Source organism: Apium graveolens, chromosome 11, assembly GCF_009905375.1.
Source record: "Apium graveolens cultivar Ventura chromosome 11, ASM990537v1, whole genome shotgun sequence".
Classification (NCBI taxonomy): domain Eukaryota; kingdom Viridiplantae; phylum Streptophyta; class Magnoliopsida; order Apiales; family Apiaceae; genus Apium; species Apium graveolens.
The window spans coordinates 24,935,568-25,007,656 of record NC_133657.1 but is presented as its reverse complement, the minus strand read 5'-3'; the positions used below and the strand labels follow the sequence as shown (position 1 = coordinate 25,007,656).

Genomic DNA, 72,089 nt, shown 5'->3' with positions numbered 1-72,089 from the left:
TTATTAAATAATTATTTAAAAATATAATTAAGGATTATTTAATTATAATTAATTATTTATAATTAATTATTAATTAATTAAATCTTGTTTAATTCATAATAATTAAACCGTTAGTCCGATTTGAGTAAAACGAAGACCCCTAGACTCAGAAAAATGAAACGAATTCAATAAAAAAAATAATTTTAAGTCATAATTTCTTCCGAAAGAGAGTCGTCTTATGATAGTTAATTGTTTATAGGCCCTAATATGGGTAAAATCGAGTCAAATAAATCCTGAAAAATTTTAAATAAAATTAAATAGGGTTAGTTAATACAAATATTAGTCTAGTATCGATTCTAAAAGTAATTATGAGGTTTAAATCAATTATGTGCCTTATGTGCTATGTGCTTTACATGATTATATGAACCCTATGTGTTATATAATTATATATCTATATATGCGAGTCAGATAGAAATGTATGGGTAGATTATTAGGGTTATGTGGTATCAATTCGAGATACGCGTATAAAGTAAGTTATCTAAACGACTATCTTTCTATGATAGATTCAGTATCGACAAGGCAAGTCAAGCAGGAGACAGAAGGCGGTGAGTTGAACCAGGTTAAGTATGTGCAAGACAAGTTTTCCCCTATTCTAAATTCAGAATAGTGAATTATACCCCATTTTCCATATCAGTTACACTTTGATAATTCTTGTTCATATACATTGATACACAATTATTGATTCTTGTTTCTATTTCATTTCGATTCTTGATTTCCCCAATTTATTGAATCCTCTATTCATATTCTAATATTTTCACTCTTGTTACATATAGTCGGATATATCCTGATATTGGGATACATCAAAAGCATTCCGATTGTTCCGGATGCTCAATTTTGGATTGGATGGTTACGATACGGACTGGGTTTTACCCAGACCATTAATTAATAGGCCGTAGTTTCCTGAGTACTCCCTATATTGGTTGGGTCTATGCAGTTGGGTATAGATCCACATTGTATCCTGACTGATCAGCAGGTTATAGTACATAGTTAGTTCTTGTTTCTAGTCTCATTCATTTGGCACTCGCCAGGAATGGCACTTTACTATTCCATACAGATACAAATGGTTGTTCAAACCATCAGAATTAGATTCATTTATTTTTCTCTTGATACTACATATATTGTTGCAGGCTTGTTGAGCAATTTTGGCTCACCCTCTTTTATTATTATTCCTATTGTTTTTCAGTCAAGGTAGAGAATGAAACCCATCAGAACCCGCATAGTCAAGAAGCGAGGCAAGCGGCGGGACCTTCTTATACCAAGAGTGTTCATCCTTATCCCAGAAGAGAGCTTTGAGTTACCAGATCAGGTGTAACAAGATAAGTAGTAGTGTTGGTTTAAATAAAAGTTGTTTGATGAGAAATGTAGATAGAAAAAAGTTTTGTAACAAAGAGAGTTCTTGAGACAGATTGTTTTTAAACTGGTTTATAATAAAGTTAGTGTGTCATTCTTGTTTTCAACTCTTAACCTTAAAAGATCCTGAGTAGTAGTAGTTCGGGATAATTATTATGTTAATATTCCACTTGTGCAGGTTTAGTGAGTAGTTTAGTATTAGTAATGCCCCAAATCTATACCCCGGATTTGGAGGGTGTTACAGTTGGCATCAGAGCTTAGGTTTTGACCCTTGAAAACAAGAATATTAGAGTTAAGATAAGATAGAAATATCATATAAGATAGAAGTAAGAACGTTAGGGTTGTTTGTTTATGTGATTAAAAGTTATGAGTTTTAGGATTGTGATTTGATTGTTCTTGTGTTATTATTATTATGTATATTAGATGGTTTCTTCAGCGTCATCTGCGGAGCGGATCGAGTCAGACCCAGTAGCAGCACCAGTACTAGCCCCATCATCACTGCACGTATTTCCTCCATTACCACTACCTCCACCCCTACCACAGGGTCCAGCACCAGATCAGTTGCCTGCCCCAGAGGTACCAGATTTCATTGATTACTTTCCGTATTTTGAGCCGGAGATACCTAATTTTCCACCTTTGGAGTTTTTGATGTTTGATGTTCCTGATATGGATGACATTCCACAGTGGGAGGACTTAGAGCCACAGGTTCCCGTGCCACAGCCTGAGATTCCAGAGATTCCCCAGATGGAGCCAGAGTTAGAGCCACCTATATATGCACCCCAGGAGCAGCCTGTTTTATTTCCTGCACTGCTAGCTATATATGCCCCTGTGCCCAGGGTATACCAGTTCCCGCAGCCAGAGTTTATGGATGAGGTAGTTGTGGATCAGCCACTACCCTTTCTTTCTCGAGGTTCCCGTACAGATCTTCGCGAGCCTCGCACGGTTTCATATCAGCGGTACCATACAGGGAGAGAGGAGAGGGTCAGATGGCAGGATCAGTGTAGGGAGATTCTTGGGTTGTTTGAGACACAGGAGGACGGTCCAGTTCGAGCACTACGACCAGATTACATCTTGAGGTAGAGGCTACGCCTGATTAATAGGGCTGGTTCTCAGGAGCTTACTGACTTGAGGCAGCAGGACATACGTACAGAGGCAGCATATCACAGGGTGATGAGACTCACAGAGGCAGTATTAGAGGCTTTGCAGGAGGAGCTGAGCTGTGTGCCACCTGGATTCTGATCTCAGCAGATAGTGGAGTGTTGTATCTTGTATATTATATGTAGATAGATGCAGCGTAGTATTATATGACTAGTTTGTATGAGTGTAGCTACTAGTTTTGACTGATAGCAGTAGCAGGACGACTGACATATTATAGACTTTTGTATCAAACATTGACACGTACAGCTGGTGTCCTACCTATATATATATATATAAGAGGAACCTTTTCACGTTTTCTTTATTTTATTTTTTCAGTCATTTAAGCATTTACATTTATTTTACTGTTTTACCGTTGTATATTTTAAAATGTTATTTTTATTTACAATCATGTTGTACCCTTTATGTTTTCAAAATTTTAAATTATTTTAAAATGATTTATTTAAATATTGCACTATTTTATTTACTTAATTTAGGTATTTGATAAATTGTTTTCTTCCCCATATCAACTGTTTTAACATTGTTTTAATATTATAAGGACTGTTTCTATTCCATATCACCTGTTTAGTAAATTGTTATTAAAAGAACCAATTGTTTTATTATCAGAAATATGGCACCTAAAAGAAAAGCAAGACCCGCTCATCTAACGGAAATAACGAGGGCCAGAACGATAACAATCATATGGATCAGATGTTTCATCTTATGCAACAGCAGATGCTGATGATGCAGCAACAGATGCAGCAGCAACAACAGCAGTTTCAACAACAAATACTATAGCAAGCCGCTCATCCAGAACATCAAGTACCACCAGTAGCACCTGTAGTTACTTTCAAGCAATTTCAGTCGGTAAAGCCTCCGGAATTTTACGGTTCCACAGATCCTACAAAGGCGAGAGCTTGGCTGAAGGAGATGGAAAAGGCTTTTACGTTGGTTAAAGTTGAGGAAGAACAGAAGATGGATTTTGCCAACTACTTTCTGAAAGGCGAAGCCAATTACTGGTGGGAGTCAAAGAAAGTTTTGGAAGGTGAAGGTGGGGTGACCTGGGATAGATTCACTAATTTTTTCCTGGAGAAATATTTTCCTCGCTACATGAAGAATCAGATGGAGATTAAGTTCCTGGAACTGAAGCAAGACAACTTATAAAAGCTTGAAATATATTTTCACACGGAAGGAACTCAACGTGCGACAGCGACGCTGGCTAGAGTTAATCAAGGATTACGATGTTTCAATCAATTATCATCCAGGCAAAGCTAACGTAGTAGCAGATGCGCTGAGTCGAAAGGAACGATTGAACCTGTTAACATCTTCAGAAGACTTGATCAAAGAATTTGATGAACTGGAGATTGAAGTTCGTGTTCCAGAAAGCTCTACTGAAATGATTTACGCTATGACCTTTCAGCCAGAATTATTGGAAAAGATAAGAAGGTGTCAAGAAGAAGTAATGGATCAGGAAATTGACAATTTGACAGGAGAAGAGATTACCAGCCAGAAGGATGCCAAAGGAATATTTCGAGTTGCTTCGAGAATCTGGATACCTAATGTACCGGAATTGAAAGCGGAAATTTTACAAGACGCTCATAGCTCAAGATATTCAATTCATCCCGGAAGCACCAAGATGTACAGAGACTTGAAGAAAAACTTTTGGTGGCCAGACATGAAGAAAGAAATAGCAGAATGGGTTAGTAAGTGTTATACATGCCAAGGAGTTAAAGCCGAACATCAACACCCGAGCTGATTACTACAACCCCTAGATATTCCAGAATGGAAATATGAACACTTAGCTATGGATTTCGTAGTGCGACTTCCAAGGACTAAAGCAAATCACGATGCAATTTGGGTTATTATTGACAGATTAACGAAGTCAACACATTTCCTACCGATCAACGAAAGGTTTTCACTGGACAAGTTAGTACACTTATATCTCAAGGAAATCGTGATGCGTCATGGAGTACCTGTATCTATTATATTGGATCGAGATCCCCGTTTTAATTCAAGATTTTAGAGACAATTCCAAGAATGTCTAGGAGCCAAGTTGAACATTAGCACCGCTTACCATCCACAAACGGACGGGCAAAGTGAAAGGACTATTCAGACAATTGAAGATATGTTGCGTGTGTGTGCAATAGATTTTGAAGGCAATTGGGACGAGCACTTACCACTGGTGGAATTTGCTTACAATAACAGCTATCAAGCGAGTATTGGGATGCCACCTTATGAAGCTTTATACGGAAGAAAATGCAGATCACCTACCTGTTGGGATGAAGTTGGAGAGCGCAAGATTCTAGGTCCAGAACTAATTCAGCAGACCAAGGAGAAAGTAGAACTTATTCGAAAGCGACTCGAAGCAGCGCAGAATCGACAACGTAAATATGCAAATCCAGCCAGAAAGGATATGGACTATCAAGAAGGAGAGTATGTATTTTTAAAAGTCTCGCCATGGAAAGGATTGACAAGGTTTGGCAATAAAGGCAAGCTAAAGCCTCGTTATGTTGGTCCCTTTGAAATTCTGAAGAGAGTTGGAAAAGTTGCATACGAATTAGCTTTACCACCCCATATGCAGCATATTCATAATGTATTTCACGTCTCCATGCTTAAAAAGTATAACCCTGATACAAGGCATGTAATAGAGTATGAGCTAATAGAACTTCAGGCAGATTTGTCGTATGTACAGCAGCCGATAAGAATTCTAGATCGGCAAGAAAAGGTATTAAGGAATAAGTCTGTACCATTAGTGAGAGTTTTGTGGAGAAACGCAGTGGTTGAAGAATCAACCTGGGAGCTCGAAAGTGATATGTTAAAAAAGTATCCTCGGTTATTTTCATAGCGTGATTCTGAGGACAGAATCCTGTTAAGGGGGGAGAATGTAACGACCGAGGAAATTACGCTTGTATTATATCATAATAAAGATAAATTATGTGTATTATTATGTGATTAAATGTGTTGAGTCGTAAAACCCTAATTGCTATGTGCTACGTATTGTCTGTTTTGATCTGAATGTGATTTGGATATTTATTGAGTGTTTTATCGTAAGTTATATGTTTTATATCAAAGTCCGTACAGCTCAAACAGTGTTTTAAAAGCCCGTATTTCAAACAAAAATATTGGCCCTATTTTACCAAGAACGACCTATACCATATCGCTATTCTAAACCCCAAAGACGATTTACAAATTTACCTCTTTCGCGAAAAACGACTTTTCCGGACCCTTCGGGTGCCAAAAGCCCCACAAAAATTACATTTTTATTTTTATATGATCATGAACTAATCAAACATCATTTTTCTTTGCATTTTTGTAATATTCACAATTTTTGGGAATTTTTGGCATATGTTTTGTATTTATTGGATATTTAAAAAATTCATTATTAATACCCAAAAAATATAAAAATTGGGGCCAAATATTTTTATTAGATGTGTAATTAGCCCCTTAATTTTATTTAGGGGTATTATTTTCAGTACTATAAATAGCTGTGTTATTATTAATTAATTAGTTAATTATTATTAAAAATTCAGAAAATCAAGAATTACGGTTTGTTGGTGAAGAACAACTGTAGAATTAAATCCTTGATTTGAAGGTAATTCTGTTATCCAAATCAATCACGTGAGTAACCAAAACGATCCTCTTGATCTCTACTTTCTATTCGTGTAATTAATTTCATGTTTTATAGCTTCGAATTTCAATTCGATTTTTAGGGTTCTTGAACTAATTTGGATATTTGCAAATCATTGTGTTTTGGTTGATGAGAGTTATATGAATAGATTTCCCAGGTTGTGTAGATGATTATACGTATTTTTAATTGATTTTTCTATTCCCGGATTTGTGATTTGTATTTTTGAGTTTTCAACCCGTTTTTGAATTCAGGTTTTAAGTTTGAATGATTGTTTGTTGTTTCTCTTACCACGAATGAGTAGATCGTCGTTTTTACAATCAATTGGTACCAGAATCGTTGTGTTTGGCTTCCGTTTGTGTGCCCTCCGGGAAACGCCGCCGCCACCGCGTTTTTCCGTTTCCGGCTCGGTTGGTGGCGAAGCTGTGACGGAGGGAGGCGGGGAAGGTGGGAAAGACACAGGAGATGCTACAGATTGAATTCGTGGGAGAAACCAAGCCAAAACTCATGTGTTAGCCGACTGGGTTCGCCGGATTCGTTCACCGGAAAATCACCGGTGACGACGCCGGTGTTGTATGGGTGAGGGGTTGTTCTTGGACGACCCGGGTGCGACCCGGTTCCAACCCGGTGTTCGACCCGGTTTCGATCCGAAAACCCCCAAACCTTTTCCATGAATTAGGTTTTTAGAATTTAATTAATTATTTTTATTTTGTAATTTAGGAATTAGTTTTTACTAAATTGTAAAATCAAATAAAAATTAGATTTAATTCTGAAAATTATTATTAATAATTTCTAAATTATTTTATTAATTTAGAAATTCATAATTAGTTATTTAATTATTTATTTATTTATTTATTTATTATTTAATAATTAAATAATTAATTAATGAATAGGATTAAAAATAATCGAAAAATATGATTAAAGATTCGATAATTAGGTAAATATTACGAGTAACTCGTACTTATATGAGTAGTGATTCGATAAATAGAATTATTATTCTAGCGATAATTTATTTATTCGAAGAGTGTCGTAATAACTATTTGAATCGAATAATTAAATATAGATGATCGATTAATCTTATAAGTTGTAATAATAACCGTAATAATTCAATAATTATAAGAGGAATGCAAGTGGCTCGTATTTATACGAGTAGTTGACCGTTGAGTTAGATTATGGTGCGAATAATAATTATTTATTCGATGAATAACGTAATAGTTAGTTGAATCGATTATTTATTTATAAATAATCGATCTAATCGAATAATTGATAATAATTTGCAAATAATTGTAATAAATTGTAATTAATCCTAATAATTAAGGATTAATTATTTTAAAATATAATAATTATTAAATAATTATTTAAAATATAATTAAAGATTATTTAATTATAATTAATTAATTATAATTAATTATTAATTAATTAAATCTTGTTTAATTCATAATAATTAAACCGTTAGCCTGATTTGAGTAAAACGAAGACCCCTAGACTCAGAAAAATGAAACGAATTCAATAAAAAAATAATTGTAAGTCATAATTTCTTCCGAAAGAGAGTCGTCTTATGATAGTTAATTGTTTATAGGCCCTAATATGGGTAGAATCGAGTCAAATAAATCCCGAAAAATTTTAAATAAAATTAAATAGGGTTAGTTAATACAGGTATGAGTCTAGTATCGATTCTAAAAGTAATTATGAGGTTGAAATCAATTATGTGCCTTATGTGCTATGTGCTTTAAATGATTATATGAACCCTATGTGCTATATAATTATATGTGTATATATGCGAGTCAGATAGAAACGTATGGGTAGATTATTAGGGTTATGTGGTATCAATTCGAGATACGCGTATAAAGTAAGTTATCTAAATGACTATCTTTCTATGATAGATTCAGTATCGACAAGGCAAGTCAAGCAGGAGACAGAAGGCGGTGAGTTGAACCAGGTTAAGTATGCGCAAGACAAGTTTTCCCCTATTCTAAATTCAGAATAGTGAATTATACCCCATTTTCCATATCAGTTACACTTTGATAATTCTTGTTCATATATACTGATACACAATTATTGATTCTTATTTCTATTTCATTTCGATTCTTGATTTCCCCAATTTATTGAATCCTCTATTCATATTCCAATATTTTCACTCTTGTTACATATAGTCGGATATATCCTGATGTTGGGATACATCAAAAGCATTTTGATTGTTCCGGATGCTCAACTTTGGACTGGATGGTTATGATACGGACTGGGTTTTACCCAGACCATTAATAATAGGCAATAGTTTCTTGAGTACTCCCTATGTTGGTTGGGTCTATGCAGTTGGGTATAGATCTGCACTGTATCCTGACTGATCAGCAGGTTATAGTGCATAGTTAGTTCTTGTTTCTAGTCTCATTCATTTGGCACTCGCCAGGAATGGAACTTTACTATTCCATACAGATACAAATGGTTGTTCAAACCATCAGAATTCGATTCATTTATTTTTCTCTTGATTACATATATTGTTGGAGGATTGTTGAGCAATTTTGGCTCACCCCCTTTTATTGTTATTCCTATTGTTTTTCAGTTAAGGTAGAGAATGAAACCCATCAGAACCCGCATAGTCAAGAAGCGAGTCAAGCGGCGGGACCCTCTTATACCAAGAGTGTTCAAACCTATCCCAGAAGAGAGCTTTGAGTTACCAGATCAGGTGTAACAGGATAAGTAGTAGTGTTGGTTTGAATAAAAGTTGTTTGATGAGAAATGTAGATAGAATAAAGTTTTGTAACAAAGAGAGTTCTTGAGACAGATTGTTTTTAAACTGGTTTGTAATAAAGTTAGTGTGTCGTTCTTGTTTTCAACTCTTAACCTTAAGATCCTGAGTAGTAGTAGTTCGGGGTAATTATTATGTTAATATTCCGCTTGTGCAGGTTTAGTGAGTAGTTTAATATTAGTAATGCCCCAAATCTATACCCCGGATTTGGAGGGTGTTACAAAACATGTCCCCCAACCCCATCAGCCCTAAGGGAGGCTACATAACAACTCTTTGCCATCTTTTGATCTTCTCTCTCCTCCTCAATCTCGCTCCAAGTGGGAAACTTTATCACTGAATGGTAATAAGAGAGGACTTCCTTGAAAGCATGTATTCTTGTTCTTCCCATGATTGCATTATAAGTTATACCAGCCTTTACCACCATAAAGTTCAACATATGTGTTGCTTGTCTTGTTCCTGACCCATAGTCAAAGGCAACTTAATTATCCCTTCCACGGGGCACTCGACTCCGGCGAAACCATATATCGGCATATCAGTTAGGGTTAATTGAGAATTATTGTAACCCGTCCTTATAAAGGTATCATAGAGTAAGATGTCTACTGACGCTCCATTATGTACAAGGACTCTTTTCACCGGACTGTTCCCTATTATGGGTGTTATGACTAGGGGATCATCGTGAGGAAACTTGACTCCTTCCAAGTCAAAATCATCAGACACCATTGCTACTCCGTCCCTGGCTCTTTTCGGAGCTTCCCCCACTATGTGCATGACATCTCTGGTATAAGCTTTCCTTGAGTTCCTAGATAATCCAGCAGTAGTTGGTCCTCCAAAGATCGTGTTTATTACTGGCCCTCGGGGTTGAGGTCCTCCAATGATTGTGTTTATCACCGACCCCCTGTTTTGGGTGTTTCGCCTCTGATCATCCTGATCCTTTCTACGATCATCGAAGTCCCTTCATCCACTATTATTCTTATCTCCTCCATCTCCAGTATACTTGCTCAGCCTTTCTTTCCAAATAAGGAATTCAATTTCATCCTTCAATTATCAACACTCATCAGTGTTATGACCAGCATCCTTGTGAAATCTACAATATTTGCTCTTATCTAGATTAGTAGGATCAGCCTTCAAGGGCTTAGGCCAACGAACATCCCTATCTCTTTCGATTTCCATTAAGATCTGAATTCTAGGAGCATTCAGTTTAGCATATTCGGTGAACTTTTTTCCAAGTCCTCCCTTCTTCGGGGTTGAATCAGTGTTTTGCTCAATTCTAGGATACTTGTCCTTGGCATTATATTCTAGATCAGTCTTTCACTTCTTTCCACCAGCGGGCTCGTTATTCATCACCGTCTTCCTCATGTTTTCCTCCACTTTGATATACTTCTCGGCCCTATCTTGGAGCTGTAACATGTTTTCAGGGGGGCGCTTGGCTAATGACATCTTGAAGAATTCATCCCTAGTTCCATGTTGCAGTGCTATCATAGCTACCTTGTCGTCAAGGTCTGGGACCTTCAAAGCTTCTTTGGTGAAACGGTTCAGATAGTCTCTCAAGGACTCCTTTGCTCCCTGCACAATGCTCATGAGGGATGCTGAACTCTTCTCATGCACTCTTCCACTGATAAATTGCTTAATGAAAGCTTGACTTAAGTCTCTAAAGGACCCAATTGAATTCGGAGGCAAGCGACTGTACCACCTCTGAGCCATTCCCGACAGGGTTTGAGGAAAGGCCTAACACTTAATAGCATCGTTTACAGGCTGCAACAACAATGCATTAGAGAATGTTCTGACATGATTAGCGGGATCTCAAGAACCATCATATGCTTTGATGGTGGGCATCTTAAACTTCCTTCAGATGTGGGCATTCATTATTTCTTTAGTGAATGGTGGAGTTGGATCATCAGGATCTCCTAGGGGCATAAGATCACTTGGGTCAGCCCTTGGGACAACAGCCCTTCTTGGTATTGGACCATCCAGGTCTATAATTTGAGGAGGATCTCTCCTCCTTGGAGGAAGTGGGGGTCTTGGGGTCAGGTGCGCCTCCAGGTCACGCTTCAGCCTTTGGATCTCATCTTCGTCAGCCCTGATCCTCTCCTATACTTCTTGGGGATTCATCCCTCGGGTGCTTCTAGGGCACTGGTTAGCATCAGGCATTGATTCTTTACCAGCACGCCTCCTTCTCGGAGCCACATCGTCATCCGAAGATTCGGAGTCTCTTTCAGTATAAGGTCCAGAGAATTCTTGGTCCTCCAGAATAAGAGCCAAACCGCGTATGTAGTGGGGTGTCTGCCCTTGTGCTTCACTCCGATTCGAGTGTCCACTTCCTCCAACCTCGGGGTATAGGGGCATCCCGTGAGGGGGGTTAGTGGTAAAAATAGTTGAATACTCATACCCAACAGGTTGAGGGTTCACAGGTACATGTAGCTGCTGAAATTGGGAATTCGTCCCTTGAGGAGCCGGGGGATTCGTCCCTTGTGGCTGAGGCTCAGTTGCTCCCATCAGGGTTCCTCCTTGGGTGGAGGCATAGGTTGAGTGTGGGGGTATCTCCACTTTCGACGAAATTGTTTGGGTATTCCCAGCTGGTGTTCCTTCGGGGGTGTCATTTCTGCTCCATGTGTTAACCATGGTTGTTGTTATGCTTTCCCAAAAATGACACCAAATGTTATGGATAAAAACTTATGGTGTATTTATTGCTAGGGTTCATGAGCTTCGAGACTCGATTTGACTACTCTTGTGTTTCGTGACTCAATATGCCTTAACAAGATGCCTACATACCTTGTTGTATGCCAAGGATCGATTCAAAAATGTAGTTTTGATTTATGGGGTGAGACCCCTTATATAGGCATGAGATGCCTTTGAATTGGGTTAGGGTTAGGAGATTTGGTGGAAAAGTCTCAGGTTTAAAGTAGACTTTGGAGTCCTATAATACAGGAAATTGATTCCTTATCCCATGAGATTTCTTGGAGGCCAATCTTCAATGAGTTGTATCCTTATTTGGACTTTACTTATCAGATGTCTTTTACCTATATTAATTAATTATGAAATTAATTAATATTCAGGGTTTTGGGCCCCTTTAAAATGGGCTTTTATTGTTAGGCCAATCCGCGTATAATTAATGCGATATTAATTACGCAATCAGGATTTATTTTACTCCTTATCACTAATGAAGCAAAGATGTATAGTATGACTTTTCAGCCAGAGTTGTTAGAGAAGATAAAGAAGTATCAAGAGGAAGTAATGGATCAGGACATCAACTGTTTGGTAGGAGAACTCAAAAGGATGATCAAGGTATTCTCCCTTTTCTTCCAGAATTTGGATTCCACCAGTGACAGAGTAGAAGAATGAAATTCTATAGGAAGCTCACAATTCAAAGTATTCAATCCATCCAGGGAGTACCAAGATGTATAGAGATTTAAAGGAAAATTATTGTTGGCCGGACGTGAAAAGAGAAATTGCGGAATGGGTCAGTAAATGTTATACATGTCAGAGGGTCAAGGCAGAACACCATAGACCAAGTGGACTATTGAAACCATTAGAGATTTCAGAATGGAAGTGCGAGCATATTGCCATAGATTTTATAGTTAGATTACCAAGGATGAAAGAGAACCACGATGCCATTTAGGTTATAGTGGATAGACTTACTAAATCAGCTCATTTTCTGCCTATTAATGAAAGGTTTTCATTGGACAAGTTAGTTCACATGTATCTGAAAGATATAGTAGTTCGTCATGGAATCCTCGTGTCTATCGTATCTGATCGAGATCCAAGATTTAATCTGAGATTTTGGAGAACTTTTCAAGAATGTTTATGAACCAGATTAAATATGAGTACAGCTTATCATCCACAGGCCGACGGTCAAAGTGAAAGAACAATTCAGACAATTGAGGACATGGTACGTGTTTGTGCTATTGATTTAAAAGGAAGTTGGGACGAGCATTTACCCTTACCAGAATTTTCTTACAACAACAGTTATCACGCCATCATTGGAATGCCACCCTACGAAGCTCTTTATGGACGTAAATGTCGATCACTAGTGTATTGGGATGAAGTAGGAGAACGCAAGATACTTGGACCCGAGTTGGTGCAACTAACAAAAGAAGTTGTTGAAGTTATTCAGAAAAGGTTAATTACAGCCCAAGATCGTCAAAGGAAATATGCAGATCAATCAAGAAAGGATATGGAATTCGAAGACGGAGATTTAGTACTGTTGAAAGTGTCGTCGTGGAAAGGATTGTCTAGGTTCGGAAAGAAAGGAAAGCTGAGTCCTAGATACGTTGGACCTTTTAAAAGTTTGAAGCGTGTCGGCAAGGTAGCATACGAATTGTCATTACCCCCGCATATGGAGCACATTCATTATGTCTTTCACGTATCGATGCTTAAGAAGTATAATCCAGATTTTAGGCATGTAATTGAGTACGAGGCGATAGAACTTCAGACAGATTTGTCTTATGTAGAGAATCTGATAGAGATTCTAGAGAAGAGAGAGAAGGTGTTAAGAAATAAAGTTGTAAAAAAAGTAAGAGTATTATGGAGAAACCCAAGGGTTGAAGAATCAACTTGGAGCTAGAAAGTGATATGCGAGAAAAGTACCCTCATTTGTTTACTTAATAGATTCTGAGGACAGAATCCTTTTAGGGGGAAGGATGTAATATCTGGGATATATCGTGTAATTATTTTTATCAATAAATAAATTTTATATGATGATTCTATGAATTCTCGGTAAATTATCTGCTAAGTGGTATTTATGTCTGGATGTTTAAATGTGATAAAATTTGAGTATTTTAATTTTTATATATCCAAAATAAAGTATAGATAATTTTGATATTTTTCTATTAATTTTTATGTTGTTATATGATTTTATAAATGATTTATGGATTTAATAAATTATTATTTTGAGTAATTATAAATTATTTTGTATAATCGGGAATCGACCTACTTCAATCGTTTTTACGTTTTTACAACCCGGAAGTCTCTGAAAAACTGCTTTCTAACCTAATTGCAATATTCTGAGCATTTTCCATGTTTTGACTTTTTGAATCCGGAGTACGGTTTTACCTGTGCGGGTCCCGGCACAAAATTTTCGATACAATATTCGTTTCGGTAAATCGATAAAACCTATTTTTTATGAGAAATGGGATATTTTGATTAAACTATTATATTATCTTCTCGTAATTCGTATAACCAAAGCGCTGAGACCAAGTCTGTATTTACAAAAAGCCCGGTTTTGATAATTATCCTAAAACCGGTACCGAATTGGATCTGTTTTATCAATTAAGTGTTATATTTTATATCCCATATGATCCAACGGGGTACCAATATTCCGTAAATATAAATAGCTCTTACCATATTTTATTTTGTACAAATAATCATTTGCAATCAGTAAAATATATAAATTTCAGACAAAATCATAATATTCATAATAGTTCATGAGAATCAAACCTATATTTGAAGGTGTTATCGATATCGGATTTTGGAGTTCAAGTAACCAAAACAAAGACTTGAAGAGTACTTTCAGAATCTATCATCCATAATACTACAGAATCTATAGGTATTTTCCAATAATTTTTATTAATTTTGAATTATTTTGGATTTAATTATGAATTTTTTATTTTGATGTGTTTGTATGATTTGATGATTGCATGTTGTAGATAATTTGATTCTGATCATTTTGGTATGTCATAATAGTCATTTGGAGTTCAATAACATGCTCAAAAGTGAGTTTAATTTTCGAATTTCAAAATTTGGGTTCCAAACTCGTATGAATGTTTTTAATTGAAATTAGGGGTTTTTGATCTAGGAGTTATTATTATGATTGGTTGGTATGAATGTGTAGAGCTTGAAAAGAGGAATCGATTAGTGGTGGTCTCATGAACAGACGATACCGGAGTTGTGCTGACCGGAGCAAAGAAAATCTCGCCGGCCGACGAGATCTCTTCAAGCTTTTCCGGCCAACTTCGGGGTTATCTGTTAAAAGTAATTACATAGATAGATTCCTTGTATTCTATAGTTTTATTCTGGAGGAGTAGGCGGTGTGACGGTACCGGAGTCGTTCTCCGGCGAACCCGTCGTTTTCCGACGAGGGGTTTGTAAAAATTGCAAACAGGTCCCTGAACTTTTGGAAGTGATGAAGTTAGGTCCCTGTAGTTTCAAAAACTTGCAATTTTGGATTTCTGTTTTAAAATTATTTAAAAATCATATTTTCTATTTGTTTTAATTTGAGAAATTCATTTTTAATTGTTAAAAATTCTAAAAATCATTATTTTAATTCTGAAAATTATTTTTATTTCAAAAATAAATCTGAATTATTTAATTAATTAATTATAGTTAATAATTAATTATTTAATTGAACAATTAATTCAAATATTAATTGATTAATTGATATAATTGATTATTAATTAATTTTAATTGATTATTTAATTAGAGTTAATTATTTCTTTTGATTTAAAAATTCTGAAAAATAGTTCCGAGCTTTAAAAAATTATTTTAAATTATTTTCAAGGCTCGATAATTATTATAAAATGATATTAAAGTCAGATTCGGGTATTCGAACCCTGTTAATTGCTTATAAATGATTCAACGACTCGTTTTAATTCCGAATAATGTTTAAAAATTGTATAAATATCTGAAAAATCATTTTAACCCCGAATCTTCTTTGAAAAAGTATTTTATCACTATCTTATGTGCTATGTGCTATATGTGATCCGATTGGTATACGATATGCTTATATGTGTATTATTTAATTGTTTTAATCATAACTTTCAATCCGTAAGTCGGATTTGGGTGAAACGAAGGGTAGATATAAGCTTGTAATGAATAGAATAAAGTAAGAATGAGTATTGATAGATACTTATGATGTCTGAGCAGAGGAAGCAAAGCGTAGAAAGAGGAAGCAGATAGTTAGTGATTAGGAGTCAGTGAACGAGAGCAAGTAAGCCGTTAGCAAGTCGAGATAAGACAAGTGTTCTGAACCTTCTCAAGATATGTTGCAATTAATTAAATAGTTCTATTTTATATTGCAAGTTCTTTGAAGTATTTAACCTTAAACCCTGATTCCAATTATTGATTTTGAGCCGTAAGCCTTATTCTTTGTAAACCATTGATTATTGAATACCCAGATACGAACTGCAGATATACGGTACTACTTCACAAATACATACAAACTATATACCGATCCCTGATCCAAAATTGTTTAACATACAAACATTTATACCTTATACATCAGACGACTAATCCTTATAACCATTAAACCTTGATTCTTCTGTTATCTGATTCTTTTACCGGTTAATAGCCGATCTTTGTACTTATCTTGTTGTACCCTTGTGATGATTGTAAATCACCTTATGCTTGAAGACAAATGTTGTTTATGATTTTGTTTATTGATTTACATTGTTTATTCTGTTATTGTTATAGAATTGGATTGTTTTATAAATGTGGACCAGATTCGTGGTCAGACCAGATTCGTGGTCATATTAGGCCAATGTGTGCCTTGGATCCCGTATATAGAGCAGAGTTGTGTGGCTTGCTTGGGGTTAGTGCGTGACTGATCAGTAGCCTAACCTTGGTTTTTAAAATAAAAATTTAATATCCAATTCTAATCATCACTTATAAAGAAACTTGATAACCTAAATCACTTCATTTGATCATTGTTTAATCTCAGTATTGTCACTATGACTTGCTGAGCTAGTTAGCTCATTTGTGCGATTCTGTTTATGTTCTTTTCCAGTTAAGAAGGAACATGTTGGTAGCGAGGATCCCCAATCAAGTGTGCGAGCTAGGATTCCAGGTTGAGACGGAATAAGCTAGCTGAGGACTTTTTTAATAGTTTAAGTTTGGAAATTTGTAAGAATGTTTATTATTCATATGTATATTAAACTAGTTGGGTTTTGGTACGTTTGTAATATAAGTGTGGTTGTGGCTTGTGTGCATACTTTCACCTGTTGCGATCCGTGGTATATGGTAAGTAGGGTTACTATATATTATTATCATTATTTTCATAAACAGGTTTATCAATGGTGTATGTGTGTGTGTGTTGTGAACCCCAAACTTCCGACCCGGGTTTGGAGGGTGTCACACAATAGGTAAATGAGGTAACTACTTCTGCTCCAATCTCTTCTCAACCCATTACTTCTTTGACTTCAAATGTGACAATGGCATCTGTGATAGTGACCAAACAGATGCCTACCAAAGCCACAAAACCTAAATCTAAATCCAAGTCTAAGAAGCCAACCTCTACTGTCTCTCAAAAGATAGCAGTTGTAACAACTACTCCTTCGCATGAAGGGAGTGCTTAGGGTAGTCAGATGGGTGAGGGAAGGGGTGAACATCAAAGAAGCCCCAAGGATAAGGAGGGTGAGGTATGTGTGACCCAAACCATCCACACTACAGTCTCCCAACAGACTATAGTGCTTAATAAGGAAATTAGCTCATTGCTAGGTGCATCCTCCCAAAAGGATATGACTATTGATACAAGCTCTAAATTAAGAGCATCAGCCAAAAGGGGAAGGGACATAGACAAAAACCAAACTTATATTAGAAAGAAGAAATCCAAACCAGTACGAGAGTCACAGGGTGCACACACAGTGCCAATTAAAGTCAAAGACTCAGTTACTGCACCATCTCAAATTCAGATTGATGTGTCTCCAATAAATATGGAGTCATGGCCAAAATCTCCCATTATCGAAACACCTCATACACAAAACTCTCCCACTATATCTCTGGATGTGGACATAATAAACACATCAGTTCCTGATTATTCATCTCTTATATTCATGGAGGATCCAAAATCTAGTACAACTGAGCATCGTCTTATTGATGATTTGTTGGCTCGGTTTCCCATTCTTTCTCAAGCTATTGAAGAATCTGTGCACCTAAAATTAAAATCAATCTCCACAGATTCAAAAATAGTTTCAACTCCTATTACCATTATTTCTACATCTTCGACAGATATTCCTCATTCGTTGATCAGTGATTGTCCTTTGACAGATAAGCTTAACAGCAGTCATCCGTTGATACTCACAACTACTACTTCGATGGATATTACCCATCCGTTGATATTCTCTGCACCTCCTGATATATCTAAAATTGTTACTAGTGCAGATGATTTAGTAGTTGTTCAATTACTCTTAGGCTTGAGGGAAATGAGTGATATGAGTAAGAGGCTGGGTTGCTCCCAGGCAAAAGGAGAGAAAAAGAGTGGATATATGCATGCTATTTCTTCCAGCATGGCAAAAGTGAGTGAGAGGAGTCCCATCTTAGACGGTGAAGGTGAGGGTGTGAGGGTGGTGAGCCAAGGGGAACCCTTGATGTAAGAAAAGAGAGAAAATGAGAGAAAAGCAGGTACAACTGAAGAATGGGAAGAGCCCATTGTTAGTGAGTTAAGGGATGTCAATGATGCAGAAAAGAAGCAGCTATTTCAGCAAGAATATCAAGTTGTTTTAGATTCTGTCTCCTTTGATGCTGAGGCATTTACTCATCCTATTCCAGCATATCAAATTTTAACTGGACAGGGCAATGAGGCTGCTGAGAGGACTTTGAACTTGGTGCACACTACAACTTCTATGCTAAGAGCCAAGGATGTAGTCAATTCACTTCCACCTCAGGATGGTGATGACTTTGATTATCATCATGGTGCCTCTGGTGATTATTTTGGTGATGACTCTCTTGGAGAGGATGCTGAAGAGGTAGGAAGGAACATAGGGGGAGAGACTGAAAGTCCAACTTGGATGTTTTCAAAGGATTGCAACTATCATCATCTCCAATCCACCTTATTCAAACTAATTCATCAAACTCAAGCTGCCATTCAAGCCACCAACAAGACCAGCACCAAACTTCTTCTAGAAGTCCATCTTGAATCTCTACAGCTGCATAAAATTCAGACTCAGAAACAGGATCAAGATGTGGATGAGCTCAAACAGGATATTGGTGCAGTCAAGAAAGACATCAATGACAGAATAGAGGTTAAACTTCCTGACTCAACTATAATGGATATTCTTCAGAAACTCAGGAAGGACAATAATCTCAATAGAAAAGTTGAGGCCTTGGGTTCCAAAATGACAGCTGTTGAGAACTCAGTGGCCAAGATACTTTCAAACCAAGAAGCTGTAACTCAATTAATTTAACAACTGGTGGTTGCTCTAACTTCAAATCCTGCTCCACTTGATGATAATAAAAAGGGGGAGAACGATACATCTATCCAACTCAATAAAGGGGAGAAGGATAGTAAAGGGGAGAAGAATGTGCATATTCAAGTAAGCAAAGTGGTAGTACCATCTATCACCATTTTTAGAACACCAGCTATAGACAGTATTGATCCGATCAATCTAGCAGCAGCCGAGCTCAGGTTAAAAGAAAAAATGAAGGAGATTGATGACAGAATTGAAAAGGTTTTTGGCTCAACTGCTACCCAAGCTAAGTCAGTAAAATATTTCACTCTGTTGAGACCAATCACCATAAAAGACATGCAGCTAGGAGAAGGAGTAAAGGGTGAGCCCTCTATGAAGAATGAGTTCAACAACTTTGTGGTGCTGAAACCCAAACAGGCAAATGCCATAATTTCAGCAAAGTATCCAATATTTATTGATTATTCTCCTCCTAGGGCAGATGAAGATAAACTGATGGGTGCCTCATTTAAAAGCTTCAAGACCTCCAAAGATACCACCTTGATGGAAAGAATAGCAAGAATCTATAGACATGGAAAGATGATTTGTGTGATATCTGGACACCCTCAGTTTGGTGAAGCTAAAGTTGAAGAAAATTCAAGACTGGAAGCTCAAGAAAGAAGATTGCAGGCCACTAAAGGAGGAAAAAGGAAACTGGAGAAGCCTGTTACTTCAAATATAACTGAGAAAACTTTAGCTAATGAACCAAAGAAGAAAGAAGCAGGACAAGAGTGGGTAAAAGGAAATAGAAGGAAGGCCAATGCAAAAAGGCCAGTTAGTCCTACTGAAAGGGAAACTGATCAAGTTCAATCTACAACTTCAAGTCAACCAACCGAGTCCACCAAGGAACCAGCTGAAACCAAGGTTTATCCAGGCATTAACTTTCATGGTGAGCCTATCATACCCAAGGATGAACCTATAGATTGGGACAGTCTACCCTTACCTGATTTGAATATTCCAGTACCCACCACAAAGAAGAACAAAAGAAAGGGGAAGAGTGTGGGAGTTAAGTCAAATCCGCCTGAATACAAAGTGATCTCTAAGCCCAAAGCCAAAGTCAACAAAGATGATCAATTATTCATATGTGACATCAAGAAATTCTCAGACCTTAATCTCCACCAGGATGAGCTTGATGAAGTAAGGGGAATTGCTGGTAACACCAAGCTACCAGAAAGATTAGTGTTTAGATAAAAGGGAGGCAGCAAAATCACTTGGCATCTAGAAAGAATCACCAATGAAAGCCACATTGTACTAATAAAGGTGTTTTCTTCCATGAAAAAGAATTTTGGTTTAACAAGGACAACCAAAACTGAAGTTCTCAACAGAATCAACCAAATTAGACAAAGATGGAGAGATCCAAATGCACTGCCTAGAGTTTTAACTATTCCACATACTGGTGATACAGTGCATTTGAGACCTTAAAAGATGATGGATTTTAGGGATGAAAGAGGAGCCAAAATATTTTTCAGACTTGAAGATCAGATGCAAATATCAAGCAATGAAACTCTCAGAGAAATGCAGGATAAGTCAGATCCTAGTGATGGTAATGAAGCTGAATTCCATAGACAACTCCAACATCATATTGAGGAGAATGACAAGAAGCTGGGGAGGAGGTCCAGAGTTTCAAGAAGAAAGAAATGATCAGCTTAGGCTAAAGGAGCATCTTGAAGTGACATGTAACCATACTTAACTTTCTTTATTTGAAGCATTTTACAACTTATCAACTGCTAATTGTGTTAATCTTGTTAGGGTGTTTTGTTATCATCAAGTTAACCTAAATTTATGCCTATAATTCTATTAGACATAAATTGGGGGAGATTGTTAGGAATATGTTGTAAGCTTGATGTTAACTCTACAAAATACTCTAAGTAGATAAGCTAAATGATTTTGTAGCCATCAAAGTTATGGAGTATCTTATGTTTAAATAAGTCTGTAGCACATTCTTGTACACTACAATATCTTAGAAAATTAGAAGTTGTTAGAAATTCCCCGTTTGGGAAATCTTAAAATAAGTAACTTATAACTTAAATCGAATAAGTGGCTGATAAGTGATAAGTTAATAAATGCTTATAAGTTATACAAGTGTTTGGATAATTTAACTTATAAGTCAGAATTTTTTATTTAAATGAACTAAAATAAATTATTTTTAAATATAATTATCTTAATTTATATATTTTAAGTTTAATTAAAATTTAAAAAATATATTTAAAACTAAAATTGATAAAAAAATGAAAAATAAAAAATAAGTTGAAAAAAAGTACGTCGTTACTAACATTCAACTTATCAGCTTATAAGTTGTAAATTCAACTTATAAGTTGGGTCGACAAACACTCGTCAATAAGCTGTTACGGACTTATAAGCCAATAAGTTGGCTTATAAGATTTGCCAAACAGGCCCAAGTCATGTTGACTACTAGCTAGATATGCAGAACATGCTTGCAAATTGTAAATAGATGATGCATTGTAATTCTGCATAAGTGAAAGAGTATCAAGTGCTAAGGAAACTCTGTCAATGGATAATCTGCAAAGCCCTCAATGGATGACTCAAGCCATCTTCAACGGATAATTCATAACAGACTCAACGAATAATATTGAAGTCTAAAAGAATAATCAGATCTGAATAGCAGTTGAAAGTGACTTGACAGTCACATGGGTTGATTGCACACAAATGGAATATGGGAGCTTATAATCAGGATTATGAAGATAAAGAAATATTTCCATTTCCATGCAAAACAGGGACATTCAAAGATGTTATATCTATTTGGATTGCATGGGACAGATAAATGAAGCAATACGTGATTTGACCTAGATAATAGACATATGCTTTGTCTTATCACGTATGTAACTTAGTGATATATAAACCAGAGGTAGCAAGAGTAATTAAGTATCGATCAATAGAGAAAAAGCAAGCAAGAACAAGAGAGCATTTATAAGCTGAATCTTCTAGCACTCTCAAGTTCAAGTTTGTAAAATCTCTTATAAGCAGCTGTGTGCATTTTGCAACACAGAGATCTTCTACATAAATATATATCTCTGGTGGAAACAACAATCCACCATAAAGTTTTTAAACATCCTTGTTTATTTACTTTGTATCTGAATACTTGAATATTTCTTATCCGCACTTAGCATATTCATACACAGTTATATTTATATTTATAAGAAGTTATTAAAGTCGAAAAAAAACCAAGAATTACATTCAACCCCCCTTATGTAATTCTAGTTGTTAGATTATTCTGGAATAACCGTATTGGTTTACCAACTAAGTGAAGTTGGTTCGCCAACTTCATCAGGTTTTCTGCGGTAAGAGTATAAGGCTGATCCCTGCAAGCTAGCACGCGAGGCGGCCCCGGCTTCACATTTGAGCTTCTCTCTTCATTAGGGGTCGGTCCACCCACATTTATGATTCCTTTTAACTCTCGCTGAGGGGTAGGGATGTATGGTTCAAGACACGCTTCAGGATTATAATCATAATTGCAGACATTTATGATTTTGGTTATATCATCTATGTCACCATCCGCGAACTCTGGTTCGACATAATTATCATCATTAAAATCTCTGGCATCGTAAAAATAACTCCCGGGCTACGCGGCCATATCATAGTAAGCCTCGGCCAGCGAACCTGTAAGTGTTTAAATCTCCAGGTCAATAACATCTCTTTGGTCAGACGGACCAGCTCCAGCAAATAGTTGGTCTGCCCTAACAGTCAGATGGATTATCTCTAATTGAGTCTTTTCAGCATAAGTCAAAGGCACTTGGGTTGTTTTAGTACCTTTACAGCAAGGCTCGCTTTCCCTCATGTTCTTGTCATCAACTTTCGGATCGTTAACTGGGATAAACTCTGGGATAATAACCGTAGAAGGTTTCTTTTTACGTCATTGGCTAAGATCAGAGTCGCGAGTAAAAAAAATTTGATTCCATGTGAGATCCAAGAAAAGTTGAAAAGAGTTAGAGGAGCTGGTCGCGGCCTAGATCTTCACTATATTAGTGGCGTCTTCCTCACTAATTCTTGGAGTTGGTGAAATGGGATATCGCGTCATTCCGGATATTTCATTAAGTTCCTTTTGAAATTCCGTTGATCCTCGTTGATTGCGGGGAAGTGGTTTAGTGGGGAAGAAGAGCGTCACTCGACATCTGAAAAGATGGTATTTTAATTAGTGTGTGGCCTTATGAAAAGCAAGAAAATAGCAAAGCCAAGGACAAAAAAATTGTTATCCGGTGTCATCACCACGCACAAGCCTAAATCTAAAATGGGATCGCAATCCTATATCTAATTGGGTTCGCATAAATTTAAGGCCCGACATAGGGTGCCGTTGTGTTAACATATACTAAGGAGCACATGTTATAAATGCCACAAACAAGCAATCATGTAATTTAGAAAGATCAAAAGACTTAATGTTTGAATATTGGGATGGATTTGAGGATTGCGAGGACTGAATCTGGTAAATTGTTCTTGATGTTCTTCGTGTTGGGAACCACGAACTTAGGGTGTTACTACGTTTTACGATAAAGATTACGAAAAGAGGATTACCTTGTTAATGGTTGATTCCACGCTCTTCTATTGTATTCCCAAATTCCCTTGAGCGAAGTGTGACCTCCGTCTTCTCAAGTTATCCTCTCTTCTTGCTCCTTGGTGGCTACAATATGTTTTCACACAATTGCCAAGCAAGAAGAAAATAAGAATATATATAGGCTACAATAGGGACCATGGATAATTAGGTTGGGCCTTCTAATTACATCTTGAGCCTAGCCCAATGTAATTAAATATTAATTCAATCCACTAAAGAATTAATATTTGCACTACCTTTCCTAATACCGTAATTTAATTAATTCGGTTCTAATATTATTTGCTTATTAAATTCTCCATGTTTAAAATATCATATGTCCATTAATTAAATAAATTACTGATAATTTATTTAATTAATATCTTTTATCCTTGATCATCCACTCAACCTTTATTTAATTATGCCAGAATAAATTCCACCTGCAGGGTTTCACATAATTAAATCTTTTTGAGCTTTCAAGGGGACATCATTAACCCGAATATTATCAGGACATGAATTCCTTCAATAAATAATATCCACCATGTATATAATTCCATCACCCAAAATATAATGATATAATTCAAAAGAATTATTTCATATATAAATCAAAGCATATAAATAATATACACGTGTCAATTACTATTTCCGGATTAAGAACCTAAGCATTAAAAATAACATAGAATCTTAGTTCTCCTTCTTAATCAGTATTAAGGGAACAATTCTAAATTTGATCTTGTTCAATATACACAAAGTATACTAGTATTATTTATTAGTCAATATAAACTAATCTAAATAATACTACAGCCATACCAGTGGATTGTCCAACACCACCTGTGCTGTGAACCTTATTATATTATATAACCGTATTTAACAATCTAATATTATGTATCCCATTTGATACTAGATTGTTCACAATATATAATATTAGACAACATGTAAACATTCAAATGATTCTCAAATAAACTGTCCAGAAATAAATGTACATACTTCAAATAAATATTTTCAGTATACACTAACAATCTCCCACTTATACTCAAAATATTCTATGTGTACATCAATGTTTATTTAATCCACTATTACATAAAAATCTATGTGTCCATCCATCTGACTCCTATCACTTCCACATGCTTGTCAAAAACCTTGGTTGGCAAGCTCTTTGTGAAAGGATCTGTTCGGTTGTCTTCTGATAATATGTGAGCCACAACTATATCCCCTCGCTTTACGATTCCTCGTATGAGATGATACTTACGTTCAATATGTTTAGCTGCTTTGTGGTCTCGCGGTTCCTTTGAATTTGCCACATCACCAGTGTTATCACAATACACCGTCAAGCTCTTAGGCAAATTAGGTACCACATCTAAGTCCAAAAGGAAGTTCCTGAACCATACAGCCTCCTTGACAGCCTCAGAGGCCGCCACGTACTCGGCCTCCATGGTGGAGTCTGCAATGCATTTCTGCTTTACACTCCTCCATATAACGGCTCCACCTCCCAAAGTAAAAACATATCCCGAGGTTGATTTCCTCTTATCCCTATCTGATTGGAAATCTGAATCAGTATATCCCAAAGGAAATAGATCTGAGGCCTTGTAAATTAACATATACTCCTTAGTCCTTCTCAGGTACTTGAGTATAGTTTTTACTGCACTCCAATGTTCCTGACCTGGGTTCGACTGATATCTACTAACCATGCCTACAGCAAAGCAGATGTCAGGCCTCGTATATAACATAGCATACATTAAGCTTCCACATGCTGAAGCATAAGGAACTGCTTTCATGCTCTCTATATCCTTAGGTGTCGAAGGACACTGCTTCTTAGATAGAGCAACTCCATGCTTAAAAGGTAAAAAACCTTTCTTGGAGTTTTGCATGTTAAAATGAGCTAATACTTCATCAATGTAGGGCTCTTGAGATAAAGCCAACATCATTTTCTTGCGATCCCTTATAACTTTGATCCCAAGGATGTATGCCGCTTCACCTAAGTCCTTCATGTCAAATTATTTGAACAACCATGTCTTTACTGATGACAACATCTCAACATTATTTCCAATGAGTAAAATATCATCTATATATAGTACTAGAAAAACCACTGCATTACCTTCACTTCTCTTATACACGCACGATTCGCTTGGACTTTGATCAAATCCATATGACTGGACTGCCTGATCAAAACGAATATTCCAGTCTCTAGAAGCTTGTTTAAGTCCATAAATAGACCTTTTAAGCTTACATACCAGATGCTCTTGGCCTTCCTTAATGAATCCTTTTGGTTGCTGCATATAGATGGTTTCTTCAAGACTTCCATTAAGAAAAGCTGTCTTGACATCCATTTGCCAAATCTCATAATCGAGATGAGCTGCTATAGATAAAAGAATACGGATTGACTTAAGCATGACTATCGGTGAAAAGGTTTCCTCATAATCGATACCTTCTTTCTGAGTATACCCTTTCGCAACAAGTCTTGCTTTCTAGGCATTCACCTTTTTATCTAATCCCCTCTTTTTCTTGTAGATCCACTTACATCCAATAGGTTTTATACCTTTGGGTACGAGCTCCCAGACCTGATTAGAATACATTGATTCTATCTCAGATTCCATCGCCTTTTGCCAAAGATCTGCATCTTTGTCTTGTACTGCCTCTTCGTATGTACGGGGATCATCATCATGTTCACCAGGGACCAAGTCTGAAGACTCTCCCAAAAACATGAATCTATCAGGTTGTTGAACAACCCTCCCACTACGACGAGGCACTGGTGCAATATTAGTGACAAGTTGTACATTATGTTGTGGTTGTTCTACTTGTACTACAGCTTCATGGGTATTATTTGTCCCTCCCACTAGTTCCTCTAAAACGACAATACTCATGGGTTTGTGATTCATTATATAGTCCTCCTCCAAGAATCTTGCATTGGTGCTAACAATGGCATCCCGATTCTTCGGACTATAAAATAAATATCCTTTCGTTCCCATGGGGTAGCCTACAAACAACCTTACTTCTGTACGAGATTCTAACTTAGTCGCGTTCTTGTCCAGCACACTTCAGCACATGTGCTGGACAACCCCATATTCGAATATATCTTAGACTCGGTTTATCCCCGGTCCACAATTCTAAGGGGGTTTTAGGAACCGGCTTAGAAGGTACTAAGTTCAGAAGATAAGCTGATGTCTCTAAGGCGTGTCCCCAAAATGACTTAGGTAAATCCGAATAACTCATCATCGATCTAACACTCTCTAAAAGAGTCCGGTTCCTTCTCTCTGTTACACCATTCTGTTGGGGTGTGCCTGGTGCAGTTAACTGGGATTCTATCCCATTTTCTGATAAATATTCCCTAAATTCTCCAAGCAAGTATTCGCCACCACGATCTGATCGTAGTGACTTGATACTTTTATTAAGTCGCTTCTCCGTTTTAGCTTTGTACTCTTTGAACTTATCAAAGCACTCAGACTTACGGTGCAACAAATAAACGTACCCATATCTAGAATAATCATCAATGAAAGTGACGAAATATTCATAACCACCTCTCGCTTGGATATTCATGGGTCCACATAAATCAGAGTGAACCAATTCTAACAGTTGTTTGGCTCTATTCCCTTTTGCCTTGAAAGGCCTATTAGTCATTTTACCTTCCAAGCAGGATTCACAAACTGGAAATGGCTCAACTGCCAATGAGCTTAAAGGCCCGTCTACTACCAGTCTTTGAATCCTCCTCAAGTTAATATGACCTAATCTCAAGTGCCAAAGATATGTTTGGTTCAAACTAGAAGGTTCCTTTCTTTTAGTAGAGTTAGAAGATGTGTTGTTCAATTCCCTAAATTACAGTTACAGTGCAGGTTGACTAGGATTAATTATATACAAATTGTCTTGCAATGTACCAGAACATATAATTCGTTTATTCATCATAATAGAAACATTACGATCCAAACAAACATTATAACCATCCAAAGCAAGTTTAGAAACCGAAATTAAATTCCTTCTAAAAGAAGGTACATAAAGACAATTGTTCAAAACTAAAATCCTATCAGAACCAAAAGATAAATGAATAACTCCTACTGCAACTACTGCTACTTTCGTAGCATCTCCCATGAACACGTATATCTCACCATCTCTAAGCATTCTGGATAGTTGGAACCCCTGCATAGAATTACAAACATGATCAGTGGCTCCTGTATCTACACACCAAGTGCTCGTAAATATAGCCGCTATAAATGTTTCTGTAACTAGAGAAAGAGATATACCAGTATTGTTTGTCTTCTTAGGAAGAGGACAATCCTGTTTCCAGTGACCTGACTGTTTGCATCTGAAGCACTTTCCCTTAGGCTTTTTCACACCACCCTGAACTCCCACTGCCTTCACAGCTTTCTGTGTCTGAGCCTTTTTCTTCTTCTTAATACCTTTCGGCTTAGAGGAAGAACCTTTCTCAGCCACATTCACTTGAACACTCTGCCGAAATAATCCTTCAGCTGCCTGAAGTTCTGTCAGCAGTTCCGCGAGACTATACTGCCTCTTGTTCATGTTGTAATTCAAGCGGAACTGCTCAAAACTCTTGGACAAGCTCATAAGGATAACGTCAATCTGGGTTTCCCTGTCAAGTTCAGCACCAAGGATCTCTATCTCATTCAGATGAGACATCATCTTGAGAACATGATCCCTTACAGGTGTGCCTTCAGCCATCTGAGTGTTCATTAAAGCCTTCATGGCTACTTGCCTAGCAGCCCTATTCTGATCTCCAAAAACTTCCTTGAGATTAAAGAGCATATCCGAAGCAGTGGCCATAGACTGATGCTGATGCTGCAAAACACCCGACATTGCTGCTAGAATGTAACATCGCGACATTTCATCAGCCTTAATCCACCGTTTATAATACTCTTTCTCATCTTCAGGAGCATCAACAGCAGGTTGTTCAGGCTTGGGTTCATAAGTGCAAAACTTGTACTCCTCAGCAGTCAACACAATGTCCAAATTTCGTTTCCATTCAATATAGTTAGGTCCGGTAAGTTTGTTATCCTTAAGTATGGTGAATAGTGGATTAAAACCCATTTTATCCTGAGAATCATGCATAAAAACATCACATAAATAAGGGTGCATTAATTATTAAGATCTATTGATTCCTCTAACAATTATTAAAATTTAATGCACTAACATATAAACACCATAAGCTTCTGGTACGCCACGATGTGTGATATGTATACCACCTAAATTTGTTTAAATGTTACTTCGGTCCTATTACTAAACAATATGCCACGTTGGGGTGGACTATATTATTTTTCATAGCTAAGTGTATACCATCATCAAATCTTAAATTATTCGAAATCTATGGAACTTGGTACGCCACGATGGGTGGCGTGTATACCTTCCAATATTCGTAATTTTGCCTTGAATAAAATACTTCAATTCAATATTCATCAATGGTTTGATTTCCATGTAGTGGAGGAGTCACATCGGTCTCGCTTAAAACCCACAGCCTTACAAGTTCGATGAACCCGTTTTTGACAAAATTGCCCCAAATCAGAAATAAAGAAAATTCGTATTTATTCCTTTCAAAATTTATTAATTTAAGAAGTTTGTTCTAGTAATTTCTATAACATTCTAGACACCATAAATTACATGCCACGATGGGTGACGTATATATAATTTATATTCGTCTTTATGTTAAATTACCTACAACCAATAATGGAGACCATGGGATTTAATTTCATATTAATTCCCTCTCCCACTTAGAATTTTTTTATTAAAATTGAGGAATTTTAAAATTAAATGGGGCCCTATGTTGTTATAATTATGTCTAATCATGCATTCAAAATACACACATAATTTTAGCAACATATAACATTTAATTAAAGCAATAAATAAAATTTATGTTCATGTCGTCCTAATTAAGTTAAACATGCAATTTTAAAAGAATTACACACATAATTAACCACACATAATCAATAAATTAAAGCAATAATTAAAATTTAATGGAAAAAATTAAAATAAATTTTCCACTATTATGGCCCTTAAAAAAAATCCAGCTCTCAAAAAAAAATCTGCCCCAAGCGCGCCCCAACGCCCCCAGCAGCCCCAGCAGTCCCCGCTGCCGCAGCGGCCCCAGCAGCCCCAGCAGCAGCAGCGGCCGCAGCGCGCGCACCTGTTGCTTTTCTGTGAGTTGTTTTGATTTTGTTCGATCCAAACATCAACAGCAGCCCCTTGTAATCGCACAGCGGAACAAAAAACTACCGGAATTGATTTCCGATCGCACATAACTATTACAAAATACCCGGAACAATTACAAAAAAATAGATCTAATACAAAACTAATTTTGTAAAATCTATTCTAACACGATCAACCCTCGTGTAAATTACAACCACGATTAAACCACGTGGAAACCAAAACAAAAATTAACCACGATTAAACCACGTGGGATCCAAACACATAATTAAAATATACATGGCTATAATAATGGATTAACAACCTGCATCAAAACCAATACAAGCAAAACACTATATACACGCATATATAATTACGACATGGACATTATATCATAAAATGTAGAACCCATTACCAAGCTCTTGATACCAATTGTTGGGAACCACAGACTTAGGGTGTTACTACGTTTTATGATAAAGATTACGAAAAGAGGATTATCTTGTAAATGGTTGACTCCACGCTCTTCTATTATATTCCCAAATTCCCTTGAGCGAAGTGTGGCCTCCGTCTTCTCAAGTTATCCTCTCTTCTTGCTCCTTGGTGGCTACAATATGTTTTCACACAATTGCCAAGTAAGAAGAGAATAAGAATATATATAGACTACAATAGGGACCATGGATAATTAGGTTGGGCCTTCTAATTACATCTTGAGCCTAGCCCAATGTAATTAAATATTAATTCAATCCACTAAAGAATTAATATTTGCACTACCTTTCCTAATACCGTAATTTAATTAATTCGGTTCCAATATTATTTGCTTATTAAATTCCCCATGTTTAAAATATCATATGTCCATTAATTAAATAAATTACTGATAATTTATTTAATTAATATCTTTTATCCTTGATCATCCACTCAACCTTTATTTAATTATGCCAGAATAAATTCCACATGCAGGGTTTCACATAATTAAATCTTTTTGAGCTTTCAAGGGGACATCATTAACCCAAATATTATCAGGACATGGATTCCTTCAATAAATAATATCCACCATGTATATAATTCCATCACCCAAAATATAATGATATAATTCAAAAGAATTATTTCATATATAAATCAAAGCATGTAAATAATATACACGTGTCAATTACTATTTCCGGATTAAGAACCTAAGCATTAATAATAACATAGAATCTTAGTTCTCCTTCTTAATCAGTATTAAGGGAACAATTCTAAATTTGATCATGTTCAATATACACAAAGTATACTAGTATTATTTATTAGTCAATATAAACTAATCTAAATAATACTACAGCCATACCAGTGGATTGTCCAACACCACCTGTGCTGTGAACCTTATTATATTATATAACCGTATTTAACAATCTAATATTCTGTATCTCATTTGATACTAGATTGTTCACAATATATAATATTAGACAACATGTAAACATTCAAATGATTCTCAAATAAACTGGCCAGAAATAAATGTACATACTTCAAATAAATATTTTCAGTATACACTAACACTTCAAATATTCTTCGTTTTGATCCTTCAGCAAATAAACATCACTTTGTGAGAATGTTCTTGAGAAATATAAGGAAATGATTGGAGATCCCACATATTTATAGGAAGTACAGTAGAGAGAAAAAGTGTGACAGGTGGCGCCATCTTAGCCCTTAAGCTCTAATCTCAATGAATGATACATGGTAAAAAACACTTTACTTTTAAACGGTTAGTAAGAACAATGATGCAGCCACTTATGAGAAGTCGCAATTACGACCCGCGCCACACTTCGTTGCACTAATTATGAACTCTGATTCCATGTCGTATCTGTTATGGCATCCTAGAATCGAGGGGTAGTTGTTATACCCGTTTTTGGCATGGGTCTTAAATAGGCCCAATGAGCTTATTATTATAAGTCAGATAAAAATGGACCTAATTATGATGACAGATATGAGCACAATTAAGGATCATACAAAAGTCTCATGAAAGGGATTTATGTGTACATGGGGCGCTTATGCGGCCCTCAGTGATAATATAGTCACTAAATATATCGATATTGTTATTTATAGCGAACCTATTTGAAGACGTTCCGTTCTTTAATCAATAACTTGAAGACTAACAGGCAAAACTCCTATGAGGGCGCCTCACATATATTGAAGATCCGCGAGCCTGGCTCTTAATGGGTCGCATGAGTAAGTTTATGGAGCTATAGCGCGTATAAAGGACCATAGGGATCGCATGTGCAAAGCCAGAAATACCCTCGCACCTATCCATAAAAGGATTTCACCTCGCGCCATGACAGTTACGAGGATAATTTGACTCAAACCATGGTTGTTAGGCGTGGACTTTGACGGACCAAATAAAATCCTATCAAGATAACTTGTTCTCCAAGAAATACGTGTGGCTTGAAGTCCTATATATAAATAGGGTTTGTACGCTTCTTATTTTAGGTTGAGAAACAACTTGTATAAGAGATAATACATGTATTTTCTCTGGTATTCGAGTAATAAATCAACAAGATCAGTCACAAGATTCATTCCGTGTCATTTATGTGCTTGGCAAAATATCCGTATTTTGTTTCGTCAAATATTGTTATACCAAATTTTACTTGTACCAAGTACATGTACATATATATAGAGTATAGATTAAGATGATTGGCCAAAATTTATTTCAAAGAAAATGAGTATCTAATAAATCAGTAGTAAATAACAAAAATAGTATAGAATTTAGTAGATATTCACTTATTTTTCCCCCTCTCCGCATGGCTGCGTTAGGAAACAATAAAAAGTCAAATAAATCGACTTTCTAAGTGGAAAACAAAGTCCAACGACCCGGTCCAGTCTAGCCGTTGAATATACGAAATAAAAAGACAGAAGACTCACTACTGCTTCTAAACAACGTCTTCGGTGTTCCTTTTGCATCAAGTAAAACTTCTCTGTTTCCCCTGTGTTGTGTTTATCCTTACGGATACAATCACTTGCCATTTTCCACTAATCCATCTATTTTAGTTAGAGCGGTTGGGCTTTATTAAGTTGAAATATTTAGTACTATATATAAGAGAAGGCGAGAATCGAACACCGTATCTTTTTCACTACTAAAAGCACCTTGTCATCTAGCCTAGTTCTGGAACTAGTATTTGTCTGTGGACGAGATTATAATATCTTTATAAAATGGATGGAACACAAGGTGGTTCAAATGCACCAGCACCTTTTCTTACAAAGACTTATGAGATGGTGGAAGATCCGGTGACAGACTCTATTGTCTCTTGGAGTCATAATGGTGGACGTAGCTTCATTGTCTGGAATCCCCCCGAGTTTGCTCGTTATTTGCTTCCGACTTACTTCAAGCACAACAATTTCTCCAGCTTTGTTAGACAACTCAATACATATGTAAGCACATTTACTAATTATTGATTTCATGTCTCTCCTTCTCCCATATGTTATTTGTATTCTTTGTATTAATGTATTATTCTTTCTGTTGATTTAACAAAACTTTAATGGTTTCGTTCAGGGTTTTAGAAAGATCGATCCTGATAGGTGGGAGTTTGCAAATGAGGAATTTATCAGGGATCAGAGACATCTTCTACTAAAAATTCATCGTCGCAAGCCAATTCATAGCCATTCTATGCACACCCAGGGGAATCCTTCTAATCAGTTGACTGATATAGAAAGACAGGAGTTTGAGGATGAAATAGAGAGGCTAAATCGCGAAAAGAGTATGCTTCAATTAGAGTTACAGAGCCATAGACAGGAGAGACAAGCATTTGATATTCAAATAAGATCAGTAGGGCAGCGTTTGAAGAACATTGAGCAGCGACAGCGACAAGCAGTGACTTTTTCTTCCCAATTGCTGCAGAAATCTACTGCTGCACGCCATTTTGAAAACGGTAGTAGGAAGAGAAGGTTGGCAGTATCATCTTTCTTGTATGATGAAGCCAATACAGAAGGAAACCAAATCTTAACTTTGCATAATGAAAGTCAGAATGCAATGTCAATATCTGTGTTAAATTCGGAGTTGGTACAAAATTTGGATTCATCCTTACAGGTCCTGGAGAGGTTTCTGCACGACATTGGTTTAAGTTTAGCTGATGAAGTCAATGATTATGGTGTACATGTAAAAACTTCATCATTTGTCATGGCAGAAACGAGTGCATCTTCTGCTAGTTCAGATCTCAATGGCTCGCCTAGGATATGTGTATCATCCCTTCAGTTGAAGGATATTCATTCATCTCCCAAGTTGGCTGCTACTTCAGATCATGCAGACAGCTCTGCGACATCATCAATCTATCTAAATATTGATTCTAGGCCCTCAGGAATCGATGTAAATGCAAATCTTGCTGCTGCATTTCCCAGTATAAATGCTTTAAATGAGATAAGAGAAGGGACTACAGCTCAAGTTCAACCAAGCATGGTTAATGATATATTCTGGGAACAATTCTTCACAGAGACTCCACGTACTACTGGTGCTCAAGAAGTTCAGTCAGAAAGAAAGATGACACGTGGAGCAAACGATGAAATTGTTCTAAAGGGTCAACACAGATTTTGGTGGAGTGCAGATAATGCAAGTAAGCTCACAAAACAGATGGGGCATCTCTCTCCCACTGGAAGACTTTGATGCTGTTTGATATTCCTCCAATATATGTATTTCTGCCTCGAGGATATTCAGAGGCATTGTTGTCCTCGTCTTCTTGATATATAGTATTACCAAAACTACAATCCCTTTTAAAGATTAATTCGCTGTAACCTCTAGTCCAATCTTATCTCAAGATTTTCATCCCATCCCTTGACATGGAGTTCATATGGTTCAGGATTGTTTAACAATTTATATATGTACTGTAAGATCCATGTTTGCCTGTCAGTATCGGATACTAATCTGCAAAGCATTTTTTTATTTTTGCAACGTCCAACAAACTCAGACTGCTAAATTATACATTACATAGTCGACTTCAAATAACTCTTCTCATCTCTTTTCTGCCAAGCAGTATTCATGTACAAATAGTTTTCGAAACAATAAAAATATAAACTTCTGCTTCTATAAACTATCCTATAGATATATTTTGTTAATAAAACAGAAATGGTACTACAATCTGCTTTCTCATCTACAATTGAAATTCAACTTGTGCTTGTGTCTATCAAAGTCTCATTATGACTCGTAAATTCTTTAGAAACTAAAAATGCAAGAGAAGTCCACAAATATCCACCCAAATTTTCACTTGTCTTGAAAATTCTTTTCCTCTGCACAGGTCCTTCATGTGGTTGCACATCCAAGTTCGTTTGGAAGTTAGATAGAACTCCCCAATTGTAGTAGCTACAGTTCTCCAGAGTCCAGCTTCGGAATGCCAATGTTAAAATTGTAAAGACATTTTGAAATGAAACTTGACCACTGACATGGCACATGGTCATCAACAATGCACAGGTTGTATCATTAGAAAGATAGTTGATTTTTTAAGTATGTGCTTTTCTTCTCCGAGCAAACAATATAGGCAAAAAATCGAGTAAGGTTGGTTCAATCTGATTTGTGATCTAGTAAATAATTGGGTTTGTTTGTTCAATGCATCATCTCTCAAGTTTAGTTTACGAGCAAAGTGCACCTGTGCCCATCTATCTTACTTTGCCTCGGGAACGGAGTGTCGGACACGACATATATCCGAGTGTCGAACTTAAGAAGACTAAAAATTGTGGATATGGAGACACCGTCCGATTTTTGGACATGGATAAGGGGACACGACATTTTTTTATTAATAAACAAGTATATTAAGGTAGATATCTTAGAATAAAATAACAATAGGTATTAAAATTGATTTTCTAAAGAACATTGCGAATTTAGTATCTTCACTACTTTCATCTCATTCCCGCGTCTTTTCTTCTTCTTAAATATGTAATTTGAATATTAAGTGCAACTAATATTTGATCTATAAATTGGTCAAAGTGTCCATGTTTCAGTTAAAAATCCGTCCGACACGGAATAAGTATCGGTGTCCGAGTGTCCTCCGAAACGGATTCCGTGTCTGAGTGTCCTCCGAAACGGAATAAGTGTCAGTGTCTGAGTGTCCAAGTGTCCGGCACGGGACATATATAACTGCACTTACATACAGATTTACTTCAAATTCTAACACCTCAACTCACCAGAAACCCCCACAGCTGCAAGTTCCACTCCTAAAATGATGAAATCGACTGGCATCCCTTATAATAATCTCCCGCTTCTCTATCATGGAAATATATGTCAAGGCTAAATGACAATCACCACAGACCCGTAAATTCTTAGTCACGAGAATTGGCTTGCTGGGACTCAGAGTAAGAATGGCGAATGCAACTGCTAACTTCTCACTGTGGTAGAGAAGAATTCGTTCTTTCTCCTCCTCTTCGACATCATGGAGGACAAAACTAGATTCTACACTGTATCCCATCTTCTTTATATCACCTAGAAGTTCCTCTAGTTTCTTGACTATTTCTTCCCAGTGCTGGTGTGACTTATCTCCGCCAACAAAAGCATGAATCGTCCCATTTATTTCCACCCAACTGCATCCGGGCATTTTTTTATAGCCACAGTCCCTTTGTAAGTTTCTAACATCAGCTGCATCGTCCCATCTTCCAGCAGCACTGTAGATATTAGATAAAAGTACAAAGTTTCCAGTACTTTCAGGGCCCAGGCTATGAACTTTCTTTGAAACGACTTCTCCTAACTCAACATTCTTATGTACTCTACAAGCAGCAAGAAGCGCACTCCAAATACGTACATCAGGCTGAATTGGCATCATTTTGATGAAATCTTGGGCTTCATTCAGAAGTCCAGCACGACCCAAAAGATCCACCATGCACAAATAGTGTTCTGTCCTAGGAAAGATCTCGAATTCTTGAGTCATAGAAAGAAAAAAACGTTTACCATCAGCAACCAGTCCAGAATGGCTACAAGCTGATAATAAACCAATAAAAGTTACATCATCTGGTTTCCAACCTTCCGCCGCCATTTTATTGAACATCAAAATTGCTTCGGTACCGAGCCCATGAACGCCATAACCAACAATCATTGCATTCCATGACACAATATCCCGTGTATGCATCCTGTCGAACACAAGCCTAGCAACATCAACCTTTCCACACTTGCAATACATGTCAGTGAGCGCATTACAAATTGATGTATCTGCTGTAAATCCAAGCACAATAGAATAACTGTGTCCACAAGCTCCATGCTGTAGGGCAGCTAAATATGAACATGCAGGGAGAAAACCTATCATAGTCGCTACATCAGGCCTTATTTTAGATACCTGCATCCTTTGAAAAGTTTTCAATGCCACCTCCGCATAACCATTCTGCACACACCCTGAGATGAGAGCACTAAAAGAAACTGAATCTTTCCAATCCATTTCATTCAAGAACTTTGTTGCATCGTCTATAATCCCACACTTGGCATACATAGAAAGAAGCGTGTTTCCCACCATAAGATCCACAAGAGACCCTGCTTTCATTAAGTAACCATGAATCCGCCTCCCTTTGCTCAAATCAATCAGCTTAGCACAAGCACGGAGAACAATTCCAAGTACAACAGGTGACGGATTCACAGCATTCTCAATTATCATTCGATCATAAAACGCCAACGCTTCTCTAGTCGAATCACATATAACACACGCTCCTATCATAGCACTCCAACTAACCTCATTCTTAACACCCATTGTACCAAAAATCCTCCGCGCATATTCCAACCACCCACATTTAGCATACATATCCAAAAGTCCAGTCCCCACCATCACCTCACCACTAAAAGCCCTCCTGACACAATACCCATGCACAGCCTTCCCATTACTCAACACACTCGACTCCCCAATAGCAGGAAGAACCGACACAACAGTTGAAGAATTCAACCCCAATCCAGCATCCTGCATCCGCACAACCAGCTCAATCATCTCCTCATACAACCCATGAAGTGAAGCCCCCGCTATCATTGCATTCCAAGCAACAACATCTCTGTCACACATTCCATCAAACACCTTCCGTGCATCCTCTAAACACCCACATTTCACATAAAAATCAACCAAAGCAGTCGAAACAAAAACATCCTTATCAAACCCATTTGTCTCCGCATGATGATGAACCAATTTACCATCATCAACAGCTTGTAAACCAGCACAAGCTTTAAGAACAAAAGGGTAAGTATATTTATTAGGCCTAACCCCAATATGAATCATTTCACTATACAAATCAATAGCTTCATTGTATGGGCCTTCCCAAGCATACCCTCTAATCAAGTGGTTCCAAATAACAACATCAGACTTTTTGACAGGCACTGAGATTGTATTAAATAAGCGACGGGCAAGAGAAAATTGATTACATGTAATGTATAAACGAGTGAGCTTTTCTAGTAGAACAGGGTTGTTAATAAGCTGGGTTTTGTAAAGTTGCTGGTGGATTGTTTTGGCTAGACTTAATGATTTAGAGGATATACAATGGTGTATAAGTTGAATGTAATCGTAGGGTTCAACTAAGGAGATTGTTCGGGTGGTGTTGATTCCCCGCCTAGCTGCTGCGCATGACATGGAATGAAGGGATGAATTTCAGTCTTTTTTAAATAAGACAGAAATGGACTGATATAAAATACTCTACTTTGAAGCCGGTATCAGTAGACTGTCAAAAAAATTCGAAAAATCCGATATTCGTCCGAAAAATCCGCATTCGTATCCGAAATAAAGCGGATATTATCCGTATTCAAAACAAAGCGGATATTATCCGTATTTGAATCCGACAATTGCGGATACGGATATAGGCATATTCGTATCCGATAATATCCGTATCCGATAAATATATTTTATATTTAAATATTTAAATAATTTAAAAATATATTATATTAAATGTATAGTATATTTATGTATATATAAATACATACATATATATACACGGATATATTATGTTTGTAAAATTTTATAGACATGGAGAAAAAAATCATTTGAGTTCAACAATTTAAAGATAACGATATTGAAAAGATAAATAAAAAATTAATTTAAAAAAAAATTAAAATATGATTAAATCACTTTATCTCTTATTTTAATTTTTAAAAATGAATTTTTAATTTTTACTATATTTTTTCTAATTTATTTCATTTTTTAAAAAAATTTAATTGGAAAATAAAAAATCTAATCTAAAATCGAATTCGGATCCGGATATTATCCGTATCCGGATAGTATCCGTCGGATCCGGATCCGGATCCGGATATAATTCTTTAAATATTTTCGGATTCAGATACGGATACAGATATGGATTTTCGGATTCGGATCCGGATACGGATATAGGCAGATCTGTATTCGAATTATCCGTTTGACAGCCCTAGGTACCAGGGTTTTTGGTTCAAAAATTCGGTAATTGTTATAAGTTGATTGCTAAGTAGTCAAAAGTTAAATAGTAAGGCTAGATTTATAGGAGTAGAATTTTCACGTTACATTTAATAAACATGTTGCTTGTATTGGCTATAAATAGCCTCACTTATTACAGATGAAGATGCACCAAAAAGAGCTTCTTCTTTCTCCATACACAGCTCTTTTTATCTCCATTTCTGCTCTATTTAGTTTTACAAAGGTTCGATATAATACTTTTATAGCAAGTATTTTACAACAGTAATTACGTTATTAATCAGTCCAAGCTTTTACATGGCGATGCAGGATATATATATATATATAGGAGCTGTTCACATAGCTGCCGCAATGCTTCATTGCGGTAGTACTCACCTGCCGTAATAAAATATTGCGGAAGCCTGCAATGAAACATTACGGATGGTGTATCCCAACCAAGTTGACTGGGGATAATTTGCCTATATATATAGGGGCTACTCCAATAGAAACCAATTTAGAATAGAAACTGGAAACCAAATATTTTTTTAAAAAAAATTAATTCGAAATATAACACATATGGTATGCAAATCGATCGTTGAAAGATGTAGAAAAATACAGTGAAATCGGATTTAAAAAAAAATACGGTTTGACGGGAAATATCAAATTAAAAACAGAGGGGAAAAGCTGAAATTGAGTGTGGGAGGGTGCAGGGTAGTTGGGTGGTGTGAGTTAGGGGGGCCATTAGATTAGGTAGATCTAATGGCTTAGATTAGTTCTAAGTTTCTATTTTAATTTTAGTTTGTATTTGATCATTCTCATATATATATATATATATATATATATATATATATATATATATATATATAGGCTACTCCAATAGAAATCAATTTAAAATTGAAACTAGAAATCAAATAATTTTTTTTAAAACTAATTCGAAATATTACACATATGGTATGCAAATCGATCGTTGAGAGATGTAAAAAAATATAGTGAAATCGGATTTTAAAAAAAAACTTACGGTTTGACAGGAAAAATCAAATTAAAAACGGATTGGAAAAGCTGAAATTGGGTGTGGGAGGGTGCAGAGTAGTTAGGTAGGGTGATTTAAGGGGACCATTAGATTATGTAGATCTAATAACTTAGATTGGTTCCTAGTTTCTATTTTAATTTTAGTTTATATTTGATCATTCCCCTTATATATAGAGAGAGTCCCACTCAAGGGAGAATTTTTTATATGGAGAATTATGGAGAATCAATCAAAGCATCTATTTTCTTATCAGATTAAGTAATGGCACTTTTGTATTTAAAAAACATTTTAAGGCTATATGTATAAAAAAAATAATTAAGGCCAACAAATATGTAACCGTTGTACGGACAATTACAAACACATAGATATACACACAAAACTAGCAGTAGAGTCCGAGCTAAAGACAAACAGAAAGGAGAGAGAAAAAGAGACTATAAAATATCAAAATCAATGTTTACAGATCGATTTGAGTTATTGAATCGAAGATTTCATCACACAAAGGTGTAAAATCGTTATTGCAAGGCGATATTTCGAATAGGTAAGTTTTTTTAATCTTTAATTTAATTTTTGTAGTAAACTTGAGATTATTAAGAAGGATTAGAGCTTCTTCATTATATTTTTGTAAAATATTGACATAAATTTTCGTGCATGTATATTTTGTTTTGTAGATCTGTTGATTCAGTAGTATATCCTTAGATTTTGATTTTCATTCTAGAGTAGAAGCTTTTTGTTGTGTGTATAGAATTTGCCTATGTTTAACTTCACTTAAAATCGATATTTAGTAGTTGTGTTCGATTTGGAATTGTTGCATCTATATTAAATGCAAAAAATATGATGATAATTGTAGTTTACAAGCACTGTATTATGTTTATCAAGTTTTACTTTAATTAAAAATGATATTTAGTAATTCAGTCATTTCAAATCTGTTGATTTAGTAGTAGATCCATAGAAATTGATTTTCATTCTAGAGTAGAAGCTTTTTGTTGTGTGTATAGAATTTGCCTGTGTTTAACTTCACTTAAAATCGATATTTAGTAGTTGTGTTCGATTTGGAATTGTTGATTCTGTATTAGAGGCAAAAAAATATGATGATAATTGTAGTTTGCAACCACTGTATTGTGTTTATCAAGTTTGAATTTAATTAAAAATGATATTTAGTAATTCAGTCATTTCAAATCTGTTGATTATGCAGTAGATCCCTAGATTTTGATTTTCATTCTAGAGTAGAAACTTTTTGTACAGAGTTTCCCTGTGTTTATCCTTACCTAAAATTTATAATTAGTAGTTATGTTGGATTTGGATTTGTTGATTATGTATTAGATGCAAATAATATGATGACAATTGTAGTTTAAAAGCATTTGATTGTATTTAACAAGTTTGACTTTAAATACAAATAATATTTAGTAGATCGGTCGATTCAAATCAGTTGATTCTGTAGTAGATCCATATAATTTGATTTTCATTCTAGAGTATAAGCTTTTTGTGGTGTGTACAATAACTTTAACTAAAATCAATATTTACTAGTTATGTTATATTATATTTGTTGATTCTTGTTATTCCCAGTGGACTAACAATGAGATTTACAGAAGGGGGGTTGAATGTAAATCTCAAAACTTTTTCAAGTTTTGAGCAGTTTCTAAGACTAAGTGTTTTGATGAACAAATGTGTGTGAATTGCTTTAAGCTAATACAGACAGATATATATTCAAGCACAAATGTAAAGAACACAAAGAACTTAAAAACTTTTCTGGTGGATATGTTGTTCCACCAGAGATGTGTTATTTCAGAAAATCTGTGAATCAAAGAATTGATCACAGCTGCGTCCTAGTACAAACTAGATGATTTTCTCTCTGGATTTTTCTAAACAGCTCTGGAAAATTCACCATCTAATTACTAGCTGCTACTTGGTTTATATAACACCAAGTTTACAAGTGAAGACAAAACTGTAGAATACAATTAAAAGATTCTTCACATGTTTCTTCTTCATTTCTCTATCCAATGCAATTTAGGTTTAGCTGTGAATCTTTGAATACTTCCTTGTTTGCACCAGAATGGAAATGCTGCTTTTTCTTGATTCCTCCTAGAGGCTGCCACATTCCAGTTTGTCTCTGTCAACCCATGTGCCTCTGTCAGCTTATGAATTGTCACTATCAACTGCTATTGAACTTAGCATCCGTTGAAACTTTTATCCGTTGATGGCTTTATCCGTTAAAGAATTAGCAGTTGAAGCTTTTATCCGTTGATGCACTCATCCGTTGATGGATGTTATCCGTTGAAGCTATCCGTTGAAGCTTTGTTTCTCATCCGTTGAAGGCCTTTAATATCAGTTGATACTACTTCACTTATACAAAATTACAAGGCATGAAATATTTACAATTAGCCCTCCTATTTGCATATCCACTAGTAGTCAACATGACTTATAATTTCCCACAACATCTAAGAATTACAACTTAAGTACAGAGAATGAAATATGCTACAATACTAAACTTATTTCTAAGTAAAGCTACTTCTTCAATGGATAGCCAGAATGGTCTTATCTGTTGAGGCTACAAACACCATATTTCTACTTAAGTGTTTTGTTGAACTTATCATCAAACTAATACACATATTCCTAACAATTCTGTATTAGATGCAGAAAAAATGATGATCATTGTAGATTAGAAGCATTATATTGTGTTTATCAGGTTTGACTTTAAATAAAATTTATATTTGGTAGATCGGTGGATTTAAATATGTTTACTCTGTAGTAGATCCATAGAATTTATGGATTCTAGAAAGGTTGTTGTGTTGCCCTGTGTTGTTATTGCGTCCTGGAGGCCTGTTTTTGATCCATGAATATCATCATCTTATATATCATTGATCATTGATTAGCTTCTAGTTAAATTATTTGGTTTTTTTAGTACTGTGTGTGGAGAAGAACTTATCATGGGGAAGCCGAAATGATGGATTTTGTGATATTACCCTGCTTCCATTTTATTTCATTTGTGCTATTTATTTCATATTACTACCGCTACAAAGATAACTCATTCTACCTACGTTAAGCCTCCCAAACAACAAATATGAATGATGAGCATTATGTCTATGATATAGCACTTCTATGTGTTAGTTTTGATTAGTCTATGTTTTGTGATTATAATAAATATCAGGAGTAATTTCATGTTTTGTTGCAGTATTTGGTTTTTAATATAATGCACAACAATAATATTGGATTTCATAAATCTTTACGTACTCGTTCAAGTGCAAGAGTTAAGGCAAAACATAAAAATTATGGATCCAGGAATGCTACAATGAAAAGAAAAATGAGGAACAAGGAAGGACAATTGAGCACAAATGATTTTGATAAATATTTGAAGTAATAAGACAAGAATTATGTAACATTAATTTCAGTTCTGTTGTTAAATTATTTCAATGGTGAAATAGAATTAATGATAATAGTAAATTGTACAGAGGTATATGGAAAACATTACTAAACGACAAAAAAGAAGGATGTATATTCATTGATCCATTATGGTTCACAAAATATTCTTCAAAAAATCCTAATTCAAGGAAGGAGGCACTGCGGTGGATCTCAGATTAAAAAATATTTGGAAAGAGATATGTGTTTGTTCCAAAGTGTGAAAAATATAAAACATTTCTCAGAGACTAAATACTACATGAAATAGAATTTTTGAAAATTGATTATATTTTTTTTATCATAGCTGCCATTGGAATTTACTCATATTGTGCAACTTGGGTGAGACTATTGAATCAAAAAATAGTCCATGTAATTTGTTATTGGATTCACTCCATGCAAGAGAGCCACATTTGCTTAAACGACAGCTTCAAAGGTATACAACCCTTTATTTCTTATTTCATTTTAATTTGACATTAAAACAGTTTTTAAGTAGATAAAAATCTAGAGTTTAATGGTTTATGATCTCTGACATAACAAATTTGTTGTGTAGTTATGTGGATAACATTTTGAAATATGAAGAAAAGGAAGAAATTGATGAAGTAATGATGTATCCGTTTGAGATTCCAAGAGTCCCCCAACAAAATGATGGTTCTAAATGTGGGCACTATGTTCTGCATTACATTTACAAGTTTCTAATGACATGTCCAGATTATTACAACTACGAAGAAGATTACCCAGGATTTGTATACAGCATACATCAAAAAAAATATCTTTATTTAATTTAATTTTCTGCATTATTTTAAATTTTTATGTTTCAATTTGTTTATAACAGATGAATGAGAGTTGGTTCACTGCTGATGAAGTCAATGAGTTTTCTGCAAATTTACCGTCATGGCATGAGACTATGCTGAAAAAAAAGAGAAGGGAGGAATGAAGAAGACGAAGATAATGACATTAAAATCATCAATATTATAGAATTTGCAGAAAAGAATGAGGACAGAGATCAAGAGATAGAATTCAAAAAATCGGTAAATGCTACTTCTTTCAATTTAGAACCAAGCGACGCACTTCGGGCATTATGTGTATATACCTCAGAGAGTGCTCAAGAGAAACAAACACCAATTGAACCACAATGTAAGTATTAATTTAGTTTTTTTATTAATAGCACCATTAATTGAAATTTTTAGAAACAGTTTTCTTTCATTTTCTTATTAGGTAAAGATGATATTAAAGTCAATGAGGACTCAGTGAAAGAGGTTAACAAGTCAGTTTTCGAGCATAAGGCAAAGAAAATTAGAATCAAAGTGAGAGCACATCGAACAGATTTTGACGAGGTTAATTTGACACTCTTTTGTAATGATATATTTTCTAACAAAATTTGGTGTTGTATTATAATGTAACTCATACAATCATTATTATAGGATATTGGCGTTGATGCACAGTATTTGACATTACCTAAAGGAGGAGAAAAATCAAATATTGAGAAAGGAAAAGAAGTTATTGTTAGTGAAGAAATAAAGAATTATGTGGAAGAAAGTACAGATCCATTAAATGAGACTGAAGTTGATCATCCAGATACAGTTCAAGATGAGAAACAATTCCAGGAAGAAGACAAATCAATAAAGAATGATAAAGGAATGGTCAGCAAGGTAAATAATCTTTCTATTTTTTTCATTTGTCGATTCTTTTGTTCAAGTTGTATAAATCGGCTTAACATTTGTTATTATTATTTTTTACAGGCACGAAAAGATAAAACAAAGAAAAGGAGATGTAGAATTTCTGTTGGTACAATTGAAAAACGAAGATCGCCAAGGCTGATGACAACAATCTCCAAATCAGATACTGATGAAACAAATTATCAAGTAAATATATATATATATATATTTCCTTGTATTTTTAACTGCTTCAAAGAACAAAACAAAAAAAACATAGATAGATAATTTTTTTTAAATGAAACCTATGATGACATACATATCTTGACAATAGATAGTTATTATAGAAGATAGTTATTTCACATTTTTAAAATTTTGATGATTAATCATTTTGATCTTATATTATGCTTTATGTTAGGATATAAAAAGTTCACTTGCAAGAAAAAAAAAGAAAGAGCCACCAAATTGAAATGATCAATCTGATAGTGATTTTGAAGCAATTGCGGATGTAAACTTGACAAGAGAAACAAGAAGTGAAAAAAGAAACAAAAACATCAGAAAAATGTAGCAAAAAAAGGAAAAATCTTGTCCAGGTAATATGTTAGGTCACACACACACTGTAGAGGGGGTGAATACAGTGTATAATACACTCAAATCGAACTTTAAGAACTTAAATAACAGAAAACAAACTTTATTGAAATAATAAACTCTGTTACAGTATGAAACTGTTACCTCTTAGTGATGAACAAATATCACGAGAGCTGCTAGGGTTACAATGAATAATCTTCTCTAATAATGATAACACTTATAGTGTAAACCGTATATCTGTGTTTATATACTACACAGTTACAAGATAATCGCTAATTGATATGGAATATAATTCTGCTTCCTAAAATATATCAATCAGATATCTTTTCTTCCAAGTATTCCATTCTTCACGGAATTCCTTCTTCATGCATATCTCTTCTTATGTTTATCTTGATCTTCTTTCCTTTAATCAGCTACTGTCCTTATCTGATTGTCCTTCAGCACTTAAGTTCTGATATCTATCTTCTGATGATTATCTCCTGATAACATAAGTACTGATATCCTTAAGTTCTGACTTCCAGTATAAGTACTGATCAACAGTTAAGTACTAATTTATCCTGTTCAAATAAGATCTGAAAGCTAAACATAAAACATATTAGCCATGACATTATCAAATATATCTAACATAATAACATAGAAATAATTATATATTAAAAACTAAACGATAAAAACTTTTATCAGTTTGTGTACATTATAATTTGTGTACTGTTTATAATGGTTATTTTTGTCTTATTTCAGGCTGAAAATAGAAAGGCAAAAAATAAAAATGTGAAGAAATAGATAGAGAAGTTGAACATGTATTAGAAGAGAAGCCAAAGATATTATTGATCAGGGCTTATCCGTCAACGTTTTCCAAAGTTGTCAGTACACTTTCAAAAGAGCAAAAGGAATGGGTGACAAGTGTTGTTGGTTTCGGTCCACTTTTATCATCTGAGTTGAGAGCCGTACCCCGTGAGATTGCAGTCAACGTTTTATGGTGGTTTGACCACAATAATAATGAAATGATGTTGCCTGAAAATAAACACATTAAGGTGGATAAGGAAGATGTGAATTTAATTTAGATTTAGATGTGACTTTCTCTGATTTAAGTCTGGCTTCTTCTTCCTTTAAACTTTCCAAGTCCATTCCTGGATTTTTTTGAAGAAATAACTGTCTTGACATTTCCTCATCAAGATCTAGAAGTTCATCAGAACTTATCCTTTTACCAGCAGCAGAACTTATTCTTTTCCCAATATCAGAACTTGTCCTGTGACTAGCTTGTCTTGATGTAAACCTTCTACCTTGACTATGACCGCTACCCATTCCAGAGTATCCTTGATCATCATTTCCATCATCCTTTCCTTGCAGTGTTTTGTTAGTTTTGCATTTGGACTTAATTACCTTCTCCCCCTTTTTGGCATCAGCAGGTAGTAAAAGAGAGATAAGTAATTCCACTAAGGATTGGATTTCAGTAAGTTGCGATTGCTGAGAAGCTTGATTTGTCAGAATGTCATCAATCTGAGCTTGTTATTTCTCTTGAGTTTTCTCAATATAAGCAATCCTGTCAATGGTAGGTTGAAAGAACTTTTTCTTATCAATTTTCCAAACTTGTTCTTGTTTGATAAAGTTCTCATGAATCTTGTGTAGCTCTGCATGAGTAGTTGAATGAAGACCTTGTAGATGTTTAATACTCAATGCAGTGACTCTAAGCTGGGTTTTTAAATCATCAGAATTTAACATTTCATCAGCTTTAGTCAAGTGCTCAGCAAGATGTATTGCAGTTGGAACACATGAAACTGAGTTCCATTCCTTAGTCCACTCCTGACCTGCAGGAGTTTCACTCCAAGGTACTGGTGCAGCCCTGGTAACAAACTTCTCTACCAGTTCAGACTCAGGAAGAGTCTGTTGAGGAGTATGTCCTGAAGGACCTGCTTCATCAGCATCTACAGTTGGAGCAGCATCACCAGTATCTCCAGCATTTGCAGCATCAGAACTTAAAGAATCAGTATCTTCTGATAAGACAACAGTGTGAGTAGCAATGGAGGCTTCAGCATCCTCTAATTGCTGATCTGATACTAAGTTCTGATCAACAACCATATCCTGATGCTCACCTAAAGTCTGATCATCAGCATCTTGATGCAGAGAAGGTGTTGTTGATAACTCTGGAGTTTGAACAGCATCAGTAGCAGGTGTTGTGGAAGGATTATTTGATGTTGGAGCTTCTAAGAGAAATACTTCAGACACAACCAAGTGTTGAACATCAATATCAGCACTTGTGCCTGGATCAACAAGAGACACAGATGGTGAATTAGCCTTGTCAGATACAGCTTCCTGAGATGGAGTTGATGGAGAAGAAGTGACTAGAGCAAATTCCTTGTCTTGTGAGATCAGAGATTCCTGATCCCCTTCCTTAGCTACTTCCTCTTCATCATCTGAAACTGGCCTTTGTACCCTCTGTTTCTTGTACTTCCTTATTGATTTGGATTCCTTGGGAGTTTCAGGAACTATCATTCGTCTAAGCCTCTTGAGAAGCCTAGAACCCCCAATTTCAGAATCCTTCTGAGAAACCTCTTTCTCAGCTTTAGTAACAACAGGTTCTCTAGAAGAAACCTGTTCCTCAGAATCAGGAGACGCAAAGAAATTGAATGCTGACAGGTAGAATTAATTCTACCTCGTCTCCCTAGACTTTGAAAAAGAATAACATTCATTGGAAAGAGGAATCATGGTTTAAAACGCACAAAAAACAAGAAACAGTGGACTGTTCAAGGACGAATACCATTAATCCTAATCATAGTGACTATTAATCTTCCACTTCAACATATTCTAGTTCGAACTGAGACTGTTATCAGATTTTATTCACAGATAAGCCAAGTAAAGGATTAGACTGAGAAATCAGAACTTAGACCTATACCAGAACTTAACAGTCATCAGAACATAATTTCTTAACTCGAAAAAGGAATGCCCATCTTAGTAAATCCTCATACAAGTTCTGAGTTATAGACTTCAGAACTTAATCATCAGAGCGTGTAACTAGAACTTGTCCTCAGAATTTGTGCAATAATGACACAATGACTGTTTATCTAAAATAACATAGACCACCACAGAAATTTTCATCATTCAGATGGAGTGATTAGTGTGTGCATTAAGCTAAATAACAGACAAAGAGTAAAGTCTGATTCACTTCAGTACATCTTAGAAATAAGGCATAACTAAAATTTTGCTAAAGAGCTGTCATTGTCCTGAAACCTACTGATGAATGAGTTCATGCTTGAGTCCACCTCAACTGTTTTGTGCTAATTTTATGCATCTTTTGAAATTCTATTTTACAGTGGCTTCTCAGTGTAAGTGAGTCACGACTGTTCATCAGAATTTATGCTATTATCAGAGTATTTCTCCAGTAATCATAGAGTGTGAAAAGTCACCAAGAAAATATTTTGCTTTTTTAATGCATATTTACTTAATACCAGCAATGCACTTGGGTCGTCCCTTCCACATTTTTACTCTAGATCTCAAAGGAGTACCTGATTTTAATCTTTGATCTTTTTGCTTTTTCTTTTGATAAGTGAGGTTTATCAGCACTTAGTACATTCAGCAGTTTTACTAGTATCAGAACTTAACAGATGAGTAGCATTATTCTAATTTGTGACTTAGTAATAAGATATACAAAGTAAACTTAACTAAGCTTAATTATCAGAATTTGCTAGTGTCATAAGATTTCCACTGAATTAATTACTTCTTACATGGAATCATTTGTTTATTGAAGACTACTAGGTCAGTATCGAGCATATTTATCCTCATAGGATTGAATAGGTACTTGAACAGACATATCACTTATCAGAGTTTAGAAACATATATCAGACAACAGTCAGTACTTAAAGACATTTATCAATTAAGCACAGAATACACAATAAGATTAATTCTGTAAATACTGAGCATAAAGTCTGATAACACAGAACAAGACTAAGCAGATTTAGAGAAAGAACCTGAAACCATTCCAAGTTTATTTACCAATCTTGTAAAAGTAGCTTCACACAGTGGTTTTGTGAAGATATCTTCTAGTTGTTGATCTGTGGGAACAAAATGCAATTCCACTGTACCTTCATCCACATGTTCCCTGATGAAGTGGTACCTGATGCTGATGTGCTTTGTCATTGAGTGTTGAACTGGATTACCTGTCATAGCAATAGCACTTTGATTATCACAGTAAATAGGGATTTTGAAATATGTTAACCCATAATCCAGTAACTGATTCTTCATCCAAAGAATCTGTGCACAACAGCTTCCTGCAGCAATATACTCTGCTTCTGCAGTTGATGTGGAAATTGACTTTTGTTTCTTGCTGTACCAAGAAACCAATCTGCCTCCAAGAAATTGGCAGCTTCCACTTGTGCTTTTCCTGTCAATTTTGCAACCTGCAAAATCTGCATCTGAGTAACCTATTAGTTTAAAATCTGATTCTCTAGGATACCATAATCCCAGAGCAGCTGTTCCTTTAAGATACTTAAAGATTCTTTTTACAGCTGTTAAGTGAGGTTCTCTTGGATCTGCTTGAAATCTTGCACAAAGACAGGTAGCATACATGATATCAGGTCTACTAGCAGTTAGATAGAGTAGAGAGCCTGTAATAACCCCAATTTTTGGAATTTTGAAGCACGGATGAATAGTAACTTTTGCTAATGATGCTGATTAAGGAAAATTATCCGACTACGCTATATAGGAGTACTGTTATGGAAATTCTAAGATCGTATTAGTATTCCATAAAGTAAATAAGTGTATGTAAAGATCGTCAGAATCCAAATCCGAACACTTTGATTTTTCCCGAAAATCCACCAGATACCGAAAGAATTGAGTATAAGGTAACATGATAAAAAGGATTTAAATTCAAGGATTTTTAGAGAGGATCATAAAAGGAATATAAAATATTGAGAAAGGTTTAGGGGAACCTAAGTAATAAGATCCCAGGTATGATCCCTCAAACGATAAACGAAAACAAAAGATAAGCGAACCGTATAACAGATCAGCGGTCATTAGCCAAGTAATTAAGGGATTAATCAAAAAGGTAGTGGATGATGATGTCATCACATGACACAAGCTTGCTTGCATAAGCATGACAAAGGAGTTTTGTTTGTTGGGTGATTTTGGGCCATACAAAATTAACCATGGTAAAAAGGTTAAAATAAATTTCAAGACAAAAAGAAGAATCAACCAAGCAAATAACATAAATCAAAAAGAGAAGAGTTGACTTTGCAAGAAGAAGCTCTTGGCCAAAATAAACACAGCAACTTCAAACTGCCATATCTCCTTAAATAAGTAAGGTAAGACCCTCCTTTTTACAGTTCTTTAAATAGGACTTTTAGAAACTTCAAAGCCTAACTTTGTGTTCTTGATTTCTTTGGAAAGATCAAGCTTGTAGGAGGCTTCCTAAGGCTTCCTAGAAACTTAACACCTCCCAAGGAAGGTATAAACATCAAACCCTAGCCTTTACTTTATTTTTTAGTAAGTTTAATTGTTGGTTTTGTGAAATGAGAAGCATAGATTGTGATTATTAGTAGTTTGGTTTGATTTGGAAGTGTTTTGGTAATTAAAGCTTGATTATAGTTCATACATCTTGATTGTGGTTGTTTGAGTTGAAAAACTTGGAGGTTATGGACTGATGTGATATGGTTTAGGTGAAGTTTTGTTGTATTGATGGTTATGAGTTGGTTGGTGGTTGATTGGAGTAGTTTAAACTTTGGTAATCGCGTAAACATAGCCGTCGTAATGCCCGATTTACCTTAGACTGTTTTTGTTATTAACTTCAGGACCCGTGAACTCACTGTAAGATTCTTACCATTGTCATGTTTATATAGTTCATGTTACGAGCTTCGTTTTGATATGTGGTTCGTTTGAATCCGATGTACGGTTTAGGAGAAACGACCGTTTTAAGTAACGGCGTTTCGCGAACGAACCATTACCCCTCGCCTTACTTTGAAACCTTGGTTAAGGACTTTAAATGACTAATTGGGATATGAAACGATTATGTTAAGTGGATTAGGCAGTTGGTAAGGTACTCGCGAAAGAATCGCCTTAAAACTCTTAATGGTTAATTTATTAAAAATGGTGGAGCCGAGGAAACTCGAACGACTTAGGTGATTCGTTAAGCTTAGGAGTGACCATAAGCGAACGTTAGGGTTCAATTGGTTAAAGTCTAGTTTCTTAAGCGACCGGGGTTTAATTCCAACTTATGTTATTGTTCATAGGTTATCGGACCCACTATAAGCTTAAGTCTATCCGGGAGCACTCAGGCAAGTTTTCTACCTGTTATACTGTTGTGGTGATGTATATATGTATATGCATTATCTTGTGATAGATGCATGTTGGTTAATTAGCAAATTTTGTGATATATTGAAGCATGCTGAGATGGTATATATATGCATGTCTGTTTCGTAATCTGGTTATCTATCTGTTGATTTCAATGCTTATAGTTGCATAATACCTATGCTAGAGATAAGCAGTAGTTGTGTATACCATTAGTATAGGGGACCCAAAGGTGAACATTTTTTCTAAACCGGGAGTCGATGTTCCCGAGTATAATATATATATATATATATATATATATTGATATAGTTTTCAAAACTATTAATCGAATAAGGTTTATTCGATAACTTTATTTTATTTATTTAATGAATATTATTTTGAATATTCATTCGAGGGCTTATGACTCCCTTTATTTTATTAATGAATATTATTTTGAATATTCATTCGAGGGCTTATGACTCCCTTTATTTTATTAATAAATATTATTTTGAATATTCATTCGAGGGCTTATGACTCCCTTTATTTTATTAATGAATATTATTTTGAATATTCATTCGAGGGCTTATGACTCCCTTTATTTTATTAATGAATATTATTTTGAATATTCATTCGAGGGCTTATGACTCCGCTTATTTTATTAAATAATATTCTTTATTTTGTTAAAGAATAATGTTTCGATAATCAAACTTACTTTTGATTATTCAAATAAAGATAGTACTTTCGTATAAGTATATCTTTGGTTATTTAATATTCATTTCAAGTATGAGTTTTAACACTTCTACTTCGATTATTTTTATAGAGATTATCCTTTTTGGGAATATTATTTAAATAATAATATTCAGATATTTTCTAATATATTGGGACTGATTTATTTTAATAAATCAGCAGTACTCCAAACATTCTTAAAAATGTTTCGAGTCTTCGAAATGATTTTAAAAGTTAGAGCGGATCCCAAAACTCATTTTTATATTTAAGATCTTCCTTTCGAAGGGGATTTAAATATTCGCTCAAAACCTGAGGGATCCGGCTCTGTGGTGTATTTTATATTCGCAACGAGGTTGCTGTTTTGATAAATGAATTGATTACTTACCCAAAGTTCGGGAAGTAAGTCCATCTATTGAGTCGGCATAAGCAGCATGGGCTCAGTGGGCGTCCATGAAAGTGTAAGTGGCTCAGTGGGAGTCCATCAAATGCGTAAGTGGCTGAGTGGCAGTCCAGCATAAGGTCCTATTGCGGCCAGGGTGATGACCAGTGGGGAATTCGTCCATCTACTAGTAGAAAAGGTTACTTATTGGTATCTTTGCCTGATCAGCAAGATATCAGGTTTATGCCAAGGTTTTCTCCTTTCCAAATTCATTGGATATTGCAACTCTGTTTATAATTTTCATAACAGAGGTTTTTAAGGAGTGTATGAAATGTATATATATAGGTGTATATATATATCGGGATTTAATGAAGTATCTCGTAACTTCATTATTTATAATGATATTCAAAGATTGAATCTATTCAAATCTTGTCTTGTAGTCTCATCTATGTGATGAACTTTTGAACTGATTATAACTTGAACGGTGGTAGTTCAAGTAATATTTGGAAAAGATATAAGTATATTGGGGTATCTTGTAACTTCATATTTTCAACTTATATCTAGTTAATGATTATCTTATGCATATCAAAGATTTTCAGAAAAACGTTGAGACAAGGGTAGATATATGAGATCACCTTGCAACGATATTTTTATACAGTTATAAACTGGAACTCTGTGTATATTATGCATGGAAGAGGACTTCCACGATTTTGAAAAGTATATATGTATATATACTGAATATTTTGCGACTTCATCGCATTAAGATATTAAACTTGGTTCATTTCTTTTGACCAAGACTTTCATGAGTACTAAGGCTCATATATTGTTAATCATTATACATATTATTTTGGTGGGCTTGCTGCTCACCCTTGCTTTCTTCTTTCATCACACAACAACAGATAGAAAAGATGAACATGACCAAGCTCCCGATTCGCAAGCGGTTAGGAAACGTTCTGCAGTTTCCTGTAGGCGTTGATGCCGTTATAGCCGAGGTAGGATCTACCAATAGGCTAGGCTTTCAACTTTTGATGTACCAGATTTTTGTATATTTATGAATTGTAATAATGGCAAGGAAATGTAAATTTATTCAAAAACCCTTTTAAGGTGTAATGGCATATAATTGTGGAATAAAGTGACTTGTATTATTTATTTATTTTGGTATTCATCTCTGAGACTATAACTTATGGTGTATGTATATATTGTGGGGTCACAGTATGTAGTAGTTGGTTGTTTATTAAGATTAAGTGTTATTAAGGGAAATGGAACTCGTGACAACCCGGATCCCCGACCCCGGATTTGGGGGTGTTACAGAGCCAATCATACCTCTGTAGTCAGTAATATCTACTGATTTAGCGGTATCCTTATCCAGTTCCGTCGCAGTGGCCATTGGAGTGGATGCACTTGAACAATCTTGCATTCCAAATTTCTTCAGCAAGTTTCTGGTGTACTTGGTTTGACAAATAAAAGTGCCTTCCTCATTCTGCTTGACTTGAAGGCCCAGAAAATAGCTAAGTTCCCCCATCATACTCATCTGATATCTTGACTACATTAGCTTGGCAAACTTTTTGCAAAGTTTGTCATTTGTAGATCCAAAAGTGATATCATCAACATAAATCTGGACCAGAAGTAAGTCCTTTCCATGGTTGAGGTAGAACAGTGTTTTGTCTATTGTCCCTCTGTTGAATCCACTTTCCAGAAGAAACTGAGCTAAAGTCTCATACCATGCTCTAGGAGCTTGCTTAAGTCCATAAAGTGCTTTATCAAGCCTGTAGACATAATCTGGATGTTTGGTATCTACAAAGCCTAGAGGTTGTTCAATATATACCTCCTCCTCCAATTCTCCATTGAGAAAAGCACTTTTCACATCCATTTGAAAGACAGTAAACTTTTTGTGAGCAGCATAAGCCAAGAATATCCTTATGGCTTCTAATCTAGCAACTGGTGCAAATGTTTCATCATAATCAATTCCCTCCTGTTGAGAATATCATTTTGCAACCAGCCTTGCCTTATTTATTATAATTATGCCATCACTGTCAGTTTTATTTCTGAATACCCACTTTGTACCAACAACAGATCTATTCTTTGGTCTTGGAACTAGGGTCCAGACTTTGTTTCTTTCAAATTCATTCAACTCTTCCTGCATTACTTGCACCCAATCAGCATCTTGAAGAGCTTCTTCCACTTTCTTTGGCTCAGTCTGAGAGAGAAAAAAATTGTAAAGACATTCATTTGAAGTACCTGTTCTAGTTCTGACACCTACATCAGGATTTCCAATTATCAAATCAGGTGTATGTGATTTTGTCCACTTCCTTGCAGATGGAAGGTTTTCTCTAGAACTGGATGCTCCCCCATGATCCATGCTATCTTCATTTTCTGATGCTTCCCCTGAAACTGTGCTCTCTGAGTTGGATTCTTCAGTATTTAGATTTTCAGCACTATCAGAACTTGGCTTATCAGAACTTGACGAATCAGAACTTGAAGAGTCAGATGTATGTTCTGATGTTTCTTGAGCTGTGGTAGGATCTTGAGTATGCTCCCCCTGCATAGGTGCATCTTCCCTTGGCGTAGCCACCATAGTTTCAATAACATCAGAGTTTATTCCATCAGAGTTTACAGTATCAGGACTTAGACTGTCAGGAGTTTCAGTATCAGAATTCGAGTCTTCATTTTCAAATCTCAGCTGATCATGGTCAATGAAATCTTCAAGACCAGTAATCTTTTTGTCATCAAAAGAGACATTGATAGATTCCATGACCACTTTTGTTCTCAAATTATAGACTCTGAAGGCTTTTGTGGAAAGTGGATATCCAACAAAGATTCCTTCATCAGCTTTTAGATCAAACTTTGACAGCTGTTCAGGATGAGTCTTGAGAACAAAACACTTGCATCCAAATACATGAAAATATTTCAGATTTGGCTTCTTTTTCTTCACCATCTCATATGGTGTTTTTCCATGCTTGTTAATGAGTGTTGCATTTTGAGTAAAATAAGCAGTCTGCACAGCTTCAGCCCAGAAATAGGTTGGAAGCTTTGCATCTTCAAGCATTGTACGTGCAGCTTCAATGAGAGTTCTATTCTTCCTTTCAACAACTCCATTTTGCTGTGGAGTTCCAGGAGCAGAAAATTCCTGCTTTAGTCCATGGCTTTTGCAGAACTCTTCCATTATCAAATTCTTGAACTCAGTGCCATTATCACTCCTTAAAATTTTCACAGAATCTTTGACCATTTTATTCAGCTGTTTGACATGATCAATCAAGATAGATGCAGTTGCACTTTTTGTGTGCAAGAAATACACCCAAGTGTATCTGGTGAAATCATCCACTATGACCAACGCATACTTCTTCTTTACAATAGACATGACATTTACTGGACCAAATAGATCAACATGTAGTAGATGATAAGGCTCAAGAATTGATGATTCAGTCTTGCTCTTGAATGAAGATTTTCTTTGTTTGGCCTTCTGACAGGAATCACAAAGACCATCAGGAGCAAATACTGACTTTGGCAGTCCTCTCACTAGATGTTTCTTGACCAGTTCATTTATATTGTTGAAATTTAAATGAGAGAGTTTCTTATGCCAATTCCAGCTTTCTTCAATTGATGCTCTACTCATCAGACAGATTGCAGAACCATCAGTACTTGTTGAAAGCTTAGCTTCATAAATGTTACCACGCCTGTATCCTTTCAGAACAACTTTGCCTTTAGATTTACTCACAATTTCACAGTGTTCTTCAAAGAAATCAACATGATAACCTCTGTCACAGATTTGACTTATACTCAGTAGGTTGTGTTTAAGTCCTGAGACTAGAGCTACTTGTTTAATTATGACATTTCCAAGATTGATATTGCCATATCCTAATGTTTTTCCAATGTTGCCATCTTCATAAGAAACACTTGGGCCAGCTTTCTCCACAAAGTCTGATAGCAAGGCCTTATTTCCAGTCATATGTCCTGAACATCCACTGTCCAGAACTAGAATATTTTTCCTGTTGCCCTGCAATCACAAAGACAACTAATTATTAGTTTTAAGGACCCAGACTTGCTAGGATCCTTTGGCCTTATTAAGTTTGTTAACATTTGCAGCGGATTTAGCATCAGAGTTTATGTTAACATTTTTCTTATCATAACTTACACTATCAGACTTTGAATCAGAATTTACACTAGAAGGAACAATGGAAACTTTCTTCAAAGAAGGTTTTATTTGATAATAATCATAGTACAAACTATGATATTCCTTACAAGTATAAATGGAATGCCATAAACTACCACAATGAAAACAAGGATTTTGTGGTTTGTATCTAACAGACTGACTCTTAACTCCTGATTTTGAAGGTAAGGAGTTAATATTCTTATTCTTCCTGCAAAAAGAAGCCAGATGGTTAGAACTTCCACAGTTATGATATGTTTTCCTAGGAGCATCTGGAACAGATTTATAATTATTGCTTTTATTCACACCTTCCTTTCCATTCCTGTTTTTCCTAGGTGATTTTACCTTGTTTGCATTCTTGACATCTTTCAGCTTATGCTTAAGCTGCTTCTTTGTCATTAAGCCTATGTTCACTTCAGCTGTCTTTTCCTGTTTTAGTTTGTCAGAAGTTGATTCCTTTGTAACTTCTGATTTTTCATTTTCAGACTTTACAGTTACAAACTTAACAGGTTTTAACTTTGGCTTTTGCTTATCAACAGACTTAATTTCTTCAGTTCCTTTATCTTTCTTATCTTCTCCATAACCTAAGCCCTCTTTCCAGTTTCCACTACTTAGCAAATTTTGAGTTGTTTTGCCAGAGTTAGTCCAAGTCCTGATAATCTCTCTTTCCTTTTCTAACTCAGTTTTTAGAGATTCATTTAATTTTAGCACTTCATTCCTAACATAAAAAGCATCATCTCTATCCTTCTGAGTTTGATGGAACATGACTAACTCTTTTTCTAAGAAATCATTTCTTTTCTTAAACGCAATATTTTCAGAAGTTAATCTTTCACATGTTAAAGTTTGATCTCTATAGCTAACAAACATGGTTTTAAGATATCTATTAGATATATTTGATAATGTCATGGCTAATATGTTTTATGTTTAGCTTTCAGATCTTACGTGAACAGGATAAATCAGTACTTATACTGGAAGTCAGGACTTAAGGATATCAGTACTTGTATTATCAGGAGATAATCATCAGAAGATAGATATCAGAACTTAAGTGCTGAAGGACAATCGGATAAGGACAGTAGCTGATTAAAGGAAAGAAGATCGAGATAAACATAAGAAGAGATATGCATGAAGAAGGAATTCCGTGAAGAATGGAATACTTGGAAGAAAAGATATCTGATTGATATATTTTAGGAAGCAGAATTATATTCCATATCAATTAGCGATTATCTTGTAACTGTGTAGTATATAAACACAGGCATAGGGTTTACACTATAAGTGTTATCATTATCGAAGTTATTATTCTTTGTAACCCTAGCAGCTCTCGTGATATTTGTTCATCACTGAGAGGTAACAGTTCCATACTGTAACAGAGTTTATTGTTTCAATAAAGTTTGTTTTCTGTTACTTAAGTTCTTAAAGTTCAATTTGAGTGTACTATACACTGTATTCACCCCCTCTACAGTGTGTGTGTGACCTAACAATTGGTATCAGAGCCTATCTGTTAACTTACATACAGTTAAAGATCCAAACACAATCATGTTGGACACAGAAACTCCAACTAAGCCTACCACAACTGAGGAACCACCAAAGACACTAATTCAGAGTCGGTATGAGACCATCAGAGTCCCCATACTGAGACCATCTGAATATCCCATATGGAAGGTAAGGATGACCATGTTCCTCGAAGCAACAGATCCAGAATACCTGGATAGAATCAAGGAAGGTCCTCACAAACCAACCAAACTCGCTGTTGCAGTTGCAGGTGAAGCAGCAATGACCGTACCAAAGGAGAAGAGTGATTATACTGCTGAAGACATAGCATCAATTGCTAAGGATGCTAAGGCACGACACTTACTGCATAGTGCCATTGATAATGTAATGTCAAACAGGGTAATCAACTGCAAGACTGCTAAGGAGATATGGGATGCTCTGGAAACAAGGTGTCAGGGAACTGACACAATTAAGAAGAACAGGAAGACAATACTCACTCAAGAGTATGAATACTTTGACTCAAAGACTAATGAGTCATTGAATGATTTATATGATAGATTTGTCAAACTTTTGAATGATTTGTCATTGGTTGATAAAGAGTATGATCTTGAAGATTCAAACCTTAAGTTCCTGTTAGCTCTTCCTGAATGCTGGGATTTGAAGGCAACGACAATAAGAGATAACTACAATCTTGATGAAACAACTCTTGACAAAATCTATGGAATGCTCAAGACTCATGAGCTGGAGATGGAACAAAGAAGCAAGAGGAAAGGAGGAAAGTCAAGGACAGTCGCTCTTAAGGCTGAAGAAGAATTCCCCAAGGCAGCTTCCTCAAAGAAAGACAAGGGTAAAGCTCTTTTCATAAAGTCTGATACTGAGTCATCAAGTTCTGAGAGTGATGATGACTCAGATTCTGAAAGCTTGCCTGAGACCGATGCTGATGAGGAGATGATGAAGCTGTGTGCTCTTATGGTGAAAGGAATCACCAAGATTGCATACAGGAAGTTCAGGAAGGGAAAGAAGTTTTCCAGAAAAAGCATAAGTTCTGATAAGAAGAATTTCAGAAGATCTGAAGGCAGAGGAGGAAAGTCTGACAGAGGAGATTACACCAATGTTAAATGCTATAACTGTGGTGAGAAAGGCCACATATCTCCTGACTGCAAGAAGGTAAAGGGTGACAGAGGCAAGGCTCTTGTCACAAAGCAGAAAAGCTGGACAGACACTTCAGACTCTGAAAGTGAGGAGAACTATGCATTGATGGCAAATACTGATAAAGAAAGTGCTGAGAGCAGTTCTGAAGCTGCTGAAACAAAGGTACCTCAGACTACCTATGCTTTTCATACTGATGATATTAATGAGTTGAGAAGATATCTTAAAACCATGTTTGTTAGTTATAGAGATCAAACCTTAACATGTGAAAGATTAACTTCTGAAAATCTTGCTTTTAAGAAAAGAAATGATTTCTTAGAAAAAGAGTTAGTTATATTCCATCAAACTCAGAAGGATAGAGATGATGCTTTTTATGTTAGGGATGAAGTGCTAAAAATGAATGAATCTCTAAAAACTGAGTTAGAAAAGGAAAGAGAGATAATCAGGACTTGGACTAACTCTGGCAGAACAACTCAAAATTTGCTAAGTAGTGAAAATTGGAAAGAGGGCTTAGGTTATGGAGAGAATAAGAATGATAAAGGAACTGAAGAAATTAAGCCTGTTGTTAAGCAAAAGCCAAAGTTAAAACCTGTTAAGTTTGTAACTGTAAAGTCTGATAATGAGAAATCAGAAGTTAAAGAGGAATTAACTTCTGACAAACTAAAACAGGAAAAGACAGCTGAAGTAAACATAGGCTTAATGACAAAGAAGCAGCTTAAGCATAAGCTGAAAGATGTCAAGAATGCAAACAAGGTAAAATCACCTAGGAAAAATAGGAATGGAAAGGAAGGTGTGAATAAAAGTAATGATTATAAACCTGTTCCTGAAGCTCCTAGGAAAACATGTCATAACTGTGGAAGTTCTAACCATCTGGCTTCTTTTTGCAGGAAAAATAAGAATACTAACTCCTTACCTTCAAAATCAGGAGTTAAGAGTCAGTCAGTTAGATACAAACCACAAAATCCTTGTTTTCATTGTGGTAGTTTATGGCATTCCATTTATACTTGTAAGGAATATCATAGTTTGTACTATGATTATTATCAAATAAAACCTTCTTTGAAGAAAGTTTCCATTGTTCCTTCTAGTGTAAATTCTGATTCAAAGTCTGATAATGTAAATTTTGATAAGAAAAATGTTAACATAAACTCTGATGCTAAATCCGCTGCAAATGTTAACAAACTTAATAAGGCCAAAGGATCCAAGCAAGTCTGGGTCCTTAAAACTAATAATTAGTGGTCTTTGTGATTGCAGGGCAACAGGAAAAATATTCTAGTTCTGGACAGTGGATGTTCAGGTCATATGACTGGAAATAAGGCCCTGCAATCAGACTTTGTGGAGAAAGCTGGCCCAAGTGTTTCTTATGGAGATGGCAACATTGGAAAAACATTGGGATATGGCAATATCAATCTTGGGAATGTCATCATTAAAGAAGTAGCTCTGGTCTCAGGACTTAAACACAACCTACTGAGTATAAGTCAAATCTGTGACAGAGGTTATCATGTTGATTTCTTTGAAGAACACTGTGAAATTGTGAGTAAATCTAAAGGCAAAGTTATTCTGAAAGGATACAGGCGTGGTAACATTTATGAAGCTAAGCTTTCAACAAGTACTGATGGTTCTGCAATCTGTCTGATGAGTAGAGCATCAATTGAAGAAAGCTGGAATTGGCATAAGAAACTCTCTCATTTAAATTTCAACAATATAAATGAACTGGTCTAGAAACATCTAGTGAGAGGACTGCCAAAGTCAGTATTTGCTCCTGATGGTCTTTGTGATTCCTGTCAGAAGGCCAAACAAAGAAAATCTTCATTCAAGAGCAAGACTGAATCATCAATTCTTGAGCCTTATCATCTTATACATGTTGATCTATTTGGTCCAGTAAATGTCATGTCTATTGCAAAGAAGAAGTATGCGTTGGTCATAGTGGATGAGTTCACCAGATACACATGGGTGTATTTCTTGCACACAAAAAGTGAAACTGCATCTATCTTGATTGATCATGTCAAACAGCTGGATAAAATGGTCAAAGATTCTGTGAAAATTTTAAGGAGTGATAATGGCACTGAGTTCAAGAATTTGATAATGGAAGAGTTCTGCAAAAGCCATGGAATAAAGTAGGAATTTTCTGCTCCTGGAACTCCACAGCAAAATGAAGTTATTGAAAGGAAGAATAGAACTCTCGTTGAAGCTGCACGTACAATGCTTGAAGAAGCAAAGCTTCCAACCTATTTCTGGGCTGAAGATGTGCAGACTGCTTGTTTTACTCAAAATACAACACTCATTAACAAGCATGGAAAAACACCATATGAGATGGTGAAGAAAAAGAAGCCAAATCTGAAATATTTTCATGTATTTGGATGCAAGTTTTTTGTTCTCAAGACTCATCCTGAATAGCTATCAAAGTTTGATCTAAAAGCTGATGAAGGAATCTTTGTTGGATATCCACTTTCCACAAAAGCCTTCAGAGTCTATAATTTGAGAACAAAAGTGGTCATGGAATCTATCAATGTCTCTTTTGATGACAAGAAGATCACTGGTCTTAAAGATTTCGTTGACCATGATCAGCTGAGATTTGAAAATGAAGACTCATATTCTGATACTGAAAATCCTGACAGTCTAAGTCCTGATACTACAAACTCTGATGGATTAAACTCTGATGTTATTGAAACTGTGGTGACTACGTTAAATGAAGATGCCCCTATGCAGGGGGAGCATACTCAAAATCCTACCACATCTCAAGAAACATTCGAACATGCATCTGGCTCTTCAAGTTCTGATTCGTCAAGTTCTGATAAGCCAAGTTCTGATAGTACCGAAAATCTAAATACTGAAGAATCCAACTCAGAAAGCATAGTTTCAGGGGGAGCATCAGAAAATGAAAATAAAGATAGCATGGATCATGGGGGAGCATCCAGTTCTAGAGAAAACCTTCCATCTGCAAGGAAGTGGACAAAATCACATACACCTGATTTGATAATTGGAAATCCTGATGCAGGTGTCAGAACTAGAACAGGTACTTCAAATGAGTGTCTTTACAATTCTTTTCTCTCTCAGACTGAGCCAAAGAAAGTGGAAGAAGCTCTTCAAGATGCTGATTGGGTGCAAGCAATGCAGGAAGAGTTGAATGAATTTGAAAGAAACAAAGTCTGGACCCTAGTACCAAGACCAAAGAATAGATCTGTTGTTGGTACAAAGTGGGTATTCAGAAACAAAACTGACAGTGATGGCATAATTACAAGGAATAAGGCAAGGCTGGTTGCAAAAGGATATTCTCAACGGGAGGGAATTGATTATGATGAAACATTTGCACCAGTTGCTAGGTTAGAAGCCATAAGGATATTTTTTGCTTATGCTGCTCACAAAAAGTTTACTGTCTTTCAAATGGATGTGAAAAGTGCTTTTCTCATTGGAGAATTGGAGGAAGAGGTATATGTTGAACAACCTCCAGGTTTTGTAGATACCAAACATCCAGATTATGTCTACAGACTTGACAAAGCACTTTATGGACTTAAGCAAGCTCCTAGAGCATGGTATGAGACTTTAGCTCAGTTTCTTCTGGAAAGTGGATTCAACAGAGGGACAATAGACAAAACACTGTTCTACCTCAACCATGGAAAGGACTTACTTCTGGTCCAGATTTATATTGATGATATCATTTTTGGATCTACAAATGACAAACTTTGCAAGAAGTTTGCCAAACTTATGCAGTCAAGATATCAGATGAGTATGATGGGGGAATTTAGCTATTTTCTGGGCCTTCAAGTCAAGCAGAATGAGGAAGGCACTTTTATTTGTCAAAGCAAGTACACCAGAAACTTGCTAAAGAAATTTGGAATGCAAGATTGTTCAAGTGCATCCACTCCAATGGCCACTGCAACAAAACTGGATAAGGATACCGGTAAATCAGTAGATATTACTGACTTCAGAGGTATGATTGGCTCTCTACTCTATCTAACTGCTAGTAGACCTGATATCATGTATGCTACATGTCTTTGTGCAAGATTTCAAGCAGATCCAAGAGAACCTCACTTAACAGCTGTAAAAAGAATCTTTAAGTATCTTAAAGGAACAGCTGCTCTAGGATTATGGTATCCTAGAGAATCAGATTTTAAACTAATAGGTTACTCAGATGCAGATTTTGCAGGTTGCAAAATTGACAGGAAAAGCACAAGTGGAAGCTGCCAATTTCTTGGAGGCAGATTGGTTTCTTGGTACAGCAAGAAACAAAAGTCAATTTCCACATCAACTGCAGAAGCAGAGTATATTGCTGCAGGAAGCTATTGTGCACAGATTCTTTGGATGAAGAATCAGTTACTGGATTATGGGTTAACATATTTCAAAATCCCGATTTACTGTGATAATCAAAGTGCTATTGCTATGACAGGTAATCCAGTTCAACACTCAATGACAAAGCACATCAGCATCAGGTACCACTTCATCAGGGAACATGTGGATGAAGGTACAGTGGAATTGCATTTTGTTCCCACAGATCAACAGTTGGCAGATATCTTCACAAAACCATTATGTGAAGCTACTTTTACAAGATTGGTAAATGAACTTGGAATGGTTTCAGGTTCCTTCTCTAAATCTGCTTAGACTTGTTCTGTGTTATCAGACTTTATGCTCAGTATTTACAGAATTCATCTCATTGTGTATTCTGTGCTTAATTGATAAATGTCTTTAAGTACTGACTGTTGTCTGATATATGTTTCTAAACTCTGATAAGTGATATGTCTGTTCTAGTACCTATTCAATCCTATGAGGATAACTGTGCTAGATACTGACCTAGTAGTCTTCAATAAACAAATGATTCCATGGAAGAAGTAATTATTTCAGTGGAAAACTTATGACACTAGCAAATTCTGATAATTGAGCTTAGTTAAGTTCACTTTGTATATCTTATTACTAAGTCACAAATTAGAATAATGCTACTCATCTGTTAAGTTCTGATACTAGTAAAACTGCTGAATGTACTAAGTGCTGATAGACCTCTCTTATCAAAAGCAAAAGCAAAAAGATCAAAGATTAAAATCAGGTACTCCTTTGAGATCTAGAGTAAAAATGTGGAAGGAACGACCCAAGTGCATTGCTGGTATTAAGTAAATATGCATCAGAAAAGCAAAATATTTTCTTGGTGACTTTTCACACTCTATGATTACTGGAGAAATACTCTGAAAATAGCATAAATTCTGATAAATAGTCATGACTCACTTACACTGACAAGCCACTGTAAAATAGAATTTCAAAAGATGCATAAAATTAGCACAAAACAGTTGAGGTGGACTCAAGCATAAACTCATTCTTCAGTCGGTTTCAGGACAATGACAGATCTTTAGCAAAATTTTAGTTATGCCTTATTTCTAAGATGTACTGCAGTGAATCAGACTTTACTCTTTGTCTGTTTTTAGCTTAATGCACACACTAATCACTCCATCTGAATGATGAAAATTTCTGTGGTGGTCTATGTTATTTTAGATAAAACAGTCAATGTGTCATTATTGCACAAATTCTGAGGACAAGTTCTAAGTTACCCGTTCTGATGATTAAGTACTGACGTCCATAACTCAGAACTTGTATGAGTATTTAATAAGATAGGCATTCCTTTTTCGAGTTAAGAAATTATGTTCTGATGACTGTTAAGTTCTGGTATAGGTCTAAGTTCTGATTTCTCAGTCTAATCCTTTACTTGGCTTATCTTTGAATAAAATTTGATAACAGTCTCAGTTTGTACTCGAATATGTTGAAGTGGAAGATTAATAGTCACTGTGATTAGGATTAATGGTATTTGTACTTGAAAAGACCACTGTTTCTTGTGTTTTGTGCGGTCTAGACCATGCTTCCTCTTTCCAATGACTGTTATTCTTTTTCAAAGTCTAGGGAGACGAGGTAGAATTAATTCTACCTGTCAGCATTAAATATCTTTGCGTCTCTTGGCATTCTCTTGCCTATATAAGCAACCACTTCACATCAGTCTTTCCATCACATTCTTCTCACACACTTATCCTCCTTCTTCTATCAAAAACACAATGGTTCGATACAACATGTTTTTGAACAACCAAACCTTCACAATGGAGCTAAGTTGTGCCGATTGGCAGCAGGAGTGGCATGTAACAGCCATTCCTGAGGAGATCTGGGATTCTATCCCACAGGAGGTGCTGACTCACCTTCTATTCTTCTATATGGATTACCATCGCCATCTGGAGCGATTGGAGGAGGAAAGGCGGGAAGCTATCCGTCAGCAAGAGCGAATCATACGACTCGCCATCTTGTTCGTCGAAGATAGGAAGAGGAAGATGACTTAATCTCGTCTTCTTCCTGTTCTTCTTCATCATCAGCTTTGTCAGGCTTCTTAGCTAGGACTAAAGCTGTTGACGTTAGGATTAGAAGCTTAGGGAAAATCTTGTATAAGTATTGATGTCATTTCCATTTCATAAATGTATTGACTTGATATATTAATGAAAATTGTTTTTACTTCAAGATTTTATCTCTGAGTTATTTTATCTTGTGTTGATAAATCCTGATTGATATTCTGATGACCATTTAAATTGTGCTTTTATTTAAGTTCTGATTCTCTTTTAGCACTTATTCATCGAAATTATCTCGGTCAATTTTAACATGATTTATTTTCAGAATATTAATGTTGCAGTCAAAAATAATTCAATCAGTGCTAACGGTTTAAATTTTGAATTAAAACTGTTTCTCTTGATTAAAGGAACGGTTTTTCCTTGAAACAAGGCAACTGGGTAAGTAATCATTCCTGTTTTCTCGAGCCCAGTAACTATCCGTTATTACTGCATGTCTGACAGGTGTCCAACGGTAATATTTTTTTGTATAAATACAGCAGAGAGAAGATTTCTGTAATCTTTTCAATTTCTTCATCTTTTATCTCTCTTCTTACTTTTACTCTCCTTCACTTTACTTTTTCCGTTGTTTTCCTACAGACATTATATCAAACAGCTATCAGGCATTCTTAATTCTCAATTTTTTCATGGCACCAAAGGATTTAATCATTGATGGAGCAAAGTTTGTTCCAAACAACTATGCTGCAATTCTTGATCATGCTGAAGCTCCATCTGAATTGCACTTTGTGCAAGATCTTCTTGCACATAGTGAGGTTGGGTACGCCTTAACTCAGCCTGAATTATTTTCAAGTCAACAAGTTCTAAGGTTCTGGAGGACTGGCGTTTTTGATGATGGTGGTAACCGTGGAACTCCCAGTATTATCTTCCAAGTGGGTGATTCATCTTTTGTAGTCACTCCTGGTACAGTACGCAGGGCTTTACATCTTCCCGAGGATTGTACTTTCTCCGTTCCAGAGGACTCAGCCCTTCGGGAGTTAATGGCTGAATTGGGATATGAAAAGAGTCTGACGAAACTTGGACAGTTGAAACGGGCTAATATCAGAAGAGAATGGAGTTTCTTCTTTGATTGCATCACCAAAGCTTTTGGGAACAAATGTTCAAATTTTGATGCTATCCCAATTATGAGTCAGCACATAGGGTATGCTATTATCCATCAAACTCATTTTGATTTTGTAACTGGAATAATTGGTTTTATTGGGGATAGGATGACAGAGGATCGAGATGTTGTTTATTTTGCTAGATTCTGTCAACTTATTTATACGTATTGTACTGCTGAACCCCAGTTAGTCAGCACTCAAACCCCACCTTTTAAGATTGCAAAAAGGTACTTTAACGACCTGATAAATGCTGACACAAAGAAATCAATGGTGAGACAATTATAGATTCCTCAGTCTGTGAAACAGATTCTGGTAAATGCTGATCCTAATACTTACAAATCTGTTTACTCAAATGTTCAACCAACTCACCATAACCAAAATCCATCAACCTCAGTACCTACCTCTCATTCTACTCAACCTACCCTCAGAACTTATCTCAAATCCTATCTCTCCACTTCACAGACTGCTCAACCTTCTTCTTCAGCACCTACTGTGAAGCCTACATCCTCTAAGCCAAAGAGAACAAAGATTGTTCCTCAAACACCTCAAAAGAGGAGGCGATTTACTTTGAGAGATGAATCAGATTCTGAGGTCCAGATTCCTTCTTCAGAACCTGTGGTGGTTGAAGCTGAAAACGCAACTTCTCAGAAGGATTCTGCAATTGGGGGTTCTAGGCTTCTCAAGAGGCTTAGACGCATGATAGTTCCTGAAACTCCCAAGGAATCCAAATCAACAAGGAAGTACAAGAAACAGAGGGCACAAAGGCCAGTTTCAGCTGATTAGGAGGAAGCAGCTAAGGAAGGGGATCAGGAATCTCTGTTCTCACAAGACAAGGAATTTGCTCCAGTCACTTCTTCTCCATCAACTCCATCTCAGGAAGCTGTATCTGACAAGGCTAACTCACCATCTGTGTCTCTTGTTGATCCAGGCACAAGTGCTGAAATTGATATTCAGAACCTGGTTGTGCCTGAAATACTTTTCTTAGAAGCTCCAACAGCAAATAATACTTCTACAACACCTGTTATTGATGTTGTTCAAACTCCAGAGTTATCAACAACACCTTCTTTGCATCAAGATGCTGATGATCAGATTTTAGGTGAGCATCAGGATATTGCTGTTGATCAGAACTTAGTATCAGATCAGCAATTAGAGGATGTTGAAGTCTCCATTGCTACTCACACTGTTGTCTTAATAGAAGATACTGATTCTTTAAGTTCTGATGCTGTAAATGTTGGAGATACTGGTGAAGCTACTACAACTGTAGATGCTGATGAAGCAGGTCCTTCAGGACATACTCCTCCACCGACTCTTCCTAAGTCTGAACTGGTAAAGGAGTTTGTTATCAGGGATGCACCAGTACCTTGGAGTGAAACTCCTGCAGGTCAGGAGTGGACTAAGGAATGGAACTCGGTTTCATGTGTTCCAAATGCTTTACATCTTGCTGAGCACTTGACTAAAGCTGATGAAATGTTAAATTCTGATGATTTTAAAACCCAGCTTAGAGTCACTGCATTGAGTACTAAACATCTACAAGGTCTTCATTCCAATACTCATGCAGAGCTACACAAGATTCAGGAGAACTTTATCAAACAGGAACAAGTTTGGAAAATTGATAAGAAAAAGTTCTTCCAACCTACCATTGACAGGGTTGCTTATATTGAGAAAACTCAAGAGAAACAACAAGCTCAGATTGATCAAATTCTGACAAATCAAGCTTCTCAGCAATCGCAACTTACTGAAATCCAGACCTCAGTGGAACTACTTATCTCTCTTTTATTACCTGCTGATGCCAAAAAGGGGGAGAAGGTAATTAAGTCCAAATGCAAAACCAACAAGACACTGCAAGGAAAGGATAATGGAAAAGATGACCAAGGAACCTCTGGAATGGGTAGTGGTCATAGTCAAGGTAGAAGGTTTACATCAAGACAAGCTAGTCACAGAACAAGTTCTGATACTGGGAAAAGAATAAGTTCTGCTGCTGGTAAAAGGATAAGTTCTAATGAACTTCTAGATCTTGATGAGGAAATGTCAAGACAGTTATTTCTTCAAAAAAATCCAGGGATGGACTTGGAAAGTTTAAAGGAAGAAGAAGCCAGACTTAAATCAGAGAAAGTCACATCTAAATCTGAAGCTTCTGGTAAAAAGTTACTTCCAAAACCTAAAGGCATTGTGATCAAAGAAAGGATACATACTGAAGCAACTTTGGCTAGATCACAACCACAGATAGATCCAAGATCCAAGGGTAAAGAAAAGGTTGGTGAACCTATCAAGCCTTATGTACCTCCTGAGGAAGAAGAAATTACTGATGGAAAAGATGATCTTGCTCTGACTACAAGAAAAGTTCTTAAAACAACCTCTGACATGGCTCAAGTTGTTCAGAGTCAAGAAATTGTAAGTTCTGATATTCAGAAGAAGCAAGTAACCTCTGACAGTGCTCAAGTTAACTTGATATCAGAAAATAGAACTAAAACACTCCTACCAGGATTCACTAAAGCAAAACAGACTCAATCTTTGAAGACTACTGCAAGTGGTTTTGAAGCAAGAGTAGTTACTGGAAAGGAAGCTAGAGATAAAACTGGATTGGGAAGTGCTGATGAAAGAAGAGTACACAACACTACCAATGATCCAACTTCCTTGAGTGAACCAGGTATTGGAGCAACTCCTGAGAGATTGAATCAACTGGAATCTGTACAGATGGTTTACCATACCTACTTGAAAGAATACATCATGTTGTATTTCATGACAGATGGTAGGGTTTATCATATAAGACAAAATGCCATTCCTTTGAAGTATTTTGAAGAATTGGAGCATGTACTTTTCTTACTTCAAGTGGATGACAGAATAACAGAGACTGCTGCAAACTACTTAAAAGAACAGATTCAGAGACAGAAAAGGCTTTATTCTGTTAAGTCTGACAGCATATATGTTCCAAAGTACAGAGATCACAATGGTGATATAGTTGATATGAAGCCTAATACTGCACAGATTAGAACGTATCTTGGTATTAAGGGACTTGAATTCAATATTGAATCTGATAAAGCTTATATCATAAGACTAGATCAGGAGTTAAGAAAAGCAAAGATTAATGATCTCAGAGCTGCAATCTTTCAAACTGGTGAAGATACTGCAGAGCTTAAAGGTGTTAAAAGGAGAATGATTGATGAACTAAGATATGCTGAGAAATGTTTGTTGAAGAACTATCTCAGAACAACTCCTGACATCAGAGAGATCAGAAAATGAAGAAGCCAAGTCGAAGATCTACAACTGCTTAAATTATGATATTTATACAGATTGAAGTTGTTATCAGAAGTTGAAATTGGTAAAAACTTTAAGGACTGTAAGTTGTAGTTATCTAGTCTATTTCTCATGCATTTGTACTTAATGTTTTTGACATCATCAAATATCTGTTAAACTTGTATATTTTGTTAATTTACAAGTTGGGGGAGATTGTTAGATATATTTGATAATATCATGGCTAATATGTTTTATGTTTAGCTTTCAGATCTTACGTGAACAGGATAAATCAGTACTTATACTGGAAGTCAGGACTTAAGGATATCAGTACTTATATTATTAGGAGATAATCATCAGAAGATAGATATCAGAACTTAAGTGCTGAAGGACAATCAGATAAGGACAGTAGCTGATTAAAGGAAAGAAGATCGAGATAAACATTAGAAGAGATATGCATGAAGAAGGAATTCCGTGAAGAATGGAATACTTGGAAGAAAAGATATCTGACTGATATATTTTAGGAAGTAGAATTATATTCCATATCAATTAGCGATTATCTTGTAACTGTGTAGTATATAAACACAGGCATAGGGTTTACACTATAAGTGTTATCATTATCGAAGTTATTATTCTTTGTAACCCTAGCAGCTCTCGTGATATTTGTTCATCACTGAGAGGTAACAGTTCCATACTGTAACAGAGTTTATTGTTTCAATAAAGTTTTTTTTCTGTTACTTAAGTTCTTAAAGTTCGATTTGAGTGTACTATACACTGTATTCACCCCCTCTACAGTGTGTATATGACCTAACAATATCTTCTCAACTCATTAATATCATCAGTATGAAAAGCATAAGTAGTCTGAGGTACCTTTGTTTCAGCAGCTTCAGAACTGCTCTCAGTACTTTCTTTATCAGCATTTGCCATCAATGCATACTTTTCCTCACTTTCAGAGTCTGAGGTGTCTGTCCAGCTTTTCTGCTTTGTGACAAGAGCCTTGCCTTTGTCATCCTTTACCTTCTTGCAGTCAGAAGATATGTGGCCTTTCTCACCACAGTTATAGCATTTAACATTGGTGTAATCTCCGCTGTCAGACTTTCCTCCTCTGCCTTCAGATCTTCTGAAATTCTTCTTATCAGAACTTATGCCTTTCCTGGAAAACTTTTTTCCCTTCCTGAACTTCATGTATGCAATCTTTGTGATTCCTTTCACCATAAGAGCACACAGCTTCATCATCTCCTCATCAGCATCAGTCTCAGGCAAGCTTTCAGAATCTGAGTCATCATCACTCTCAGAACTTGATGACTCAGTATCAGACTTTATGAAAAGAGCTTTACCCTTGTCTTTCTTTGAGGAAGCTGCTTTGGGGAATTCTTCTTCAGCCTTAAGAGCAACTGTCCTTGACTTTCCTCCTTTCCTCTTGCTTCTTTGTTCCATCTCCAGCTCATGAGTCTTGAGCATTCCATAGACTTCGTCAAGAGTTGTTTCATCAAGATTGTAGTTGTCTCTTATTGTCGTTGCCTTCAAATCCTAGCATTCAGGAAGAGCTAAAAGGAACTTAAGG

At 35.9% G+C, this 72,089-nt stretch overlaps 3 protein-coding genes across 3 annotated transcripts; 2 read left to right on the top strand and 1 right to left on the bottom strand.

Moving 5' to 3' along the window:
- The first annotated feature begins 32,622 nt into the window (after window positions 1–32,622).
- LOC141698221 (heat stress transcription factor A-4c-like) lies at window positions 32,623–34,604 on the top strand. The gene is made up of 2 exons (XM_074502882.1): window positions 32,623–33,104; window positions 33,226–34,604. Exons 1-2 carry the CDS (start codon window positions 32,886–32,888, stop codon window positions 34,327–34,329), a joined length of 1,323 nt encoding a protein of 440 aa, XP_074358983.1. The 5' UTR covers window positions 32,623–32,885; the 3' UTR covers window positions 34,330–34,604.
- A 1,005-nt stretch (window positions 34,605–35,609) lies between these two features.
- LOC141698220 (pentatricopeptide repeat-containing protein At3g16610) lies at window positions 35,610–38,258 on the bottom strand. The gene has a single exon (XM_074502881.1). The coding sequence runs from the start codon at window positions 38,243–38,245 to the stop codon at window positions 35,837–35,839; it is 2,409 nt and encodes an 802-aa protein (XP_074358982.1). The 5' UTR covers window positions 38,246–38,258; the 3' UTR covers window positions 35,610–35,836.
- Window positions 38,259–39,349: 1,091 nt separating this feature from the next.
- On the top strand, window positions 39,350–44,385 carry LOC141695409 (putative ubiquitin-like-specific protease 2B). The gene is made up of 4 exons (XM_074499656.1): window positions 39,350–39,432; window positions 43,756–43,884; window positions 44,002–44,194; window positions 44,284–44,385. Exons 1-4 carry the CDS (start codon window positions 39,350–39,352, stop codon window positions 44,383–44,385), a joined length of 507 nt encoding a protein of 168 aa, XP_074355757.1.
- The last annotated feature ends 27,704 nt before the right edge of the window (window positions 44,386–72,089 follow it).

Coding starts and splice junctions, on each gene's coding strand:
- LOC141698221 (XM_074502882.1), top strand. CDS start 32,886: ATGGATGGAACACAAGGTGGTTCAAATGCACCAGCACCTTTTCTTACA. Junction 33,105..33,225: donor TTAGACAACTCAATACATAT/GTAAGCACATTT, acceptor GGTTTCGTTCAG/GGTTTTAGAAAGATCGATCC.
- LOC141698220 (XM_074502881.1), bottom strand. CDS start 38,245: ATGTCATGCGCAGCAGCTAGGCGGGGAATCAACACCACCCGAACAATC.
- LOC141695409 (XM_074499656.1), top strand. CDS start 39,350: ATGGCGATGCAGGATATATATATATATATAGGAGCTGTTCACATAGCT. Junction 39,433..43,755: donor TGCGGTAGTACTCACCTGCC/GTAATAAAATAT, acceptor TTTTTATCATAG/CTGCCATTGGAATTTACTCA. Junction 43,885..44,001: donor CTTAAACGACAGCTTCAAAG/GTATACAACCCT, acceptor TTTGTTGTGTAG/TTATGTGGATAACATTTTGA.